This window comes from Neomonachus schauinslandi, chromosome 16 (assembly GCF_002201575.2).
Source record: "Neomonachus schauinslandi chromosome 16, ASM220157v2, whole genome shotgun sequence".
NCBI lineage: Eukaryota > Metazoa > Chordata > Mammalia > Carnivora > Phocidae > Neomonachus > Neomonachus schauinslandi.
The window spans coordinates 22,025,498-22,097,586 of NC_058418.1; positions in this window are offsets into that span (position 1 = coordinate 22,025,498).

The following is a 72,089-nucleotide window of genomic DNA, read 5'->3' on the forward strand; positions in this document are numbered from 1 at the left end:
TTGGGTTCCTTTGCCAAACCCTTCATTCAGAGTCTGTGATGAGGGGTCTGGGTTGGGGTAAGATTTATCAGTGTCTTCTGAAAGACAAGAGTCACTGTTTTTTTTTTTTTTTTACAAGGTAAATATCTCTTGACTTTATTATAGGACTCCCAGCCCATCACCCCAAAGAAAATCACTGTATTTTCCTTTGTAAACTTTCAATATACTACGTTCTGATACATGAACTAAAAAGGATATAGGTGTATTTTTTATTTATGCAAAAATGATGACATCAGATACAAGACTCTGTACTTGTCCACCTAATATATTTAGTCATGCTTTATATGTCAGCACTATGGATACACTTGATTCCATCTAAAAGTAGAGTGTTTCATTATAGACCCAAATGACGATTTATCAGACCCATGTTTTGACAACCTGTGTGTTGTCAGGATTTGTTTTTGATTGCTAAGGATGCTGCAATGAATATCCCCACACTTACATCCCTGGCATGCTTATTTTAGAGTACATCATTTAAATTATTTCCAGCAGTGGACTTTTCTTTTTTAGTATTGTTATTTTTTTAAAAAATTTATTATTGTTATGTTAATCCCCATACATTACATCATTAGTTTTAGATGTAGTGTTCCATGATTCATTGTTCGTGCATAACACTCAGTGCTCCATGCAGAACATGCCCTCCTCAATACCCATCACCAGGCTAACCCATCCCCCCACCACCCTCCCCTCTAGAATCCTCAGTTTGTTTTTCAGAGTCCATCGTCCCTCATGGTTCGTCTCCCCCTCCGATTTCCCCCCCTTCATCCTTCCCCTCCTGCTATCTTCTTTTTTTTTTTTTCTTAACATATATTGCATTATTTGTTTCAGAGGTACAGATCTGAGATTCAACACTTGGAAGACAAGAGTCACTGTTACAGATGTTTTTTGACAATTCCAAATTTTATGAATTCCCCTCTAGAAAGTCTTATTATTTGCACCACCTGCTGCCTGCCTCTTTTGAAGATTAAAGGCCTCTTATTGGAGGCAGGCTGATTGTAACAGGTTGGTCTGCAGGAGATCTCAAGGCCACAGCCACAGAGGCCCAGAGGAGAAACCTAGGACCTTGCAAGATGCAGTGGCCAGAGAGTTCTCGGGAGTAATTAAGCAGGACAGCAGATGTGGAAGTGTGGGCAGGCTGAGTACTGGTACAGGATGAGTACTGGACATTCTCCTCTTTCCCTCACCCTCTGTTGGCATGTCTCTTATTCCTCCCTGGGCTACAACTGTTATTAACGTTCAGATTTGGGAGATAATGGTTTTAATTAAACTACTTTGTTGTTTACTACTGTTTCGGGAATTTGCTAATTAATCTTTATGTAATTGTTTTGCAATGGTTGTGCAGCAAAAGTTCTTAAATTATAAGTTGAAGCTCTCACAGAGAATCTAATTTCTAATCAGACTCCCATGTTAATAAGCAACAATGGAGGGGAAAAATTAACTATTTAAAGTCACTCCCTTCATAGAGGTTGTCTGTCTTCAACCTGGCAAGTTGACCATGCTGTGGAGAGTCCCACATTGGTTTCTGCATGTTGATGGTTCTGATGGAACTGCTGATGTCCACGTAGTAAGATACTAGTCTTCCTTCTCTCTTAATTAGCATTAAGATACTAATTCTGGCCCTATATTTGTAGAGAATATTTCTCTGAAAGGGTTACTCCTTAGAGAATAACCTCTCTAAGATAGAGGACATGTCATCCTTCATCAAACCCTAGACTCTTCCTCTTTACTAAGGCCACTGCAGGTCTGTGGGAATCACATCTATTGAACTTTGGAAATGGGTGATAAAGTGCTGAAGTGATATCTCAGAGTACCCCACAATATGTGAGGTAGAAAGAGTAGAGGAGCATTTCTAATGGATATTGGAGATAATCATTCTTTTTTTTTTTTTAAAGATTTTATTTATTTATTTGAGAGAGAGAAAGCACATGAGAGGGGGGAGGGTCAGAGGGAGAAGCAGACTCCCCGCCGAGCAGGGAGCCCGATGTGGGACTCGATCCAGGGACTCCAGGATCGTGACCTGAGCTGAAGGCAGTCGCTTAACCAACTGAGCCACTCAGGCGCCCCTGGAGATAATCATTCTTTAATTTCTAAAATAAGAACAGTCCTCCTATAGCTTGTTTCCCTATCTTGTCAGTATCTGCCTCTCTCTGACTCTGGGTTCTGATCCTGACAAGGGACAAGCTACAGAAAGGGCTAATCTCCCTCCTTGTTATTAGCCTCTGGGAATAGGGATATTATCTCAATGATGCTTGTGTCTGCTTGGGAATCAAGCCTTCTCTGCTAGCAGAGAGCTCTATTGAGCAGCACAGTGCTCCAGTTAGGGGCATGGACACTGGACCCAGACTACTTGGGCCCAAAGCCTACCTCTGCTGTCTTAGCTGTGCAACCTTAGACTAGTTGCTTAACCTCTCTGCATCTGTAATAGGAGGTTTTACGAATCTATGCCTTATAGTACTGAGATGATGACTAAATGAGATGGAGTATGTGAAGATCTTACTGTGCCTGGCACACAGTAACTGAGTATACTATTATTATCCATCTTTCCCATGGTTTGTTTTTCAGCCTCTACCATAGTGCATTCTGAATGCCATGGAGGGATTGCCTAATTTGCTCTTAGCTATGATATTCCCAGGATCACATGTTTCTTTCCGATTTTAGTTTTTCAGTTTGGAGGCAAGTTGGATTGTACCTTCTCTGTGTTCCCAAGTGTGTTTAGGGACTGCTGATGTTAAGCAGGTATTAACCATAGAAGGAGCTAGTTCAGGGATGACAGATGCTGTCCACCTCTTCTTTCACCTGTGGTAGACCTCGCTCTTGTTAGATCTTGGCTTAGCTAGCCAAGATCTTGTTAGATCTTGTTAGATCTAGGCTTAGCTCAGATTCCTCTCAACACAAGAAAGAGAACACTCAGCAAAGCCAGCATGCTAATGCTTTATTAGGAGGTTCAGGTCCAGCAAGCAAAGTGAGGATAAAGGAAGTGGAGCAAGGAAGGAGAGAAAGCAAATATAGGTGATATGTTACCAAGCTGACTAGTTTCTCAGGAACTCCAGCTGGTTGCTCAGTCACATGGGATAGCTTCAGGGAGGACATAAGAAAACACCATGTCCAGACAGTCCATCTCAGGGGAAGAGCTCAAGGAGTTTATCTTCTGACTTATTTCCATTCAAAGTCCACTTTGTGAGTCTTCAGTGCCTATTCACCTCCAGGTTGTAATAATTGACCTCCCACCCCCAGGCAGCCACTAAGGAAATCAGAGCCTCCATGAATCCAGTGGGCTGAACTAGGGCATTAGCACCACAGGTTTCATCACAGCAAGTGTGGTGGGCCCCGGCACGGCCCAGGACACTCTTCACGGGAGGCCGAGCCCATCTGGGTGTTAGAGGGTGAGGTGGCAGGCAGTGGAAGTTGGAGCTTTACATCTGTGGGAATGGAGAGTTGGCAGGTGGCCAAAGCTCAGGAAGCTGGAATTGCTGAGTGGATCTGAGTGGCTCATAGACTGGCTCCAGTGCAGTTGGCATGTGACATAAAAACCCATTTGGCATCCAGGGTTTGGTTGACAAACATCCCAGGGACTTTGGTCTCAAAGTCTTTGTCCCATTTCTTCCTCATTTTCATCGCCCTCCCCTAGTTCCACAACTATCTGCTGCAGTGCAGGGATCACACTTGACCAGCATACACTGTGCACCTTAACCCCTCACATCAGGCCCTGCACGCCCATGATGAGTCCACATGAGAGAAGAACCCAGTGTAGCCAGTGGTTCCAGAATTTAGGCACCTGATGTCAGCTTCCATGTTCTCTCTGCTATACCACATTCCTCTTCTCATCTGTCACTGCACTCTGGCCCAGCCACTTTCAGATCTTATCTCAGGTCATCTACTTGTCACCTCATGGTCTCTGGCCACACTGTCCTCTTTTCAGCTCCCCCCAGAATCAGTGTGTATAAAGACCCACTTGAAAGACACATCTGCCCCTCTTTGCCGGCCAACTCATGTTCATCCTGCTAGTCTGAGCTTCAAAAAGCCCTTCCTGGGCCCCACGATATAAAATAGATCTCTATTGTACATCACATCTCATTGCTCCATCTGTAGCAGTATATTTACAGTTTAAGTATTTAACTGACTTCTGTGTCTTCCACTAAGCTGTAAGCCCCGTGAAGTTAGGGGATAAGATTATTCTCCACTATGTCTTTAGCTCCTACTCTCTGGCTCATAATAGATTTTACACATGTTAAAAAAATAAATGAATGAATTAGTGAAAAACTGAATTCCTCTATCCTTTTTTTTTTTTAAGATTTTATTTATTTGAGAGAGAGAGAATGAAAGACAGCATGAGAGGGGGGAGGGTGAGAGGGAGAAGCAGACTCCCTGCTGAGCAGGGAGCCCGATGCGGGACTCGATCCCGGGACTCCAGGATCATGACCTGAGCCGAAAGCAGTCGCTTAACCAACTGAGCCACCCAGGCGCCCCGAATTCCTCTATCTTTTTGATCCTTTGTCTCCATGAGCCTTGAGGCTGACAAGCTAATAATTCCCACAGCATGAGTGGGGCCTGCTATCATTTTCTGTAATGGTTGTCATGATGGTCTTTCAGAAAGTAATTGGCTTAATTATGCCCTAAACTGACCCTTTGGATGGAACTGTAGGATAACTGAACAGAGAGAAATGATTTGGAATGGTCCTGTTGGGTCCAATTATCAGTAAAGAAAGTGATTGAGGATTAGGTCTAGGTCTGTGGCTTATCCAGGGTTTTGGGAAACTAGTCTGCCCACTATTCATTCCCATTTATTTTCCCTGAAAGGGGTGGCAGGAATAGGCTCCAAGTTGTGGGAACATAGTGGGAACTCTGGGACCCCAAGATCAAGTGTCAATAAGAGCTTTTAACCCTTCATCAGGTTTCGGAGTACACAGGTTGCTTAAGTGGCCCTAATTCCAGGGCCGGAGATCAAAGAAGCAGTTGTCAAAGTTCTCCTCTGCCTCTGATCTAATGATATAAATGTGGTCTACATAGAAAGAATGGAAAACTGGTCATAGTGGTTCTAGAGTCACACAAGGGACAAAACCAAATATGTAAACAGTGTTGTCTCCTTGGCTGTTAGATGGCAATGAGAGTCCTTATGGGGTAGGGTTATAATTATTAGTGCCTGGAGTAGGAGACATATATGCCTCTGGGTGAATCAATAGCCCCAGCCAAGTGACTTGGGGTACAAATGTTTATGGGGGGCATCAGAGCTGTATCTACAAAGAGCAGTGTGATGTCTGAAGTTTCAGATTGGTGGTGTTCTCTGTGTTCCCTGGCCATCAGGGCTCCATGCACCCAGCTCAGTCTGTTTTGCAAAGAGCACTCTGTTCTTTCTCTCAAAACTTCTGGGGACACCTCGGTGGCTCAGTGGGGCACCTGGGTGGCTCAGTCAGTTAAGCGTCTGCCTTCAGCTCTGGTTGAGATCCCAAGATCCTGGGATCGAGTCCTGCATCAGACTCCCTGTGCAGGGAGTCAGCTTTTCCCTCTGCCCCTCCTCCTTGCTCATGATCTCTCCCCCAGCCCCAATAAATAAATAGAGTCTTTAAAAAAAAAAAAAAGACGTCTGGGACTTTATGGCAAACTTGCCATATCCTCACTTTGTCCCTCTGTTCAAAAAAGCCTCAACAGTTGACTCAAATGATGACTCTGTGAGCATCAGAAGAGCCAGGAAGATCTACTCTCCCTGTTTCTTTCTCTAAATACTCTCCCTGTTTCTTTCTCTAAATCCTGACTTCCGTCTGAACTCAAGAAAGTTGGGAGCTGTGTGCATCCCCTTGTATGATTCCCATGGGTGTGCAGAGTTTTGTTTTGGTTTTTGTTTTTTAAATGCTGGGGAAGATTGATACATTTATTTTTTGTCTCCAGTTAGGTGGGCTGTCCCCCTTGCTGCTTGCATTCCTTATTTAGGAAAAATCCCTTTACAACAAACCCCCAAGGGACAGTCCTAAATCTCTAGTCATATTTGAAAGTTTTGAAGAGGTAAGTGGCTAATAGGACTGTACAGAAATATATGATTTTATACAGTCCTTGTCAATCATATCTTATTTCACATTAACTGGAAGTTTTTATTATTTATGATAAATAATATATGGGGCATAATGTATCCCCCTCTGCTTTTGAGGAAGGATTTCTTGCATACTGAAGGTTCTATGCCCAATACCATCTCCAATGAGATAAGGGTGAAGAGACTCACAAATGTGTCCAGGATTCTGGGGGCAGGGAGACGTACCATGTCATTTTCATGCTGTGCATAATACATTCTAGGGACTGCCAACATGAGATATTATTCTAGCAGAGACCAAATGGGGTATATTGGATTATTTAATTTTTATTCTAAAAAGTTTTGTTGCGGGTTTCAAACATATACGCAAGTAGAGAGATTAGTATAATTAACCTCTCATGTACCAATTACCCAGCTTCAGCAATTACTGATAAATGGGCCCTCTTATTTCATTTCTGTTCAAACCTATTCTCATACCCTGTCCCACATTATTTTGAAACATCTCTCAGATTTCTATCACTTTAGATACAGACTGAAATATTTATAAATATAGAATAAAAGACTTTTAAAATGTAATTATAACCACAGTACAACTTTCACACCTAAAAATATCAACAATAATTCCTTAATAACATCAAACATCAAGTCAGTATTTATATTTCCTCAATTGTCATACAAATGCTTTAAATGTTTAAACAGGAAGGGTGGGGAGGGCCAGAGGGGAAGAGGGCAGGGCCCGGAGCACTGAGAAGGCTACCCCTAGGAGGGACCCACAGAACCTGGAGCCCCGTAGAAAGTCACTCCAGGTGCATACCACTCCCTGGAGCAAAGAGTGTTTCCCATTCAGGGCTTCGCCTCAGTGTCACCTCCTGTCAGGCAGGTCTCACCTGCCTGCCTTGACTCACATAGGCCCTCAGTACTGTCAAGTGGCACCATTTTAATTCTCTCCCATAGTGTGAGATACCTTTCTCATCTGGTCGTTTTCCTTTCCCCCCACTGCAGAACTGTGTAAAATTTCTAGATAAGAAGCGCCATTTTTCTTTTTAAAACAAATAGCTAATGAACTCTTGAATGGGGCAAAAAGACCTTTGAACTGGGCCAGAAACAGCAATTGTCTTAGGAACAGTTGTTCCTAGAGTCAACAGGGGGACTGGCGTCTGGCCCGTAAGTAACACTGTCGGTGTGGGCCTTCCGAAGACAGAGGAATTAATGCTTATCGGGAGTAGTTTCCTTCGTTAGCAACCTCAGAACAGTCCATCAAAGTGTAACCAAAAGCTGTTCAGCCTGGTAGCACCAATCGACAATTTTGTTTTCTTTTATTCAAGTCACGTAATTGCCCCTCTTCCCCTTTCTCATAAAAACCCCTTGCTTTCCCCACACAGGTGACATATTTTTCTGGTTGCTGCTGTAATCTGTGCTGCCTGAATTGCAATTCAGAGACCCCAGATAAAGGCCTGTGCTCTTTTTCTAAATAAATAAATAAGTAAATAAATGTTTAAACAGCTTGAGTATGAATCCAAAACTGCATTGTGATTGGCTGGCATCTTTTACATTTCCTTTAATTTACCTTCTCCTTCTCTCTGTGTTTTTTATTTCTTGCAATGTTTTTTCTTTGGTTTTTGATGCTATTACTGATGCTGTTTTTCATTGGAAAAACTGGATATTTTGTCCTGGAGAGCTTCCAACAATCTGGATTTTGTGATTGTACCCCTATGGTGTCATTTAACGTGCTCACTCGTTCCCTGCATTTTCTATATATTGGTAATTAAATCTAGATGCTTGGTCAGGTTCAGGTTTGATGTTTTTTGGCAAGACTGTTTCAGAGATGGTATTGCTAGGAGGCCCATACTACCTTATTGTCTCCCTTCATGTGTTGTTAGCAGCCATTGATGATCACGGGAAGATCTTCTCCTTCATAGGAGGTTACAGTTGGGTATTCTAATCCATCATGCCTCCTTCATTTGTTAGCTAGAATGTACCTAAAAATTTCCCTTATCGACTCTGTGCTTATGCTGAGAAGCCACACATATATAAAAAAGGTAAAATGAAAGAGATCTTTATACACTATATGGAGTGATCTCCAGGATATGTTTAAGAGATTTAAAATAAAACCAGTAACATGCATGGTATGTTACCATTTACTTTAAAAAATGGAAATGAATACATATATATGTACAGTGTAATATCTGATTGCACAATTCCCTTGTATTACGGAGGTAACTGCAACTCTCTCAATGCCTGCTTCTTCCTTTGTATTCTCTCCTGAAACCAATGACCTAAACACGATTTCTCTTCCTTCCTAGTCCAGTTATGGACTAGGCAGGACCACCATCTTTATCTTTTCCGGTATGTTGGGTGTATTTCTGAAGTTTTAATTCTGTGATTGGATGTTTTTTTTTTAATTTTCATGGAGATAAAACATACTGCAATAAATTTGAGTCCTTATCACAATGAGGACTTCCTTTGATTATCCAAAGGAAGCAAAACAAATCAGACATGCTCAAAGGTACTAATCAAAGTCTTGGGCTAATACACTGCCACGTATGTTTAACTAATATAGAATTGCCTGGCAGTGACATCACTTGTGCAAAAGAGGTTTGGAAGTTGAAAGAAAAGCTCTTTGAATGGTATCTCTAACTTATGGGCCAGGAAGATGCTAGGATGTTGTGGCAGTTGTTATCTTTTGAAATCCTCTATACAATACTCAGCACCCAAACTGTGCAATTGAGGAAAATTGGATAAAAAGCTTATTGCAAGATTTGGGCAAGATTTAAAGGGATAGTGGAATACTTCAGGGCAGGCAAAAGCAGGAAGCTATGTCCACTTCAGGCCCTAGGAGAGTAGAGGAATGGAGAAGGCGTCCTGACAGGAGCTATGGTCCTTTTTTTTAAAAGATTTTATTTATTTATTTGACAGAAAGAGACACAGTGAGAGCAGGAACACAAGCAGGGGGAGTGGGAGAGGGAGAAGCAGGCTTCCCGCCGAGCGGGGAGCCCGATGTGGGGCTCGATCCCAGGATCCCGGGATCATGACCTGAGCCGAAGGCAGACGCTTAATGACTGAGCCACCCAGGCGCCCAGAAGCTATGGTCTTGGTAGAGAGACACAGCCAATACTCAATTATCTGGCAGGGAGCATGCTGTGGAGATAAATATCTTGACTCCAGTCTCCTTCTCCTCTTCAATCTCCTGCTGGTGCCTCTCATTGTTAAAACCCAACTAAAAGCCAGAGGGCAAAGTAGCCCATAGAGGTTGGCCTCTGGGGGGCACAGGGCATTATGCCTCTGTCTTCTTATGCCTGGTAGTGCCAATGAAAGATTTATGTGCCAGTCTGAATTTTTTGGTTCATTTCTGGAAGTTTTGATAACTTCTCTTGACACTTGGTGTTTTAAAATTTCATGGGGAGAAGTTTTTGTGTAGGTCATTTTGTATTCGTCTTACCAAGAAATCAGTGGACACTTTAAATCTGAAAACTCCAGATATCCTTCAGTTTTATGAAATGGTCTTCTTTTTACTCTTGTATATCTTCTCTAGCCACTTCTATTCTCTCTTTCTAGAACATTTATTGATGGCTGTTGTCCTCTAGATGGATTGATTATATTTTTAGGCTTCTTGAGCTTTCTTTTTCTTTTCTACCTCTTTTGCTTTATATTTTGGGATATTTGTTGACCTTTTAGACTTTTAATTACATTTTTATTTTAGCCATCATATTTTTAGCTCTCAATGATTTGTTTTCGTTTTCATATTATTTCTTTCATATAGAAACTTGCTCTCTCTCTCTTTTTTACATAAATGTGACATCTTCTTAAATTTCTCTGAGGAAATTATTTGAAGTCCTTTTATTTTTTTCAGCTGTATTAAGATATAGTAGACAAATAAATATTGTGTATATTTAAGGTATACAGTGTGATGGTTTAGATATGTATATATAGTGAGATGATTGCCAAAATCAAGTTAATTCACACATCCATCAACTCACTTATTTATTTATTTATTTATTTATTTATTTTGTAGTGAGAACACATTATTTTTAAATCTTTTTTAAAGAGAGAGGAGAGAGCACCTGTGTGCATGAGCTGAGCAGGGTGTGGCGGTAGAGAGGGGCAGAGGGAGAGAGAATCTTAAGCAAGCTCCACACCCAGTGTGGTGCCCCACATGGGGCTTGATCTCACAACTCTGAGATCATGACCTGTGCCGAAATCAAGAGTCAGACGCTTAACTGACTCAGTTGCCCAGGTGCCCCAAGAACACATTAGATCTAAATTTACCTCCCTTCAATTTGCTCTGTCCCCTCCAAAGTCACAATGTTTCATTGATCATGAGAGAGCAAACTATAGTGGTTAAGAACCTGGGTGTGCATTACGGCATTTACTAGTTTTTTTGATCTGGGGCAAGGTACCTGCCTTTGTACCTTGGTTTCCTCACTTGTAAAAAACCACCTCAAGGAGTTAAGATGGCAGAGAAGTAGAGAGACCCTGGGCTTTCCTCGTCCTTCAAACACAGCTGTATTGAGGTCAGATCACTTGGAAACTCAGGAAATTGATTTGAGGATTGAAAAAAGGATTTCCATAGTTGGAGGGAGACGGTATGATAGGTGTGATGTGCATGTAAGTGATTGGCGGAGAGAAAACCTGCCATGCTGTGTAGGGGAGGGAACGCTTTCTATGGGGAGATAAAAGGGAGAGAGCGAGAGTGGGACAGAGGGGTTGAGAGAGAGCTGTGTCAGTTCACATAGGAAGAAAACCCCTTGGACCACAGACTGCGTAGCTGTGGGAACTGAATGGTTCAGGTTTTTTGCAAGCGGTGAGTGGAGTTCAAGCTCAGAGAATATGAAAATGCTCAACTTTCACTGGCGGGGAGCTGTTGCCTGTGTTCCTGGAGAAAAGGAGGGCTCTGGCCCCGGAATGCACAAAAAGTGGTGTAGGGATCTCTGAGGTCGCACTGGAGAGATCATTCCCCTTCCTGGAGTACACTGAGAATAGGGTATATTGCCTCTCCAAGGACAAAAGACTACAGGTGCCAGAAAACAGTCTTTCATTGGCAATGAACAAAGGTGTGCACAGAGGCTGGACAGCACAGAATCTGGACACCACGCAGGCATGGGACTGTTTTTCTGGGACAAAGGGCACTAAGTCGGACCACAGCAAGCCTCAAACCTGGAAGACGGCAGATCTGAGTGGGCCGACTATTTTATAAAGATTTTGGAGTTTTGAATCCCAGCCACACCAGAAATAAAATACAGGAGAGCTGGGTGTCAGGCACATTGATGGCCCTCACTTTTCTGTGAGGGCTTCCTGAACAGCAGGGCATGTGAGACCTCCCCCATCTGGGGTCTAGAGAGTGGGGCGTCACCATTTTACCCCTGCAACCAACATGGCTGGACATCAGAGAGCAACATAGTGGCCCCCAGTGAAGGTGGGAGCCATTTACACCAACCCTGCCCCCTGTGCTTGGCAAGTGCATTTTTTTGCTGGGGCAGGATTGACTGAGCCAGTGGAGTGGGTCCCTTCCCCCAGAAGAGCAAAATAGGCAGCATGCCACATGCACCAAATCTACTGATCATACAGTGCTTCAAAGTGTCCCCTTCAATTCAATTATGACCAAGCTGTATTTTTTTTTTCTTTTTTCTTTCTTTTTCCTTTGGAATCAGGCTTACAATTTTTTGTTTGTTTGTTAGTTTGCTTTTTCATTACCTTCTCTCTCTCTTTCTTTGATCAGTCTTCTTTTTTTCTTTTCTTTTTTTCCCCCCTTTTGTTTGGAATCAGTCTTATAGGTTTGTTTTTGCTTTTGTTTTTCGATGGTCTGGTTTTTTGTTTTTTATTTGTTCCTTTCCCTTTTCTCTTTTTTTCTTTCATTCCCTCTTTTCCCAGACTTTTTTCAACAAACAAATCAAAGCACACCTAGATAAAGGTCCAAGCACTCCCCACTGCAAGCAAGAAGGAACTCTGCAGAGGACTGACCAGTGGGGAAAAATCAGCCAAAATGCAAGAGAAGAGTGCACACAGCATACACCAGAAACACTTCATGAAGTGCCAGGCCCTGGACAGTGTATGACCTATTTTTTTTTAAGATTTTATTTATTTATTTGACAGAGACACAGCGAGAGAGGGAACACAAGCAGGGGGAGTGGGAAAGGGAGAAGCAGGCATCAACTGAGCAGGGAGCCTGATGCGGGGCTCGAGCCCCAGGACCCCGGGATCATGACCCGAGCTGAAGGCAGAGGCCCAATGACTGAGCCACTCAGGCGCCCCTGACCTATTTTTAATATAGCATTACTGTGAGGTGCAGGAAATATAAAAAGCTTTCCTAACACGCAAAAGATAGAAACTTATCCAAAATGACAAGATGGAAGAATTCTCCCCAAAGAAATGTCAGGAAGATATTGCAGCCAGACACTTGCTAAAAGCAGATGCAAACAATATATCTGAAAAGGAATTTAGATCAACAGTCATAAGACTACTAGCCAGACTTGAAAAAAGCACAGAAGATAGCAGACAAACCCTTGCTGCAGAGATAAAAGACCTAAAAATCAGTCAGACTGAAATTAAAAAAAAAAAATGCTATAACTGAAATGTAAAACAGTTTGGGTATATTCACAATGAAGAGGCAGAGAAGGCAGTCGGATCTAGAAGATAAAATTATGGAAAATAATGAAGCTGAAAAGAAGAGGGAAAGAAAACTGTTAGATCATGAAAGTAGACTTAGGGAACTCAGTGATTCCATAAAGCAAAATAATATCCATATCATAGGAGTCCCAGAAGAAGAAGAGGGAAAAAAGGGCAGAAGGTTTATTTGAACAAATTATAGCTGAGAACTTCCCTAATCTCGGGGAAGGAATAAGCATTCAAGGCCAAGAGGCACAGAGACCTCAACTCAAAATCAACAAAAACAGGTCAACACCAAGACATATCATAGTGAAATTTACTAAGATAAAGAGAGAATTCTGAAAGTAGCTAGGGAAAAAATCGTCCTTAACTTCTAAAGAAAGACACATAAGGTTAGGCAACAGTCCTGTCCACAGAGACCTGGCAGGCCAGAAAGGAGTGGCATGATATACACAACATGCTAAATGGGAAAAATATATGCAGCCAAGAATACTTTATCCAGCAAAACTGTCATTCAGAGTGGAAGGAGAGATAAAGAGTTTCCAAGACAAACAAAAACTAAAGGAGCTTGTGAATACAAAACCAGCCCTGCAAGAGATATTAAAGGGGCATGAAAGAGAGACCAAAAGTAACAAAGAATAGAAAGGAACAGAGACAATCTACAGGAACAGCGACTTTACAGGTAATAAAATGTCACTAAATTCATATCTTTCAATAATTACTATGAATGTAAATGGACTAAATGCTCTAATCAAAAGACACAAGGTATCAGAATAGACTGATATTCTGCTGCTTACAAGAGACTCCCATTTTAGACCCAAAGACACCTCCAGATTAAAAGTGAGAGGGGGGAGAACAATTTATCAAGCTAATGGACATCAAAGGAAAGCTGAAGTAGCCATACTTATATCAGATGAACTAGATTTTAAAACAAAGACTGTAAATAAGAGATGAAGAAGGACACTATATCATAATAATGGGGTCTATCCAACAAGAAGATCTAACAATTGTACATATTTATACCCCTAACTTGGGAGTAGCCAGTAATGTAAATCAATTAATAACAAACTTAAAGAAACTCATTAATACTAATACAATAAAAGTAGGGGGACTTTAACACCCCACTCATAGCAATGGACAGATCATGTAAGCAAAAGATCAACAAGGAAACAGGACTTTAAATGACTCACTGGACCAGATGGACTTAACAGATATATACAAAGCATTTCATCCTAAAGCAGGAGAATACACATTCTTTTTGATTGCACATGGATAATTCTCCAGAATAGTTCACATACTGAGTCACAAATCAGGCCTCAACTGGTACAAAAAGATTGAGATAATACCATGCATATTTTCAGATGACAATGCTATGAAACCTGAAGTCAACCACAAGAAAAAATTTGGATCACAAATACGTGGAGTTAAAGAACATCCTACTAAAGAATGAATGGGTCAACCAGGAAACACAAGAAGAATTTTAAAAATACATGGAAACAAATAAAAATGAAAACACAACAGTTCAGAACCTGTGGGATGCAGCAAAGGCTAAGAGGAAGTGTATTGCAATACAGGTCTTCCTCAAGAAGCAAGAAAAGTCTCAAATACACAACCTAATCTTACATCTAAAGGAGCTGGAAAAATAACAGCAAATAAAACCTAAATCCAGCAGAAGAAGAGAAATAATAAAGATTAGAGCAGAAATCAATTATAAAGGAATTAAAAAAAACACACAAAACAGTAGAATAGATCAACAAAACTAGGAGCTAGTTCTTTGAAATAATTAACAAGATTGATAAAACCCTAACCAGACTTATCAAAAAGGAACAAGAAGGGACCTAAATAAAATCACTAACGAAAGAAGAGAGATCACAACCAACAATGCCAACCACAAACAATTTATAAGAGAATACTATAAGCAATTGTATGCCAACAAACTAGGCAATCTGGAAGAAATGGATAATTTGCTAGAAAATATAAACTACCAAAATTGTAACAAATAGAAAACCTGAACAGACCCATAACCAGTAAAGAAGTTGACTCAATTATCAAAAATCTCCCAAAAAACACGAATCCAGGGTTGGAGGGCTTCCCAGGGGGAATTCTACCAAACATTTAAAGAAGAATTAATACCTATTCTTCTGAAGCTGTTCCAAAAAATAGCAAAGGAAAACTTCCAAACTCATTCTATGAGGCTAACATTACCTTGATCCCAAAACCAGATGAAGACCCCACTAAAAAGGAGAACAACAGACCAATATCCCTGATGAACATGGATGCAAAAATTCTCAACAATATACTAGCTAATTGGATCCAACAGTACATTAAAAGGATTATTCAGAACCACTAAGTGGGATTAATTCCTGGGCTGCAAGGGTGGTTCTTCAACATTTGCAAATCAATAAATGTGATACATCACATTAGTACAAGAAAGGATAAGAACCATACGGTCCTCTCAATAGATGCAGAAAAAACATTTGACAAAATACAGCCTCTCCTTTTTTGATAAAAACCCTCAACAAAGTAGGGATAGAAGGAACATACCTCAACATCAGCTATTATCATCCTCAATGGGGAAAAACTGAGAGCTTTTCCCCTAAGGTCAGGAACACGACGGGGATGTCCAGTCTCACCACTGTTGTTCAACATATTACTGGAGGTCCTAGCCTCAGCAATCAAACAACAAAAAGAAATAAAAGACATCCAGATTGGCAAGGAAGAAGTCAAAGTTTCACTCTTCCCAAATGACATGATACTCTATGTAGAAAACCTGAAAGACTCCACCAAAAACTGCTAGAGCTGATACAGGAATTTAGCAAAATTGCAGGATATAAAATCAATGCACCAAAGTCTGTGGAATTTCTATACACCAATAATGAAGCAGCAGAAAGAGAAATCAAGAAATGGATTCCACTTACAATTGCATCAAAAACCGTAAGATACTGACGAATAAAACTAAAAAAGAGGCAAAAGATGTGTATTCTGAAAACTATAGAACACTTGGGAAAGAAATTGAGAAAGACACAAAGAAATGGAAAAACATTCCATGCTCTTGGATTGGAAGAACAAATATTGTTAAAATGTCTATATTACTCAAAGCAATCTACCCATTCAATACAATCCCTACCAAAACAACACCAGCATTTTTCACAGAGCTGGAACAAACAATCCTAAAATTTGTGTGGAACCGGAAGAGATCCTGAATAGCCAAAGGAATGTTGAAAAAGAAAACCAAAGCTGGTGGCATCATAATTCCGAACTTCAAGCTCTATTACAAAGCTGTAATCATCAAGACTGTGTGGTACTGTCTTGACACATAGATCAATGGAAAAGCATAGAGAACCCAGAAGTGGAGCCTCAACTTTATGGTCAACTAATCTTTGACAAAGCAGGAAAGAATATCCAATGGAAAAAAAGACAGTCTCTTCAACAAATGATGTTGGAAAAACTGGACAGCCACATGCAGAAGAATGAAACTGGACCACTTTCTTATACCATACACAAAAATAAATTCAAAATGATGCAAGACCTAAATGTGAGACAGGAATCCATCAAAATCCTAGAGGAGAACACAGGCAGGCACCTCTTCAACCCTATTGGTAGCAACCTTTTACTAGACACATCTCCAGAGGCAACAGAAACAAAAGCAACAATGAACTATTGGGACTTCATTAAGATAAGCTTCTGCATAGCAAAGGAAACAATCAACCAACCTGAAAGGCAACCTACAGAATGGGGGAAGATATTTGCAAATGACATATCAGATAAAGGGCTATATCCCAAATCTATAAACAACTTTTCAAACTCAACACCCTAAAAAACAAAAAATCCAATCAAGAAATGGGCAGAAGACATGAACAGACATTTCTCCAAGGAAGACATACAAATGGCCAATGGACACATGAAAAAATACTCAACATCACTCATCATCAGGGAAATACAAATCAAAACCAAAATGCGATACCACCTCACACTGGTCTGAATGGCTAAAATTAACCAATCAGGAAACAACAGATGTTGGCAAGGATGCAGAAAAGAGGGTATCCTCTTACGCTGTTGGCAGGAACACAAGCTGGTGTGGCCACTCTGGAGAATAATATGGAGGTTCACAAAAAGTTAATGATATGTCTTTTGCAAAAAGTTAAAAAATAGAACTACCCTAAACCTAGGAATAGCACTATTAGGTACTTACCCAAAGGATACAAAAATGGTGATTCAAAATGGTACATGCACCCAATATTTATAGCAGCAATGTTCACAATAGCCAAAATGTGGAAAGAAACCAAATGCCCAACAACTGATGAATGGATAAAGAAGATGTGGTGTGTATATATAATGGAATATTACTCAGCCCTAAAAAAGAATGAAATCTTGCCATTTGCAACAATGTGGATGGAACTGGAATGTATTGTGCTAAGTGAAACAAGTCAGTCAGAGAAAAACAAATACTATGATTTCACTCATATGTGGAATTTAAGAAAGAAATCAGATGAACATAGAGGAAGGGAAGGAAATATAAAATAAGATAAAACAGAGAGGGAGGAAAACCATAAGAATCTCTTAACTATAGGGAACAAACTGAGTGTTGCTGGAGGGGAGGTGGGTGGGGGGAAGGGGTAATTGGGTGATGGACATTAAGGAGGGCACTTGATGTAATGAGCACTGGGTGTTATATGCAACTGACAAATCACTAAATACTACCCCTGAAACTAATAATGCACTATTGTTAACTAACTTGAATTTAAATAAAATCTAAAAAAAACCCCAAAAAACAAAAAGCAGGTGTGAAAATTACATGTTAATATCTGCAAAATCTTTAGAAAAGTGCTCAATGTTAGCTAGAACCTCTATTCATTTTGGGCTCTCCTCTGTGCTGCTGTTTACCCTTGAGTAGCTGCTGATTCTTAATTGCCTAAAACTATTTATAAATAGAGTACTATGGGTTTTCTATATTATTTCTGGACTTTGAGCTCTGTGTGGGTAGGTAGGTATATCTTGTCCACTGGCAGGTTTACCTGGAGGGATGGGGATGGGCAGGCCTGAGGCTGTGCTGACTTCATCCGACTTCATCCTACAAGCCCATATAAGGGGGCACAAGAGGATTCTACTCAGAAGGGCTAGCTGCCACTTACAAGCAGATAACTCAATATCTTCATGGGAACTCCCTTGCTGTATGTGTGCATACCAGGGAGAACAACTTGCTTAGACATTAACTACGCATTTCTTTAGGTAAATATTTCTATTTTGGCCCATTCTTTTTAAAATCGCTGTACCGGGCGCCTGGGTGGCTCAGTTGGTTAAGCGACTGCCTTCGGCTCAGGTCATGGTCCCGGGGTCCTGGGATCGAGTCCCGCATCGGGCTCCCTGCTCGGCGGGGAGTCTGCTTCTCCCTCTCCCCCTGCTTGTGTTCCTGCTCTCGCTGTCTCTGTCTCTGTCAAATAAATAAATAAAATCTTTAAAAAAAAAAAAAATAAAATAAAATAAAATCGCTGTACCTGCCAATTATGGAGTGGCATTTTCCCCTATTCTTTAAATGGGAGCTCTTGCCTTCCCCAGAGATTTCTCCTGTGTCTACTTTGAGCTGTGCACCCCCACCATCAGCACACTATCCACATTCAACATTTCAGAAATTCCTCACAACTCTTCCTCCTCTGATATGCCTCCGTTCTACCCCAATTCTTATAGGATTTTTTTTTTAAGATTTTATTTATTTATTTGACAGAGAGAGACTCAGCTAGAGAGGGAACACAAGCAGGGGGAGTAGGAGGGGGAGAAGCAGGCTTCCTGCGGAGCAGGGAGCCCTCTGCAGGGCCTGATCCCAGGACCCTGGGATCATGACCTGAGCTGAAGGCAGACGCCCAATGACTGAGCCACCCAGGCGCCCCTCTTACAGGATTTTATTTCCTCATATGCCTCTTTTCTGTTGTCTTCTAGAGGAAGAGGAAATGAATACATACTCTATTAGCTGAACTAGACACTCCCAACTCGGCTTACAAATTTTACGTTTTAGGGATGCTGTGAATTTTGCTATCTATGAACACTGGCTCTTTGCAAGTTCATATCCTCCTCCTAGGTCTCCAGGGCACCTGTACACTCATGTGAAATAGACGTAGTCTCACTGTACACTGATTATCTACTTGTCCTCCTCTCCTAGGACAGATGGGAGAGGAATATCTTCCAGTAATCACAGTCCCTGACATAGTGCCTGAGATGTGCTCAGCATTTTATCTGGCCTCCGAGTGTCCCCCTACTCCCCACCTCACCACCGAATACTAAATTTGACACAGATTACAAATTCATACTGAACAAGGGCAGTGGATATTTTTTAAAAATCTGGGACAAAGAAAATGTTCAACAGAGTGGGGGATATAATGCCAGTTTACAGAATGGGCAGTGGAGAAAAGATTACATTCAGGCCCTCCGTGCCTACATAGTTAGGAGCACTGGGCTACAAATCTGGCACTTAGCCCCTGGGAGGCCACAGTAAAGAGTGAAACACATTAGAAACATCTATTTTTTGTAAATAATATGTTCTTGAAAACATGCATAAAAAACATTTATAAATAAACAAGAGTATTACGGTTTTTGTTGTGTTGGTGGTTGGGTGGTTGTGTGTTTCATGCCAGAGTTTGAAAAATACTATAGTATCTCTAAATACATTGTGCCTTTTGGGCACAATATATTTAAAACATTACATTTAATCTTATTCTTTTTCTTTGTAATTCAACCATATTTGAAAGTCCATTTGAGGTGGAGATTCACACCATTTGAGAAGTGATCACACTTGATCAATTCTATCTTGGCCATAATTATATTACATTTATGGGACCATATTTTTGTTACTAGTTATCAGCACTTTCATTTTCCTGTTCTAATTTATTTTTAAAGCATAAAATAACAAACACATAAAGAGTTGCATAAACACTGTGGTTTATCAAATGAAACTCTTGGGAGGTGGGCACTACTATACCCATGAGAGCTCCTGATGCTGTCAACCCATGTATGAGAGCCCATCCAAATTCAGATTGTTAAGGTTTAATTCTGTCACTATATAATTTATGAAAATCAAACATATGAAAGTTAAAGAAGCCTTCAATCATGAAATTCACATTTTTTTTTCCCAGAATACAAAGTTACTCTGGGGGGTTCAACTTAATGCAAATGAGTAATCCAGGCCTCAGAGTTCTGTACCTTGGAAAATGGAGTACCCTCAAACACACACATTTTTAACACACACATACCATTGTGTAGTTTAAATGTGTATGCTTTTACTATGACTTTCCTTCACCTGGGTAAGTTATTACATACAGTGAAATATCTTGTGATAGATAATATATTCTCAGCCTAAATGAAATTATTATTATTTAAATTCATATTTTCTTAATGCAAGGCCTACTCATAGATGAAAGGATGTTAAAATTTAGGTACATTTTTAAAAATGGTATTCTTTCTGTTTCAGTTTTGGTGGGAACCGCAACACAATTGGTACAAATTATTCCCACATTCCATAACAAGATGTGAGACCACCATTTTAGTTAGGGTAGCAACTACTGCTTTGACAAATAAATCTCTACATGTAGGAACTTAACAAAATAGAACTTTATGTTTCATCCACATAGTGGTCTACTATAGCTTTCCTCCACCCAAGCTTTTTCCATTGTGTCTCCATAATCCTTCAGGGCCTCAGAATCCTCTCCATCCCCTCAGAGGGAATGAAGAGGAAATGTGGAGAAGGCACACACACTTCTCACATACCTGGTCCGCGGTGATATTCATTACTTCTGTTTCCATTCCTTTCATGAGATTTCATAATTGGCTTGGTCTACGTGCAAAGAAACCTGGGAAATGTGGCACCTCTCTGGAAATCACTTTCCAGAAAAAATGCAGTGCAATGAAAGGAGAAAACTAGAACTTTGAGCTTTGGTTGATAGCCAGCCATTTCCCCATCCAAAACAAATAATGGGAGATGGGCTAGAACTAGCTAAAAATGTCCCCTGAGATGAGAATGTACAGGGAAGGGAAATGGGAGGTCTTGTGAATGAATCTGCTGGGCCAGCTGCCTGCCCCTCCACCCCATCCACTCCAATCCCAAATATTACATTTTAAAAACGGAACTTAAAAAAAAATATGCATTTTATCCTCAGACATGAACAATTTCCTAACTCCTAACCTCTCCAACTTCAGTGTCAGGCTCTGCACAATGGGGACAATATTATCAACCACATGGCAATGTTGTGAGGATAAAGGGACATAACAAATGTAAAATAACTTTCTAAATTGTGGAGTGCTATGTGCCTAAATCTGAACTTAATGACAAGTTGGCCCTCATGGACCTTCATTCTTCACTGTTGTTTGCAGGTCTGCCCTGGTTACTATTTTGTGTGATGTAGATGAAACACTCCTCATTTTCTTAGTATCCTGACTACAGGGGAAAATTATAGTCATTAATGTGCACTATTAAATTATGTCAAATACTAGACTCAAAATTTCTGCTGAATACAAAATAGGTTTTGGCTAAAAGGAAAATCTGATGTAGATTTAGGGTTGTATTTGGGATTTTCTTTCTAGCCTCCCCTCTGTTCTCCCCCTTCTTCTCCAAAGTGGCATTATATGTTGATACGGTTCAAAGGGAATGGGAGTAAATAACTTCATAAAGATTTGGGTCAGTTGTAAAGTATGACCCAGTATCTGGCAGTGTCAGACTATAGACTCAAGTCAATGTGTATAAGATCTCATACCAGCCATGGAAAGAAAGGAGTGTTCTTTTGCAAGCCTAGAATATGGCAGGTCTCCCATGGGCATCCTGAGATCTAACTTCAGACCAACTGTGAAACCCCCAAATGCAAGCCCTTTTTGCAAAGTAGTAGCAAGCCATGTGTTTACTGGAAGTTTCACAGGGAGACCCAGAAGAGGGTCCATAACCTTACCACATATTAGAAAACTTCAGAGCACACCCCATAGACAGTGTAGCCACCATCACCTCCCCCTTCCTGCTATCCACTCACCCACCACTAAATTTCACTGGCCCCACCCCTATCCCAATATTCTCCACTATGTTATTTTTCATTTTTCTCTTGTAGAGCAATCCAACTCTGTCCCAGGTCCTCCACCACTGCATCTCCCTACCTATCACCTTCCATGATACAGTTCACCTTCTTAGGGAGATAGTTGGGAGGGTAACTTACACATTTGCATGGGTTTTCCTTTCCCTTTACTACGCTGTATGTGTCACAGTGTGAGACACTAGGACCCCAGTGGTGATTAAGCATCAGACCTTGTCTGCAAAGTGCTCCCTCTCTACTGGGTTCAGCAGCTAACTTTCTGTGGTGGCTTAGTTTTCATAATGCTTTTAACATTCATCTTCATTTTGTTCATCAAAAACCCCTCCATGAAGACAGGCTTTATCATGTGCATTTGTCAGCAGAGGACTCAGAGTTAGTGAAATGTGACTTTTATAACGTCACACAGTGATCTTGAGCAGAAGAGAATCCACAACTCCTTATGTCTTAAGAAAAGTATTTTTGCTTTTGCAACAGAAAACTCACAGGCCATCAAGAGAATTCCAAGTGACAAAATGACAGAAAAGGTTTTTATAGCTGAATTGAGCCCCTTCTCCTTGCTGGAGGCATCTGGAACTTGGTAAGGACTTAGGTGTCCCCCTGCCATCAGGAAGAACCATATCAGTAAAACTTCCTGCAAATGCCAGGCTTCAGAGTGCAAAAACAACTGTTCTTTCCCAGTGAATCTTGCCTTCCCCATGGTCTCACCCACAACCAGCCATATCTTTGAGGAAAAATAAAGTTTCTGCTCTTGAGTCTGGAATTTGGATCCAGCTATGGTGGAGGGAGGAGGGAGTCAGCCCACTGAACATCCAGCCGAGAGTACTGGGCCCACTTCATAATTTCCATGGTGCCTCTTCCCTTCTGGCAGAGTTGCTGACAGGAGCTAAACAGGGCCATCCATCCAGGCAGCTGTGCAGGTTTAATCAAGGGTCTGCCTGACAGCTCTGGGGCTCAGCAAAGCAGCTCCCCCGCTGTGCTAAAGAGCTGATCAATGTTCCATTATTCTTTCATTTATTGGTGGCTCTCCTCCTCTCTCGCCCGTCTGCCCCTCTTGCCTAGTACTTCCCATCACAGCATCAGAGCCTCAGTGAGAGAGATTGCTCCTGCCACAGGTCTTCTTGCTTATTCCACAACCAGGATACAGTCACCAGTTGGGCACTTGGAGAGGCCAGAGGCACAGCTCCACCAGGCTGTCTAGTGGGAAAGGGAGGAGGGCAAGGCCTGGCCCCAGAGAGAGGCTTGCGTCATCCTAGCCTTCTCGGTCTGCAGGGACTCTCCTCTCCTCCTTTGGTGCAGGTTCCTAAGCAGTTTAAGACAGTGGTTGAAAGGGTTGTGTCATGTAGTCAGTTAATGGAAGTTTCAGTCTCTCACTTCTAGTATTTAGATTTCCCATCTTCCTAGACCAGGGTTTCTTTTTTTTAAAAATTTTTTTATTGTTATGTTAATCCCCATACATTACATCATTAGTTTTAGATATAGTGTTCCATGATTCATTGTTTGTGCATAACACCCAGTGCTCCATGCAGAACGTGCCCTCCTCAATACCCATCACCAGGCTAACCCATCCTCCCACCCCCCTCCCCTCTAGAACCCTCAGTTTGTTTCTCAGAGTCCATCGTCTCTCATGGTTCGTCTCCCCCTCCGATTTCCCCCCCTTCATTCTTCTCCTCCCGCTATCTTCTCTTTTTTTTTTTTTTCCTTAACATATATTGCATTATTTGTTTCAGAGGTACAGATCTGAGATTCAACAGTCTTGCACAATTCACAGTGCTTACCAGAGCACATAACCTCCCCAGTGTCTATCACCCAGCCACCCCACCTCTCCCACCCCCCACCACTCCAGCAACCCTCAGTTTGTTTCCTGAGATTAAGAATTCCTCGTATCCGTGAGGTCATATGATACATTAGACCAGGGTTTCTTAACCTTAGCACTAGGTTTTAGGCTGGAGAAGTCTTTTTGTTTGTTTGTTTAACAAAAAATCATGTATTGTACATATGTGACATATAACTTTTTCTAAAAAGATGTTTTTTTCAATGCAGTTTTTAGGTTCACAGCAAAATTCAGGGGAAGGTACAGAGATTTCCTCTGCACTCCCTGCCCTCACCATCACCCTCCCCGTATCAATGTCCCCCACCAGAGAGTTACATCTGTTACAATTGGTGAACTATGCTGACACATCATCATCACCAGAGTCCATTGTTTACCTCAGGGGTCACTTGGTATTACATTTTATGGGTTTAGACAAATCTATAATGACATGTGTACATCATTATGGTATCACAGAGAGCATTTTCACTGCTCTAAAAATTCCGTGTTTTACCTATTCCTCCCTCCCCCCTACCCAAACCCTAACAATCATTGATCTTTTTACAGTCTCCATAGTTAGCCTTTTCCAGAATATCACATAGTTGGAATAGTACATTATGTGGCCTTTTCAGATTGGCATCTTTCCTTGAGTAATATGGATTTAAGGTTCCTGTATATCTTTTCAGGGCTTGATAACTCATTTCTTTTTGTCACTGAATAATATTCCATTGTCTGGATGTACCACAGTTTATCCATTTACCTGCTGAAGAACATCTTGGTTGCTTCCAGTTTTGGGCAATTATGAATAAAGCTGCTCTAAACATCTATGTGCAGATTTTTGTGTGGATGTAAGTTTTCAACTCCTTTGAGTAAATGCCAAGAAGTGCCATTGTTGGATGATATGGTGAGGGTATGTTTAGTTTTGTAAGAAACTGCCAAATTTCTTCCAAAGTAGCTGTACCATTTTGTATATCCAGCAGTGAATAATAGTTTCCACTGCTCCATATCCTTGTCAACATTTGATGTTGCTAGTGTTCCAGATTTTGGCCATTCTAATAGATGTGTAGTGGTATTAATATATACATCGTGATGATTTTGGATATATGCATATGTCCATGATAGCATCACCACAATCAAGATACTAGACATATCCATCACCTCTAAAATTTTCCTTATTTCTTTTGTAGTTTTTTGGTGTGGTGTGTACACTTAACATGAGATATATCCTCTAAATATATTTTATTTTATTTAAGATTTTATTTATTTATTTTAGAGAGGGATAGTGAGAGAGCACAAGCAGGGGGAGGGCAGAGGGAGAAGGAGAGAGAGAATCTCAAGCAGACTCTGTGCTGAGCACAGAGCCCCAGATGGGGCTCAGTCTCATGACCCTGAGATCATGACCTGAGATGAAATCAAAAGTCAGACACTCAGCTGACTGAGCAACCCAGGCACCTCTAAACATATTTTAAAGTGCACAATAACTGTATTAGTTATAGGCACCATGTTGGGCAGCAGATCTCTAGAACTTATTCATCTTGAAAAACTGAAACTTTAAATGCATTGAGCAACAACTCCCCCTTTCCCCTCAGCTCCTGGCAACCACTATTCTATTCTCTGCCTCTATGAGTTTGACTACTTTGGGGGCCTCATACAGGTGGAATCATGAAGTATTTTTCTGTCTGTGATTGGTTTATTTCATTTAGCATAATGTCCTCTAGGTTCATCATGCTGTCATAAATGGTAGGATTTCCTTTTCATTTTTAAGGCTGAAAAATATTCCATTTCATGCATGTATCCTATTTTCTTTATCCATTCATCTGTTGATGGGCATTTGAGTTGTTTCCACATAGTGGTTATTGTGAATAATGTTGTAGAGGACGGGGTGGGGGATGTGTGTGTGAAACTGTCTCTTCAAGATCCTGATTTCAGTTCTTTTGGATATTTACCCAGAAGTGGGATTGTTGAATTATATGGTAGTTCTATTTTTAGTTTTTCCAGGAACCTCCATACTGTTTTCCACAGAGGGTGTGCCATTCTATATTTCCTCCGATAGTGTATAAGGGTTCCAATTTCTCCACATTCTTGCCAACACTAATTTTTTTGCTTTTGTGAAAATAGCCATCCTAACAGATGTGAGGTGATATATTACCTTGTGGTTTTGACCTTCACTTCCCTCCTGATGACTGATGTTGAGCACCTTTTCGCATACCTGATGGCTATTTGTAGGTCTTCTTTGGGTTTGATAATTCTTTACTGTGGGGGCTGTGCTGTGCATTGTAGGGTGTTTAACAGTATCCCTGGCCCCCACCCTCTACATGTTAGTAGCACCCTCTCTTCACAGTTGTGCCAATCAAAACTGTCTCTAGGTATTGGCAAATATCCCCTGGGAAAAACCTCCTCCAGTTAGGAGCCACTGACTTTGGTGGCCAGCCCCTAACCCGTCAGAACCATGTCCTCCTACTTCATTGCTACCATCATGCCAGCAGCAGCAACGGTAGCAGTGACGTCACCACCGCTGCTTTTATCACTCCCATCATCACCATTACCATTAGCATTAGCAACCGCAGATCTTCATTAGTCATCATCACCACCAGTATTCATGATGACTGAAGGTCTCATTGATGAGCTTTTCTGATCCCCAGGTGCCTTGCATGCTCCAGAAAATGTGAATGGACCAACCCATGATTTCTCACAACCCTAAGAAGTAGGTACTATTAAAAAAAAAAAAAAGGAGGAGGAGAAGGAGGAGAAGGAGGAGAAGGAGGAAGAGGAGGAGGAGGAGGTACTATTTTAAATTTGAGAAAAACAAAAAGAAGTAGGTACTATTTTATCCCTGTTTTAAAGATGAGAAAACTTATGGTCAAGGAGTTTAAGGAAGTTTTCTCAATGGGGCAGAACACAACCTTGCATTTGTCTGACATATGCAGGAACTTTTATTCACTATGCTAGTCTGCCATCTGCTTTCTTTGCCCCACTATCTGCATCTCCTCAGCTCCTGGCATAGGTCAGGCACAAGCCTGGCACTCAAATCTTTGTAAAGAACAGGAATCAAATCACTCAGCTTAATTCAAATTAATTTGCACCTTGTCTATCTAGGAAATAAAGAATTGTTTTGTAACACAGGACTAAATCTAGAAATCTGGCTCCAAACTTGACCAAGTATGTGAGCTCAGACAGGCCACTTGACCTTTCTAAGCCTCTGAGACTTCATTTGTAAATGAGCTAATGCGTGTAAAGAGATAAGAACTACACCTGGATACAGCCAGCACTCAAAAGTAGGATACTGCTTTTAGTAATAGACACTGTTAAGCCCCCAGTTCTTTGTGTCCTCTGGTCCTGTCACTCATCAACTCAGGGTATATTACATATTTCTCCTTTTTCTCTTTGCATGAGTGATTGGGAAGCTATTGTGTGTATTTAGAAGAGATGAGAGCCAAGCTGTTCTAGGTCAGACAGGAAGATGACTGGCTTCTTCTCTCAACTTCTCTCCTGACAAATGGCAGCCTATCTTGGACAGAGCCTATCTGGGTGTCCAAGGCCTGAAGTCCAGTCTCCGAACTGCAATGGAGCAGCTGCATGAAAACTGGGCAAGTCATGTACTCTTTCAGGGTCCTGATTTTCTTATTTACATGTCAGTCTAGACAATGTCAAAGCTCCTAGAGAGGCAGGTTATATAATAGATAATTGTATAACCTATTATTATAATTTATATATTGGGGGCATCTGTTCCAGGTTTAAGTGAATTCCTTCTCTTATGCTGCCTGGGGGTTGGTGCACTCTCTCTCTATAAATAGATAGATAGATAGATAGATAGATAGATAGATAGATAGATAATAGATAATATAGATAGTTTTCTCTCTCTGTCTCTCTCTTTTCTTCTTATGCAGCAAATTCTTCAGGCAAGCTGTGATCCCCATGTGTTCCTCTGTCAGGCATGCTTTTCTTAGGCAGTAAGCAGGATATGTAATTAGAATTCACAAACAGCTCATGAGACTTCGTGCACACATCTGAAAGGCCGATTAGCTAGACATGTTTTTAAATACATGTGTCTTGACCAGTAACCTGAAGATTGATCCTGCTGAGAGAAAGGGCTGAATTGCAGGTCGATATCTCTTTCTAAGAACCTTCTGACTTTAATTAGTTATCTTCACAAAGTCCTAGATTAGAGCTGAGGGACAGGTGATAAGGAATTAATGCAAGTGCAGATACCAGGGAAGAGGTAAATCATGACAAGAAAATAGAACTGTGGGGAGCCACACAAACTTTGGGAAGTGCACTGAGAGGAAATGTCAACAACTTGGGTGGAAGCAAAGGAAAAATGGTCTGTTTGTCTGTCCCTGTATCTACCCATCGAACAATGCTGTCTTTCCCCAGCAGTGCTAGAAGCAGCTTGAATCATCGCCTTCATTTATAAAGGACAGTGCTATTGGAAAGAGCATAGGCTTCACAATCACATACTACCTGTTGCAAGTCTTCCCCTGTCTCACTTTTGTCTGCTTCTCTGGTAAATGGGGATAAGAATTCTTGCCTCATAAGGAAGCTGTCTAACTATATTCCAAGCAAGAGCTGCGGAGGGGCAAGGTGGGGAGGGTTGAGCAACATCCCAGGGACACCCTAAAGCCCAAGCCTAGTATCCCGCCTTGTCTCTGAGCTCCCTGTGGCAGTGTGCTTCCCCTCTGGGTCAGGAGGGATAAACACAGGACAAAAGTCATTATGGATCTCCCAAGTCAGCTGGCTTTGCACCTCATGCATTTACATTTCTTTTGCTTCCATTCCTTCAGGAAGATGGGGATGGTAAAGTGGTGAGAGTAGGGGTCTTGGAAATCAGACAGCCACAATCAAGTTCTGCCTGCCTTCTTGGAACTATATATATAACTTATATATATATCTTAAAAAAAAAAAAACACATACACACACACGTGTGTGTGTATATTTTAGAGAGAAAGTGAGTGTGCGCAAGCAGGGGGAGGGGCAGAGGGAGAGGGAGAGAGAAAGAGAGAGAGAATCCATGCTGAGCATGGAGCCTGATGCAGGGCTCCATCCCATGACCCTGAGGTCATGTCCTGAGCCTAAATCAAGAGTCGGATGCTTAAATGACTGAGCCACCCAGGTGCCCCTGAGAGATGTATATTAAACAGATGAGCACACAAGTGAAGGCATGCTTATGAAAGTTTTGGTAAGTGCCATACAGGAAAATTAGAGTATTCATTAGCAGTAAGTGGACTGGAAGGTCAAGTTAGTTTTCTCTGAGGAAGTGATCTTCAAGCAAAGACCTAAAAGATAGATGGGAATTAATCTGGACAAGCATGGAAGGGGTGGGAGATAGAGAAGACTTCTAAGGAGAGGGAAGAGCAGATGCAAGTCTCCATGTAGGGAACAGGTTTGCGGTTAGCGTGCCAAGGAACTTGCCAAGCTAGGGGGAGAGGCGAAGTGGCAAGAAATGAGGTCAGGGACTAAGGAAGGAGAATGGACATGCTGGGTGATTATAAAGTGAGTAAGAAGTTGGTATCTTAACTAAACTGCAAGGAGAACCTCTTCAAGGGTACATTCAGGGATGGTGATAAAATGCTCTGACTCCCCTTTTAAAGGACGTCATTCTAGTCGCTGCATAAATGACAAGGCACTTGTTATTATATTTCATTCACCTAGTTCTTTTCTCTATAAATATGTGTCCTTTTAAATGCTATTTAATACCTGGCTATTCTGGCTAAGGCTGAGTCCTTATTGTTCCCCTTAGCTGAGGTCACCCTTCCTCAAAGGAGGAAGTGAGTAATAACCTGGTGTGTGTGAGATTTTCCAATGAACCCTTTTCTGAACATTTATGGTCTGTGATCATTCCAACTCCCCAGCCACTACCTGAAATGTTCTCCCAGTAACCTGTCCACATCTGTTTTTATTGTCAATAAAACTTGTCCTGCCTCTGTCAATCCTAGTTGGTCTCCTCATATTCATGTTCCATACCAGAATGTGGACTAACTGGGATACTCATTGTACACATGAACTCCACATCACAATCTTTGACAAGCCTATTTTCCGCACCACATGATCTTCTATGTGCCCAAAGAGAGGTGAAAGACCCAAATATATGCTAGGTATGGGTGGTCAAGCCACAGACACAGGACTGAATTGGCTGAGTGGGAGAAGCTGACAAACATCTGCTGCATGATGCTTCTTTTTTTTTTTTTTTTAAGATTTTATTTATTTATTTTGACAGAGAGAGAGAGAGACAGCGAGAGTGGGAACACAAGCAGGAGGAGTGGGAGAGGGAGAAGCAGGCTTCCCGCTGAACAGGGAGTCCAACATGGGGCTTGATCCCAGGACCCTGGGACCATGACCTGAGCCAAAGGCAGACGCTTAATGACTGAGCCACCCAAGCGCCCCTGCATGATGCTTCTCATTGACAATCAGCCTCTCCAATATCTGCTGTAGCCCACCTGCATTTCCCAAATACAGTAGAGTTGTTCATACAATACAGCTTGGACAGGTATGAAGGAAGTCTTGGCGCATGGATAAGTGTCATTTCTGCTAGATAATCCACAATAGCAAAGGATCTGCCCATCCATTGCCTGTCCTCCTTAAATAACAGTGCCTAGAAAGAAAGCAAGAAGCCTGCACAGCACTGTATGAGCTGGGTTGGATTGTGCCTGGAGGGTCTTCAGGCCCTGCATGTCCCTACAGGACACTGTGACAAGGTTGAGGGGTACCCTTTGTGGGGGCCATGGATGTGGAGAGTCTATTAGCACTAACTTTTCTGTCCATGTGGTCCTCAGTCCTTCCCTTCAAGACCTCACCAACTGCTCCTCTTTACCATCTCCCTCCTCTTACCACATATCCTCTCCACATAAAAGAACATTATTTTGTCTGAAATACTAGCTCTTGTTTGATTTTTCTTAATCTACCCCTCATGGGAGTAGAGGCTTATTATTATATTATTACTTACAAGTACTTATAAGTTCTTCAGACTTTAGAAACTCAAAAGTTCTGTTTCCTACAAATAAAGACTCTTGGTTTCCAAAGACTACTTTGAAGCTCAAAATCCTGCATTGCCTTATTTTATTCTGGTACATCTAGGCCCCTCTTCCCTTTGAAAGGTACTTACTGCCTATGTTGGCAGATGCAGAGAATTCACAGGACTTGGGGAAATGTGTGGGTAGACAGTGAAAACATGGTGATGGAGTCTTCAGAACACAGTCCTCATTGTTTATCGAGAGTTTTTTTTGTTAGCTGGACTCATGGTTTAAGTCTAGAGAAAGTCTTCCTCCCACCAGGTCCCTAAAATTTTCTAGCAGTCTGAAAAATCTATTTAGCAGCTTAGAGTAGAAGAAAGCGTTCCTTGTGTTGCTACTCATGTCAAGGATTAGATCTATGATGGCTTTAGTAATCATTCCAACCACTCATTAAGAAATGTTTCATTCGGGTAGAAACAAATTTTCTGCTGATTTTAACCAGGAGGTGGAAAGTCCAAACAGTATTCCACATGCTTGCATGGATGGAATTCAGGCCACTGACCACCCAATTTGTCTCACTTTGCTAAGAAAAATGGTTTCTCCAGTACACCACTACTCCAAATAAACAGTTTCAGGACCCTGGATCGAGTCCAGTGTAGGTAGGTGTATGTACCTTGAAGGCAGAGACCAGGTCTATTTTCCTCATCATTTTATCTCCAGTGCCTAGCATATGGCTTGGGATATACAAAGTGTGTAGAGTGCCCATCTGTGGACAGTACCAGCTGTACTTCCTGACTGGTGTTGGTGAGGGGGTGTACAGAGTGGCAGAAGGGAAAGACCTTGGCCTTGCAGTCAGAAGGCCTGGTTTGTAACTCAGTTTCAGTCTTTAATATGCTAGGTGAACTTGAGAAAATAATTTTCTCTCCATTGGTCTCATTTTCCTTATCTGAACTAGTTCATCTCTAAATTCTAAATGATCTTCCATTTCTAACATTCTTTTACTCTGACAGTCTGAACACTGATTGATCCCTTATAACTCAAGTAAAATGCATTGGGAGTGAGAGATCATTTGATAGGAAGATGGTGTCAGTCCTAAGATGCTTGTAGGGAGAGATTCAGGTGCAAAGCCAATAAGCTCATGCTTCATTTTCAGCTGACTTAAATGGCACAGGAACCAGGCTCTGATGATGTGGATCTAAAACCAGGTGCCAGCAGAGCAATGAAAGGGATTTCCTTGATGAAATGGGCCAGAGAATGGAATGGTTTGAATGGCATGTTTAGTTCTATGAGTTTTTCTATCATCTAGGTGATAATTTCTCAAAGAGTTATTATCTTTTCTCCTGACCTATATTCCCAATAAAGGCTAAATAACAGCAGAAAGGGTAGGGGGACCAAGGGAATGTCCCATCTCTTATGAAACCCTACTTTTTTTTATGCTTTTCCAAGTGTGTTCTGAGGCCTTGGAGGGGGATGAACAGATTCATCCAATCCAACTAGGGAGGTATAACATAGGTGTGCGTAAGAGAAATACAGTTTTATTTTTCTGTAATTGAACTTATTTTTGGTCTTGACTTTCCATTCCCACATTGACTGACACTTAATTTTAGTCCACATAAGAGTAAACTCAATCATTTCATGAGTTTTCCCCTCTCCTCCTCAGTGGGGTTGCAGTTAACTTTCAGGAAGCCAATGTAATGCACACACTCTGGTTTTTGAGCAAAGTCATCTGTGAATATTGACATCCACTAAGATGATCTCTATGATCCCATTGGCCTCTGGTCTCAGAACCTCTGAGTCCAACCTCTTACGTCCTCTTGGGATGTGTGCAAGTGAGGACACATGGAACTGCAAGGAGCTCTCTCCTGCACTGTGGACACTGCACTGTGCTCTTTGGCCTTGTAGTTAGACTATGACCATGGCCATGTAGCTCTAATGTTGCTACACAGGCTTGTGCTGGAGATTCCAGGAGACTTGCTGCTTCGCCAGGCTCCATTGGAAGTGTAGCACAGACCACCTAAGCTCTCAGCTCCTGAGACTGATCTAGGGCTTAACTTCCTCATCCTATGGAATTCAACCTAGAGGATAAGATAGAGCCTTCAGTAGGTAACCCCTCCCCAGCATCATGTTGTCTTACTTCCCCTCCACCTTCCTTTTGCTCTAGTCCTAAGGTTTTATTTTGAGGGACTAACAGGACGGGGCAAGAAAAACTGGTTCTGAGATCACTCACTTTTTTCACCAAATTTATTGTTATGGAATAAACTTTTGGCTGATGGTTTTTCTAAACTTCATTCTCTGAAACCAGTATTTGTCTGTTCAGCATGTCTTCTGTTTTCCCTTCACCTCTGTGCTCTGGAAGGCTGCCCTATATGGGCTTTATCAGTGAGCTCCCTTGTCCTCTGGTTTTCAGTTGGGTTTTGGCAAAAGGGAGCCAAAGAAGGATTTAAGGGAAAGAAGAGCATAGAGTTGGTTATTTCTACTCCCAGATCCACCCCTGCCAGGTTACTGTAGGTTGTCTAGGTCCCTTAACAGTGTATCTCTGCACTCTCTGCAAGGCTCTCTCTTTCCTATTACCCCTTCTGGCTACAGTGGTAAGGGCATCCTGGTGCTGTTTTTCACATGTCTCTTTACACACTGTGTTCTTCCTACACATTTCCCACTCCTTTGTGAATAACCCTTTGTAAAATTCTCTTCAATTTCAGTCCTCAGTCAGCTTCTTACAGATTTCCTGGTGACATCCAGTCATTGGTTTCAGTGGCCTGATCTGAAACTAAGAAGTGAGTATCAACTTTTCTTTCTCTTTCCTTTTATGCTGTAACAATCTTTCTCGAAGGCAATGGTCACCTCTGATCTAGTTTGAATTAGGAAATTAGTGGGGAGAAATGAAGTAGGAATGGGGGCAAAAAGGTAAAAAAGAATCACCAGCCAAGAAAAAAACATGGGTTAATATTTTAAATGATTATACCACTACCTATTTTTGGTCATATTTTGTTGTTACTTTTTCATTGGTAAGTGGAACTAGTTAGCTTAAGAAGACATGGGATGGTTTTGTTCTGTTTTTTGCCTCATCTAAGTGAGCTATAATTACTAAGTGTAAGAGTTGCTGATGTAGTCCAACTCTCACATTCTCTAGATGAGAAAACTTTAGTCCAGAAAGGGAGAATTTAATTCACCTATTTATTCAATGAATGTTCCCCATATAGTTATTGAACACAGGCTCTGTGCTAAGTGCTACAGATAAAAAAAAATAACCAGGACCTACCTTGGGGACCTTGGAAGAGAACTTTGTAGACTAGACTAATCATACAATCACTTAAAATTCCTCTGTTAGACCTATGATGTGCTGGGCTCTGTACTAGAAGAACCATCAGACATAATCTATGCTCTACAGAGCTTGCTGCGCAGTGAGGACATAGCATTGAGCAAAAAAAAAATCATGGGAAGTGGACCAAATCAAAGAAGTAGAACATATGAACTGTGATTTAAGGAGTCATGTAAGCAAAGAGGAAAAGAGGACTTCAGGGCAAAGACTGTACACAAAGGTCTTTTGTCAGGAGAGGCCATTGTAAATTTAAGGACTGGAGTAGAAACTGAAGAGAGGTAGGTTGGGGACTCTGCAAGTCTTATGAGACTTGCGAGCAATTCTGTAATGTGGTTAGTGGCGACAAAGCAATGTACAATACATAGAGGGAGCAAGTGGAAGGTGACACCCACTTGGGGAATCAGGAAAAGATCTGTGGACAGCCAATTCTGATTTTAAGAGATGATTTGTTCCTCTCTTAGCTTAGTGTAGTGAACAGCATATTAATGGCAGAGGACGGGGCATGGGAGTAGAAGGTGAGGCTATAGAGGGAGGTGATTTGGGTCAGATCATGAGAACTTTCTATACCAAGCTAGGGCCACCTGGAAGGAAGGTTGTCCCGGCTTCTCAAAAGAGCACCCAGCCACTGACTAGTAGGGTGAGGACTAGGATTCAGGTCCAAGGGGGTAGCTTGTCCAACAATCTCCCTTTAAGAGGAAACTAAGGCCCCTTCTAGCCCTGACATCCTTTGATTCTCCAATTTTCTTTTAAAGATTTATTTATTTGACAGAGAGAGAGCACAAGCAGGGGGAGCAGCAGGCAGAAGGAGAAGCAGGCTCCCTACTGAGCAGGGAACCCAATGTGGGACTTGATCCCAGTACCCCAGGATCATGACCTGAGTTGAAGGCAGATGCTTAACTGACTGAGCCACCCAGGCACTCCTGATTCTCTAATTAGATGTGTAGACTCAGTCATCCTAGCCTTGACAACTGTTGGTAGGTAGTGAGTAAAGTCTAAGGTACGGTGTTCTTATGCCTCAGTATGCCTGAGCTCCAACAGAAACAAGACAACTTTATACCATGCTTAGAGATAAGACCATGTATTACTTACCTGAAGAAGCTGTAACAAATTATGTGGCTTAAAATACCAGAAATGTATGCTCTTATGGTTCTGGAGCCCAAAAGTCCAAAATGAAAGCGTTGGCAGGGCCATGATCTCTCCAAAGGCTCTAGGGCAGAATCTTTACTTCTTCCAGATTCTGGTGGCTCCAGATGTCCCTTGGCTAGTGGCAGCATCACTGCATTCTTTGTCTCATCTTCTCATGGCCTTCTCTTCTCCCTATGTCTCTCCTCTGTGTGTCTCTTATAAAGGACACTTATCCTTGGATTTAGGGCCTATCAGTTAATCTAGGATGATCTACTTATTTTGTGATCCTTAATTACATCTGCAAGACCTTTATTCCAAATAAGGTCACATACATAGGTTCTGGGAATTAGGATGTAGGCATATCTTTTTAGGAAGCACTATTCAACCCACTACAGATCAGTACCAGAGCTTACAATTACATTGCTCTTTCTGCAATAGGTGCTTATGGCAGTCTTATAAGACTTTCTAATGTATTAAATTGTTTTTCAGATTGTTGCCTATGCAAAAATAAAATAAAAGGAGGATGCTCCTCACTGACAAAATTTGTTCTAAAACTCTTAATTCTACCCTATACCCATCTGTCCTGGACCCAAGTAGATGAGGGTGTGAAGGTCTGTCTGGAGCTGATTTTTATTCTGTCTCAGTACAAAAGTTCATGCCACCTCTGAAACCAAATAAAAGGTGACAAGAAACAGGAAACATATACTTGGAGTCCTGAAGTGCCTTAGTGTCCACTCCTGAATAAGAGTATCTCAGTGAGTGCTTGTTGGTTGCTGGGCTTGAACACATGATCCCTGATTAGTGAGATGTTCCTGTTAACCAGCACTCAGTGGTTGTCTGATGCCTTTCTCAACAATACCCTGGTTCTGAGAAATTAAATTAAACATGAAGTCTCTCTGCCACTGAACAGTTCATTGGAACTCTCCTAATAAAAATTCACTTGAATGTGCCACTCAGCGGAATTCTGTGTAATTCTAGACAAGGAAAATTATTTCAGAAATATGTTTCTGTATTCAACTGTGTAATGAATACAATTATTCTTATCACCCAGCACTAAGATTGTGAGTGTTACTGCATGGTAAAGACTGTATTTGTTAAAGGGGCGCGTTAGATATCCCAGCAGCATACCCAGCCATCAGTTCATTCGGGACCCACCTTATCTCCATTCTGCTGCTGAGATTGTGGGAAAGGAAGATAATGAGTTGTTGTTTTTTAATCATGTCACAAAAGGTAAATAGAAACTTAAGCCCCCAAAGAAATTTCTCCATTAACACAACTTTTGAAAACATTTTGCACAAAGACGTCCATTTTGCTACCTCTCTAAAACCCTTACAGAAGAGAAAGATGGAAGAGGAACATGTGGAAACTTTTTGTCTAAACACTGAGTTGGAGTGTTCCTTGTGGCCCATTCAAGGAAGGCATCTTCATCCTCAAAAACTCTTCAAAGTTCTTATCCAGGCTGCTTGGGGCTGAGGAGGCCAGTCTGGATTGCTCAAGTTCAAATTAGACAGTGTTTGAAAAGAAAAGCCATTTCATTCTGTTCCCTCTCAACTACACAGATAATGAAATGCAATGCCAGTGAACAGTGGGACAAATAGAGCCCCTGCAGAGCCTACTTCAATGAACTGATAAAAAGGACTATGATTTGCTATGCTGATTTTCATATTTTGTGTTAAAATCATATTGTTTTATTATATAGGTTACACATGCCCCCTACAATGTTATTTTCCCCTCTCTGAGAGCACACTTTGGCTCCATCAGGGCTGAGTTATTAGTGACTGACTGGATTTTTCATGTTTCCTAAGTTCCTAAATTCCACAAGTCAGTAAGGACATGAGCAGTTTATCATATCTAGCAATTCCCAAATGGACTTGGAATGCAAACTGAGCTCTTTGAATTACCCTTTTCAGTCAGGATGTTCCTGCCTATTTTCCTGATACATCTGTATCTGCAGCTATATCTATAATTATAGCTATTAAAAAAATAAATCCCGGGGTGCCTGGGTGGCTCAGTCAGTTGAGCCACTGACTCCTGATTTCGGCTCAGGTTATGATCTCAGGGTCCTGTAGAGCTTGCTTGAGATTCACTCTCTCCCTCTCCCTCTGCCTCTCCCCACCCCTGCGCACTTGCTCACTCTCTCTCTCTCTCTGTCAAATAAACATATCCTTTTTTGTGCTATTTTTTTATTTAAAAAATTATTTTTATTATGTTATGTTAGTCACCATACAGTACATCATTAGTTTTTGATGTAATGTTCCATGATTCACTGTTTGTGCATAACACCCAGTGCTCCGTGCAGTATGTGCCCTCCTTAATACCATCACTGGGCTAACCCATCCCCCCAACTCAGACCCCTCTAAAACCCTCAGTTTGTTTCTTGGAGTCCATTGTCTCTCATGGTTTATCTTCCCCTCTGATTCCTCTTTCCCTTCCTTCTCCTAATGTCCTCCATTCTATTCCTTATGTTTCACAAATAAGTGAAACCATATGATAATTACCTTTCTCTGCTTGACTTACTTCACTTAGCATTATCTCCTCCAGTTCCATCCATGTTGATGCAAAAGTTGGGTATTCATCCTTTCTGATGGCTGAGTAATATCCCATTGTATATATGGGCCACATCTGCTTTATGCATTCATCTGTTGAAGGGCATCTCGGCTCTGTCCACAGTTTGGCTATTGTGGACATTGCTGTTATGAACACTGGGGTGCATATGGCCTTCTTTTCTCTACATCTGTATCTTAGGGGTAAATACCCAGTAGTGCAATGCTGGGTCATAGGGTACCTCTATTTTTAAATTTTTGAGGCACATCCACACTGTTTTCCAAAGTGGCTTTACCAACTTGCATTCTCACCAACAGTGTAAGAGGGTTCCCCTTTCTCCACAACCTCTCCAGCATTTGTTGTTTCTTGCCTTGTCAATTTTTGCCATTCTGACTGGTGTAAGGTGGTATCTTAATGTGGTTTTGATTTGAATTTCCTTGATGGCTAATAATGATGAACATTTTTTCATGTGTCTGTTAGCCATTTCTGTCTTCTTTGGAGAACTGTCTGTTCATGTCTTCTGCCCATTTTTTGACTTGATTATTTGTTTTTTTGGTGTTAAGTTTGAGAAGTTCTTTATAGATCTTGGATATCGGCCCTTTTTAAAAAAAAATTTTTTTTTGTAGTTTTTAATTTTATTATGTTATGTTAGTCACCATACAATACATCATTAATTTTTGATGTAGTGATCCACGATCCATTGTTTTCCTATAAAACCCAGTGCTCCATGCAGTATGTGCCCTCCTCAATACCCATCACCGGGCTAACCAATCCCCCTCCCCTCTAAAACCCTGTTTGTTTCTCAGGTCCATAGTCTCTCATGGTTCATCTCTCCCTCCAATTCCTCCCCCCCCATTTTTCCCTTCCTTCTCCTAATGTCCTCCATTCTATTCCTTATGTTCCACAAATAAGTGAAACCATATGATAATTGACTTTTTCTGCTTGACTTACTTCATTTAGCATAATCTCCTCCAGTCCCATCCATGTTGATGTAAAAGTTGGGTATTCATCTTTTCTGATGGCTGAGTAATATTCCATTGTATATATGGGCCACATCTGCTTTATGCATTCATCTGTTGAAGGGCATCTCGGCTCTTTACAGAGTTTGGATATTGTGGACATTGCTGCTATGAACATTGGGGTGCATATGGCCCTTTTTTTCACTACATCTGTGTCTTTGGGGTAAATACCCAGTAGTGCGATCGCTGGGTCATAGGGTAGCTCTATTTTTAAATTTTTGAGGAACCTCCACACTGTTTTCCAAAGTGGCTGTACCAACTTGCATTCCCACCAACAGTGTAAGAGGGTTCCCCTTTCTCCACAACCTCTCCAACATTTGTTGTTTTTTTCCCTGTCCATTTTTGCCATTCTAACTGGTGTAAGGTGGTATCTCAATGTGGTTTTGATTTGGATTTCCCTGATGGCTAATGAGGATGAACATTTTTTCATGTGTCTGTTAGCCATTTGTATGTCTTCTTCAGAGAAGTGTCTTTTCATATCTTCTGCCCATTTTTGACTTGATTATTTCTTTTTTGGGTGTTGAGTTTGAGAAGTTCTTTATAGATTTTGGATACCAGCCCTTTATCTGTAGTGTCATTTGCAAATGTCTTCTCCCATTCTGTGGGTTGCCTCTTTGTTTAGTTGACTGTTCCCTTTGCTGTGCAGAAGCTTTTTATCTTGATGAAGTCCCAAAAGTTCATTTTTGCTTTTGTTTCACTAGCTTTTGGAGATGTATCTTGAAAGAAGTTGCTGTGGCCGATGTCAAAGAGGTTACTGCCTATGTTCTCCTCTAGGATTTTGATGGATTCCTGTCTCACAGTGAGGTCTTTATCCACTTTGAGTTTATCTTTGTGAATGGTGTTAGAGAATGGTCGAGTTTCATTCTTCTGCATGTGGCTGTCCAATTTTCCCAGCACCATTTATTGAAGAGACTGGCTTTCTTCCATTGCATGTTTTTCCTGCTTTGTCAAAGATTATTTGACCATAGAGTTGAGGGTCCATATCTGGGTTCTCTATTTTGTTCCATTGGTCTGTATGTCTGTTTTTGTGCCAGTACCCTGCTGTCTTGGTGACCACAGCTTTGTAATATAGCTTGAAATCGGGCAACGTGATGCCCCCAGCTTGGTTTTTCTTTTTCAACATTTCCTTGGCGATTCAGGGTCTTTACTGATTCCATACAAATTTTAGGATTGTTTGTTCCAGCACTTTGAAAAACGTCATTGGAATTTTGATCGGGATGGCATTGAAGGTAGAGATTGCTCTGGGTAGCGTAGACATTTTAACAATGTTTATTCTTCTGATCCATGAGCATAGAATATTTTTCCATCTTTTTGTGTCTTCTTCAATTTCTTTCATGAGTGTTCTGTAGTTCCTAGAGTATAGATCCTTTACGTCTTCGGTTAGGTTTATTCCGAGGTATCTTATGGTTTTTGGTGCTATTGTAAATGGAATTGTTTCTCTAATTTCTCTTTCTACAGTTGCGTTGTTACTGTATAAGAAAGCAACTGATTTCTGTGCATTGATTTTGTATCCTGCCACATTACTGAATTGCTGGATGAGTTCTAGTAATTTGGGGGTGAAGTCTTTTGTGTTTTCCACATGAAGTATCATGTCGTCTGCGAAAAGAGAGAGTTTTGACTTCTTCTTTGCCAATTTGAATATCTTTATTTCTTTTTGTTGTCTGATTGCTGTTGCTAGGACTTCTAGTACTATGTTGAACAACAGTGGTGAGAGTGGGCACCCTTGATGAATTCCTGATATTAAGGGAAAGGCTCTCAGCATTTCTCCATTGAGGATGATATTCGCTGTGGGTTTTTCATAGATGGATTTTATGAACTTGAGGCATGTTCCCTCTATCCCTATACTCTGGAGAGTTTTAATCAGGAAAGGATGTTGTATTTTGTCAAATGCTTTTCCTGCATCAATTGAGAGGACCATATGGTTCTTCTCCCTCCTCTTATTAATGTGTTCTATCACCTTGATTGATTTGCGAATGTTGAACCACCCTTGCATCCTGGGGATAAATCCCACTTGGTCATGGTGGATGATCCTTTTAATGTATTGTTGGATCCTATTAGTTAGGATTTTGTTGAGGATTTTGGAATCCATATTCATCAGGGATATCCATCTGAAATTCTCCTTTTTGATGGGGTCTTTGCCTGGTTTGGGGATTAAGGTAATGCTGGCCTCATACAATGAGTTTGGAAGTGTTCCTTCTGTTTCTATTTTTTGAAACAGCTTGAGTAGAATAGGTATTATTTCTTCTTTGAATGTTTGATAGAATTCCCCAGGGAATCCATCAGGCCCTGGACTCTTGTTTTTTGGGAGGTTTTTGATCACTGCTTCAATCTTGTTACTGGTAATTGGCCTATTCAGGTTGTCAGTTTCTTCCTGTTTCAGTCTTGGCAGCTTATAGGTTTCCAGGAAGGCCTCCATTTCATCCAGATTGCTCAGTTTATTGGCATATAGTTGTTGATAATAGTTTCTAATAATTGTTTCTATTTCCTTGGTGTTAATCGTGATCTCTCCCCTTTCATTCATAATTTTATTAATTTGGGTCCTTTCTCTTTTCTTTTGGATAAGTCTGGACAGTGGTTTATTGATCTTATTAATTCTTTCAAAGAACCAACTTCTAGTTTCATTGATCTGATCTACTGTGTTTCTGGTTTCTAATTCATTGATCCCTGTTCTAATTTTAATTATTTCTCTTCTAATGCGTGGCTTAGGCATCGTTTGTTGCTTTTTCTTTAGTTCATTAAGGTGTAGAGTTAGTTGGTGAATTCGGGATTTTTCTATTTTTTTGAGTGAGGCTTGGATGGCTATGTATTTCCCCCTCAGGGCCACCTTTGTAGTATCCCATAGGTTTTGGACCGATGTGTTTTCGTTCTCATTCATTTCCATGAATTGTTTAAGTTCTTCTTTGATTTCTTGGTTGACCCAAACATTCTTGAGCGGAGTGGTCTTTAGCTTCCAAGTGTTTGAATTTCTGCCAAATTTTTTCTTGTGATTGAGTTCGACTTTAGAGCATTGTGGTCTGAGAATATGCAGGGAATAATCTCAGTCTTTTGGTATCAGTTGAGACCTGATTTGTGACCCAGTATATGGTCTATTCTGGAGAAAGTCCCATGTGCGCTCGAGAAGAATGTGTATTCTGTTTTTTTAGGGTGGAATGTTCTGTAAATGTCTATGAGGTCCATCTGGTCCAATGTATCATTCAAAGCTCTTGTTTCCTTGTTGATTTTCTGCTTAGATGATCTGTCCACTGCTGAGAGTGGAGTATTGAGGTCTCCTGAAATTCATGTATTGTTATCAATATGACTCTTTATTTTGGTTAACAGTTGGCTTATGTAGATGGCTGCTCCCATGTTGGGGGCATATTTACAATTGTTAGATCTTCCTGTTGGATAGACCATTTAAGAATGATATAGTGTCCTTCTGTGTCTCTTATTACAGACTTTAGTTTAAAATCTAATTTGTCTGATATAAGAATTGCTACCCCAGCTTTCTTTTGAGGTCCGCTGGCGTGGAAGATGGATCTCCACCCCTTCACTTTCAGTCTGGATGTATCTTTAGGTTCCAAATGAGTCTCTTGTAAGCAGCATATGGATGGGTCCTGTCTTTTTATCCAATCTGCAACCCTGTGCCGTTTTATGGGAGCGTTTAGGCCATTCATGTTGAGAGTGATTATTGAAAGATAGGAATTAATTGTCATCATGTCGCCTGTGAAGACGTTGTTTTTATAGATTGTCCCTGTAAATTTCTGTTGTACATCACTCTTGGGGTCTTTCTCCTTTTTTAGAACCCCCCTTAATATTTCTTGCAGCGCCGGCTTAGTGGTCACATATTCTTTCAGCTTCTGCCAGTCGTGGTAGCTCTGCATCTCTCCAACCATTTTAAATGAAAGCCTTGCTGGATAAAGTATTATTGGCTGCACGTTCTTCTCATTTAGTACTCTGAATATGTCTTGCCAGGCCTTTCTGGCTTGCCAGGTCCCTGTGGATAGGTCTGACGTTATTCTGATGTTCCTCCCTCTGTACGTAAGGAATCTCTTCCCCCTGACTGCCCTGAAGATGGTTTCCTTGGTTCGAAGATTTGCAAGTTTTATTATTACATGCCAGGGTGTTGGCCTGTTTTCCTTGATCTTAGGAGGGGTCCTCTGTGCCTCTAGGACTCGAATGTTTATTTCATTCGCCAGATTAGGGAAGTTCTCAGCAATGATTTGCTCAAATACATCTTCTAGTCCTTTCTCTCTCTCCATTCCCTCCGGGATTCCAATTATTTTCACATTGGAACGCTTCATGGTGTCACTTATTTCTCTGATTCTATTTTCATGGATTCTGAGTTGTTTTTCCCTGGCCTCCTCTTTTCCCTTTTTATCTATTATATTGTCTTCCAGGTCGCTTATTCTCTCTTCTGTCTCAGTTACCCTAGCTGTTAGATTATCTAGAGTGGATTGGATCTCATTGATAGCATTTTTAAGTTCTGCCAATTCAACTTTTATTTCTGCCCTTAGAGACTCTATGTTGCCATTAATTGATTTCTCCATTCTAACCATTGTCTTCACAATTGCTAGCCTGAATTCCATCTCCAACATCTTGGTTATATCTGCATCCATTTGTAAATGTGCTGCATAAGTCATAATCTCTGATTCTTTTCTGTTTTGTGGGCTCGTCCTCCTAGTCATTCTGTTGATGGGTGTTTGAGGGAATGTATGGGTCCAAATTATTGACCAGAACCCAAGCAAGATGCACGTGTTTTCTTGGGACCTTAGGGTTGCTGGCCTCTTGTTTTCCCAGCCTGTCTTCTGGGGGAGGGGCCTGCCATGCTGTTACTCAGGGAACCCTGTTTGGGCGGAGTTGCCCTGCACCCCTGTGGTGGGGGATGTTCTCAGTGGGAATCAGTCTTTGGGGCTTTTGTTCTCTCGTGGCTTTCCGCGTCTCTTCCGCGAGTCAGAGTAGAAGAGACCGTTTCCAACCCTCTGCCTCAGAGCAGAGAGACTTCACTCTGTTCTTCAGCGAGCTCTCCAGGCCACACCATCTCCGTTTCTGTCTGTGCTGCTATAAACTGCAGTGTCCTTGGTTGTGCGCCCCTCCTCAGCGCTCCCAGTCCTGCCTCCAGGTCGGGGCACGTCTCTGCCCTTTGTGCTTCTAAAACCGCCAGCCGCCCCCAGTTCGCACGCGCGACTCCGCTGCTTGGGGTTTCCACCCCCAGGGGTTGCAGTTCAGTGGCGGGACCCCGGTGCTCCGGGTTTCCATCTCAGAGGCTGCAGTTCGCGTGCGTGAGACCGTTGCTCCGGGTTTCTGTCCGGGTGGCTGCGGTTCACATGCGTGCGACCCCGCTGGTCTGGTTTTCCACCCCCAGGGCTGCCCTAAAGTCCTTTCCCAATGCTACCAGTCTGCAAGTCTGTGCCCCATCTGCACCGCGCGAGGCTGTCACTCACCGGCGGTGTAGGATCCCCATGGCCAGGCACCCGCCCGCTGCCATTTATCCTCCAATATCTGCCCACAGAATCACGGCTCTCCGCTTTGTACCTCAAAACCAACAGCCTGTGATATTCTGTTTGTACAGATCCAGATCTTCTTACATCTCAGGCTGGTTTCGTGGGTGCTCAGAGTGGTCTGGTAGATATCCAGCTCAATTCCGGGGACCAGCTGAAATAGGGTCCCCTAATACTCCACCATCGTTCCCCCCTCCCGGATATCAGCCCTTTGTCTGTAGTGTCATTTGCCAGTATCTTCTCCCATTCCGTGGTTTGCCTCTTTTTTGTTGACTGTTTCCTTTGTTGTGTAGAAGCTTACTATCTTGATGAAGTCCTAAAAGTTCATTTTTACTTTTGTTTCCCTTGCCTTTGGAGACGTGTTTTGAAAGAGGTTGCTGTGGCCGATGTTGAAGAGGTTACTGCCTATGTTCTCCTCTAGGATTTTGATGGATTCCTGTCTCACAGTGAGGTCTTTCATCCATTTTGAGTTTATCTTTGTGTATGGTGTAAGAGAATGGTCAAGTTCATTCTTTTGTGTATAGCTGTCCAATTTTCCCAGCACCATTTATTGAAGAGACTGGCTTTCTTCCATTGCATATTTTTTCCTGCTTTGTCGAAGATTATTTGACCATAGAGTTGAGGGTCCATTCCTGGGCTCTCTATTCTGTTCCATTGGTCTATGTGTCTGTTTTTGTGCCAGTAGCATGCTGTCTTGGTGATCACAGCTTTGTAATATAGCTTGAAATCGGGCAATGTGATGCCACCAGCTTTCTTTTTCTTTTTCAACATTTCCTTGGTGATTCGGGGTTTTTTTCTGATTCCATACAAGTTTTAGGATTGTTTGTTCCAGCACTTTGAAAAATGCCATTGGTATTTTGATCGGGATGGCGTTGAAAGTATAGATTGCTCTGGGCAGCAAAGACATTTTAATAATGTTTATTCTTCCGGTACATGAGAATGGAATGTGTTTCCATCTTTTTGTGTCTTCTTCAATTTCTTTCATGAGTGTTTTGTAGTTTCTAGAGTATAGATCCTTTACCTCTTTGGTTAGGTTTATTCCAATGTATCTTATGGTTTTGGGTGCTATTGTAAATAGAATTGACTCCCTAATTTCTCTTTCTACAGTTACATTTTCAGTGTATAGAAAAACTGATTTCTGTGCATTGATTCTGTATCCTGCCACATTACTGAATTAATGTATGAGTTCTAGTATTTTGGGGGTGGAGTCTTTTGGGTTTTAGACATAAAATATCATGTCATCTGCGAAGAGAGAGATTTTGACTTCTTTGCCGATTTGAATACGTTTTATTTCTTTTTGTTGTCTGATTGCTGTTCTAGGACTTCTAGTACTATGTTGAACAATAGTGGTGAGAGTGGGCATCGTTGTCGTATTCCTGACGTTAAGGGAGAGGCTTTCAGCTTTTCCCCATTGAGGATGATATTCTCTGTGGGATTTTTATAGATGGATTTTATGAACTTGAGGAATGTTCCCTCTATCCCTATACTCTGAAGAGTTTTAATCAGGAAAGGATGTTGTATTTTGTCAAATGTTTTTTCGGCATCAATTGAGAGGAACATATGGTCCTCTCTCTCCTCTTATTAATGTGTTCTATTACACTGATTGATTTGCAAATGTTGAACCACCTTGCATCCCAGGAATAAATCCCATTTGGTCGTGGTGGATGATCCTTTTAATGTACTGTTGGATCCTATTAGCTAGGATCTTGTTGAGAATTTTGTCATCCATATTTATCAGGGACACTGGTCTGAAATTCTCCTTTTTGATGGGGTCTTTGCCTGGTTTTGGGATCAAGGTAATGCTGGCCGCATAGAATGAGTCTGGAAGTTTTCCTTCTGTTTATATTATTTGAAACAGCTTCAGTAGAATAGGTATTATTTCTTCTTTGAATGTTTGGTGGAATTCCCCAGGGAATCCATCAGGTCCTGGACTCTTGTTTTTTCGGAGGTTTCTGTTTTGGGGTTTTTTGTTTAATTCATTTTTTATATTTTTAATTTATTTTATTATATTATGTTAATCAACATACATTACATCTTTAGTTTTTGATGTAGTGTTCCATGATTCATTGCATATAACACCCGGTGCTCCATGCAATACATGCCCTCCTTAATATCCATCATCGGGCTAACCCATCCCCCCACCACCCTCCCCTCTAAAATCCTCAGTTTGTTTCTCAGAGTTCATGGTCTGTCATGGTTAATCTCCGCCTCCGATTTCCCCCCCTTCATTTTTCCCTTCCTACTATCTTTTTCGTTTTTTTAACATAATGTATTATTTGTTTTAGAGGTACAGGTCTGTGATTCATCAGTCTTACACAATTCACAGTGCTTACCATAGTGCATACCCTCCCCAATATCTATCACCCAGCCACCCATCCCTCCCACCCCCCACCACTCCAGCAACCCTGTTTGTTTCCTGAGATTAAGAGTCTCTTATGGTTTGTCTCCCTCTCTGTTTTCATCTTGTTTCATTTTTTCCTCCCTTCCCCTATGATCCTCTGTCTTGTTTCTCAAATTTCTCATGGCAGTGAGATCATATGATTCTTGTCTTTCTCTGATTGACTTATTTTGCTTAGCATAATATCCTCTAGTTCCATCCATGTTATTGCAAATGGCAAGATTTCATTTTTTTTGATTGCTGCATAATGTTCTATTGTGTGTGTGTGTGTGTGTGTGTTTGTGTGTGTATACACACAGCATATTTTCTTTATCCATTCATCTGTTGATGGACATCAAGGCTCTTTTCATAGTTTGGCTATTGTGGACATTGCTGTTATAAACATTGGGGTGCAGGTGCCCCTTTGGATCACTACATTTGCATTTTTGGGGTAAATACCCAGTAGTGCAATTGCTGGGTCATAGGGTAGCTCTATTTTCAACTTTTTGAGGAACCTCCATACTGTTTTCCAGAGTGACTGCACCAGCCTGCATTCCCACCAGAAGTGTAGGAGGGTTCCCCTTTCTCCGCATCCCTACCAACATCTGTCGTTTCCTGACTTGTTAATTTTAGCCATTCTGACTGTTGTGAGGTGATATCTCATTGAGGTTTTGATTTGGATTTCCCTGATGCTGAGCGATGTTGAGCACTTTTTCATGTTTCTGTTAGCCATTTAGATGTCTTCTTTGCAGAAATGTCTATTCATGTCTTCTGCCCATTTCTTGATTGGATTATTTGTTCTTTGGGTGTTAAGTTTGATAAGTTTTCTATAGGTTTTGGATAATAGCCATTTATCTGATATGTCATTTGCAAATGTCTTCCCTCATTCTGTTAGCTGTCTTTTGGTTTTGTTGACTGTTTCCTTTGCTGTGCAAAAGCTTTTTATCTTGATGAAGTCCCAATAGTTCATTTTTGCCCTTGCTTCCCTTGCCTTTGGCGATTTTTCTAGGAAGAAGTTGCCGCTGAGGTCGAAGAGGTTGCTGCCTGTTTTCTCCTCTAGGACTTTGATGGATTCCTGTCTCACATTGAGATCTTTCATCCATTTGGAGTCTATTTTTGTGTGTGGTGTAAGGAAATGGTCTGGTTTCATTCTTCTGCATGTGGCTGTCCAATTTTCCCAACACCATTTGAAGAGACTGTCATTTTTCCATTGGACAATATTTCCTGCTTTGTTGAAGATTAGTTGACCATAGAGTTGAGGGTCCATTTCTGGCTCTATATTCTGTTCCATTGATCTATGTGCCTGTTTTTGTGCCAGTACCATACTGTCTTCATGATGACAGCATTGTAATAGAGCTTGAAGTCTGGAATTGTGATGGCACCAGCTTTGCTTTTCTTTTTTAGAATTTCTCTGGCTATTCGGGGTTTTTTCTGGTTCCATACAAATTTTAGGATTATTTGTTCCATTTCTTCGAAAAAAGTTGATGGTGTTTGGATAGGGATTGCCTCAAATGTGTAGATTGTTCTAGGTAGCATTGATATCTTCACAATAATTGTTCTTCCAATCCATGAGCATGGAATGTTTTTCCATTTCTTTGTGTCTTCCTCAATTTCTTTCATGAGTATTTTATAGTTTTCTGAGTACAGATCCTTTGCCTCTTTGGATAGATTTATTCCTAGGTATCTTAAGGTTTTGGGTGCAATTGTAAATGGGATTGACTCCTCAATTTCTCTTTCTTGTGTCTTGTTGTTGGTGTATAGGAATGCCACTGATTTATGTGCATTGATTTTATATCCTGCCACTTTACTGAATTCCTGTATGAGTTCTAGCAGTTTTGGTGTAAAGTCTTTGGGGTTTTCTACATAAAGTATCATATCATCTGCAAAGAGTGAGAGTTTGACTTCTTCTTTGCTGATTTGGATGCCTTTTATTTCTTTTTGTTGTCTGATTGCTGAGACTAGGACTTCTAGTACTATGTTGAATAACAGTGCTGATAGTGGACATCCCTGCCATGTTCCTGACCTTAGGGAAAAAGCTCTCAGTTTTTCCCCATTGAGAATGATATTCGCTGGGAGTTTTTCATAGTGGCTTTTATGATATTGAGGTATGTACCCTCTATCCCTATACTCTGAAGAGTTTTGTTCAAGGAAGGATGCTGTACTTTGTCAAATGCTTTTTCTGCATCTATTGAGAGTATCATATGGTTCTTGCTCTTTCTTTTATTATGCATTGTATCACATTGATTGATTTGTCGATGTTGAGCCAACCTTGCAGCCCAGGAAGAAATCCCACTTGGTCGTGGTGAACAATCCTTTTAATGTACTGTTGTATCCTATTGGCTAGTGTTTTGGCGAGAATTTTTGCATCCATGTTCATCAGGGATATTGGTCTGTAATTCTCCTTTTTGATGGGGTCTTTGTCTGGTTTTGGGATCAAGGTAATGCTGTCCTCATAACATGAGTTTGGAAGTTTTTCTTCCATTTCTATTTTTTGGACCAGCTTCAGAAGAAGAGGTATTAATTCTTCTTGAAATGTTTGGTAGAATTCCCCTGGGAAGCCATCTGGCCCTGGGCTTTTGTTAGTTGGGAGATTTTTGATGACTGCTTCAATTTCCTTACTGGTTGTGGGTCTGTTCAGGTTTACCATTTCTTCCTGGTTCAGTTTTGGTAGTTTATACGTCTCTAGTAATGCATCCATTTCTTCAGATTGTGTAATTGCTGGCATATAGTTGCTCATAAAATGTTCTCATAATTGTTTGTATTTCTTTGGTGTTGGTTGTGATCTCTCCTCTTTCATTCATGGTTTTATTTATTTGGATCCTTTCTCTTTTCTTTTTGATAAGTCTGGCCAAGTGTCTATAAATCTTAATTCTTTCAAAGAACTAGCTCCTAGTTTCGTTGATCTGTTTTACTGTTCTTTTGGTTTCTATTGCATTGATTTCTGCTCTGATCTTTATTATTTCTCTTCTCCTGCTGGGTTTAGGCTTTATTTGCTGTTCTTTCTCCAGCTCCTTTAGGTGTAGGGTTCAGTTGTGTATTTGAGACCTTTCTTGTTTCTTGAGAAAGCCTTGTATTGCTATATACTTTTCTCTTAGGACCGCCTTTGCTGCATCCTAAAGATTTTGAACAGTTGTGTTTTTATTTTCATTTGTTTCCATGAATTTTTTAAATTCTTCTTTAATTTCCTGGTTTTCCCATTCATTCCTTTTTTTTTTTTTAAAGATTTTTTTTTATTATTTATTTGACAGAGACAGAGATAGCGAGAGCAGGAACACAAGCAGCTGGAGGGGGAGAGAGAGAAGCAGGCTTCCCCCCGAGGAGGGAGCCCGATGTGGGACTCGATCCCAGGACCGTGGGATCATGACCTGAGCCGAAGGCAGACGCTTAATGACTGAGCCACCCAGGTGCCCCCCATTCATTCTTTAGTAGGATGCTCTTTAATCTCCATGTATTTGAGTTCCCTACCACTTTCCTCTTGTGATTGAGTTCTAGTTTCAAATCACTGTGTTCCGAATATATGCAGGAAATGATCCCAACCTTTAGGTACTGGTTGAGACCTGATTTGTGACCCAGGATGTGATCTATTGTGGAGAATGTTCCATGTGCACTAGAGAAGAATACGTATTCTGTTGCTTTGGATGGAATGTTCTGAATATATCTGTGAGGTCCGTCTGGTCCAGGGTGTCATTTAAAGTCTTTATTTCCTTGTTGATCTTTTCCTTAGATGATCTCTTCATTTCAGTGAGAGGGGTGTTAAAGTCCCCTACTATTTTTGTATTATTCTCAATGTGTTTCTTTGATTTTGTTATTAATTTGTTTATATAATTGGCTGCTCCCATGTTATTACTGCCAGTCCAGGTAATCTGCTTCGGTTTGCTCTCGGTAGCTTTTGTTCCTTGAAAGCTTTCCATACAGCTTTGGAGGACTAGAATGAAAATGGTGACCTTCCAATCTCTGGCCCTGGAGTAGCTGAGAACTCAGGGCCCCAGTACTTAGTGAGCCCTTAGAGAAAAGCAGTCAATCACTCCTGTCTCCCTGGTCTCCGGTTGCACTCTGTCCTCACCTGGCCTGTGACCGAGCATTTCTATCTTTGGCTTATGACATCCCTCAGCAGAGCAGACTTCTAAAAGTTCTGATTTTGTGCTCTGCTGCTCTATCACTTGCTGATAGCCAGCTGACGGCGGCTCCCTCTCCCTGCGGTCTGTCTTCTCAAATGTCGCCTCAGGATTCACTTCTCCACACATCCTACCTTCCAGAAAGTGGTCACTTCCTTGGTTCTAAGATTTGCGAGTTTTACTATTACAGGCCTGGGTGTTGGTCCATTTTCCTTGATCCTGGGACGGGTCCTCTGCCTCTAGGACACGAATGCTTGTTTCATTGCCCACGTTAGGGATGTTCTCAGCTACAGTTTGCTCAAATATATCTTCTAGTTCTCTTTCTCTCTCCACCCCCTCAGGGACCCGGATAATTCTGACATTGGAACACTTCATGGCATCATTTATTTCTCTAATTCTGTTTTTATGCAGTTTAAGCTATTTGTTCAAGGCCTTCTCCTCTTCCTTCTTTTCTGTCAGGTTGTCTTCTAGATCACTATTCCTTCTTTTGCCTCATTTACCCTAGCTGTTAGATTATCTAGATTAGATTGGATCTTATTGATAACATTTTTAAGTTCTGCCGGATCAGCTCTCATTTCTGCCCTTAGAGAATCTATGTTTCCATTAATCATTTTCTCCATCCTAGCTATTGTCTTCATAACTGTTATCCTGAAGTCTATTTCTGACATATTGCTTATATCCATATCCTTTTGTTCTGGGGCCGAGGTCACAGTCTCTGAATTTTTCCTATTTTGGGGGTTCCTCCTCTTAGTCATTCTATTGAGGGGTGGTTGAGGGAATGTACAGAGTCCAAATTATTGACCATGACCGAAGCAAGATGCACCTGTTTTATAGGGACCTTAAGGTTCTTGGCCTCTTGTTCTTCCAGCCTGTCTTTTGGGGGAGGGGCCTGCCGTGCTGTTACTCAGGCAGTCCTTGCCCTGCCCCTGGTCGGTAGGCAGGGGGATCGGCTCAGTGAAAACCAGTTTTGGGGGGGCTTTTGTTCTCTGGAGACTTTCCCTGGTGGCTTTCCATGTCTCTTCTGAGAGTCAGAGCAGAGGTGACCATATCCAAACCTCTGTCTTAAAACAGAGAGATTGCAGTCTGCTCTCCACTGAGCTCTCCAGGCCACACTGTCTCCATTTCTGTCTGTGCTGCTATAAACTGCAGCGTCTGGGTTGTGCGCCCCTCCGCAGTGCTCCCAGTCCTTACCTCCAGGTTGGGGCTAGTCTCTGCCCTTTGTGTTTCTAAAACCGCCAGCGGCTTCCCCCCCTCCTTTTCACATGCAAGCCCCCCAGCTTCCGGTTTCAGTCTGGGGTCTGCCCTAAAGTCCTTTCCCAGCTACTACCAGTCTGAGAGTCTGTGCGTGGTCCCCAGCACAGGAGGCTTTTGCGCTCCACAGACACAGGATCCCGGAGGCTCCCTCTGCCTTCCATTTATCTTCTGATACCTGCCCACAGAATCCCGTCTCCCCACTTCATACCTTGAAAACAACCGCCAGGGATATTCTGTTTGTAGAGATCCAGATCTATCTTACATCTAAGGCTGATTTTGTGGATCTTCAGAGTGGTCTGGTAGATATCCAGTTCAATTCCGGGGACCAGTTGAAATATGGTTCCCTACTCCTCTGCCATCTTTGCGACATCCCCAAATAAATAAATCTTAAAAAAAACAAAAAAACAAAAAAACAAAAAAAAAAAACCAAGAAATAAATCCCTTCCTTAGAATCTTTCCATCACTACCACTCCCAAAAGTCACTTAAAGTATCATTCAAATTTTAAAACATATTAGGTCCCTGGAAGTGTCTCAAAGTTGACATAATGTGGCCAGGCAAGGAGGCCTGGGGAAGAGTGTGTGCTGAGTCCTGCTTGCAAGCCAGCCAAACAGCATGGGTTCTGTCATCCTAACCCAGTCCAAATATAGAGCTAAGTCAAATAGTGCCATGCAGGAATGCTTTCTTCATGGTCGACCTTTGCTGAAAGGTGCTCACTAGCTGGGATTGTCTGTTACTTTCTGGCTTAGAGCATCACAGAATAATACTGATGGTCACTTGTATAATAGAATCTATGCTGTAGAATAACCAAGAGTTTTTAAAAAGGCAGATTCAGCAAGCGGGTTTTTCATTCAGCATATAACACAGAACTTTGTTTCTTCCTCCAAACTCTGCCTCCCTGTGTCTCCCTAACCAAGTGACAGGCATCACATTCTTCTCTTCTGCCTAACCAGCCACAAAGCACCTATTCATCCCTTATTTTTTCCTCAGCCCCTAAATTTATCCCAAATCATTTGGTCAGGACTCTCTATTACAAATGCTTTCTAGTTCCTTTACTTCTAATTCCTCTCTTTTAGCCATTATCTTAGCTAGATGTCATAATGAGCTTGTTTTAAGAAAGTCACCCCAGTATCTTAGTTCCTTTGTCATCTCCCCACTACTTCAGGAAGCTCCAGCCTCCTTGGGGTGATCCTGGTCTCTTCATTGTCTTGCCCCTACCTGCTATTCCAGCCTTTCTCTTCATTCCCTTCGACTAACATGTGATGCCCTTTGTAAAATGTGTTTGGCCATCTTTGGGCTTCTACTAAAGAATGTAAAACATATGAATGTGTAAATAGAGCACTAGTTATTCCCAACTACCAATAATTAAGCAGTTATTGTATTAACTCTGACAATAGACATGAACAAAGCCCTAACACACAACATTTACAATTTCCCTTTACTAAGACAGATATGAGTAGGTATTGAAATGTGCTCTATCCACTTGTGATCTGCATTTTCATGCCGACTCGTAAGGTCCTGCAACATGCTGCCCAAGCACAAAATGCTTTTACTTCTCATTATAAATTCAGCTTGCTTCTAAGCTGATTCTTTGCACATTGGAGGAACGATTAAATAAGAATTTCAGAAAGTATGTTTCATGGTACACTAGTTTAACTAGAGGCTAACAGCTGTTAATCAGGGGAAAAAAAGATTTATAATCTCTTCTTTTTATAAAAACAAATTTCTGGTTTGTTTTTCTCTAGAACTTCTCAAAGCATTTAATATGCATTGTGACTTTTAAGAGAGGATGGGGGGCAATAGAGTATGTAAACCTTCCCAAACTCAGTGTTCTTGGAAATTTTATCTTTTCATTTTTTTATTATGTTATGTTAGTCACCATACAGTACATCATTAGTTTTTGATGTAGTGTTCTATAATTCACTGTTTGTGTATAACACCCAGTGCTCCATGCAATAAGTGCCCTCCTTAATTCCCATCACCAGGCTAATACATCCCCTCACCCCCCTCCCCTCTAAAACCCTCAGTTTGTTTCTTGGAGTCCATAGTCTCTCATGGTTTGTCTCCCCCTCTGATTTCCACCCCCCCCCTTCATTTTTCCCTTCCTTCTCCTAAAGTCCTCCATGCTATTCCTTATGTTCCACAAATAAGTGAAACCATATGATAATTGACTTTCTCTGCTTGACTTATTTCACTTAACATAATCTCCTTCAGTCCCATCCATGTTGATGTGAAAGTTGAGTATTCATCCTTTCTGATTGCTGAGTAATATTCCATTGTATATATGGACCACATCTTTATCCATTCATCTGTTGGAGTGCATCTTGGCTCTTTTCAGAGTTTGGCTATTGTGGACATTGCTGCTATGAACATTGGGGTACATGTGGCCCTTCTTTTCACTACATCTGTGTCTTTGGGGTAAATACCCAGTAGTGCAATTGCTGGGTCATAGGGTAGCTCTATTTTTAACTTTTTGAGTAGCCTCCACAATGTTTTCCAAAGTGGCTATATCAACTTGCATTCCCACCAACAGTGTAAGAGAGTTCCTCTTTCTCCACATCCTCTCTAACATTTGTTGTTTCTTGCCTTGTCAATTTTTGCCATTCTGACTGGTGTAAGGTGGTATCTCAGTGTGGTTTTGTTCATCATCATTAGCCATCAGGGAAATTCAAATCTTTTCATTTTTTTAAGGGCACCTTTCATACTGGTTTTTTTTTTTTTTTAAAGATTTTATTTTATTTATTTGAGAGAGAGAGCATGAGAGGGAGGAGGGTCAGAGGGAGAAGCAGACTCCCCGCCGAGCAGGGAGCCTGATGCGGGACTCGATCCTGGGACTCCAGGATCATGACCTGAGCTGAAGGCAGTCGCTTAACCAACTGAGCCACCCAGGCACCCTCATACTGGTTTTCTACAGAGCTCATTTGAAATATACCATTTTAGAATTTTCTCTTTTCATTCTTGTAGGTCTATGGAAGATTCTGCTATGAGTTACCACTGCAGAATAAAACGCTGACCATCAAATGGCACTCCCACATTTATTTTTCTATTTCCTGCATCAGTTTTTGAAATGGGAGGCCTGGCCCTCTGCTGTCTATATTACTCAGTGTTTGTTGTCATAATAAAGTACGTGGAGTGGGTGACTTAAACAACAAATTCATTTTCTTGCAGTTCTGGAGGCTGAAAGTCAAAGATCAAAATGTCAGCAGGGTTTGTTGCTTCTGAGGCCTCTCTCCTTAGCTTGTATATGGCCATCTTCTCCCTGTATCTTCACATGGTCTTCCCTTTCTACTATCTGTGTCCAAATCTCCTCTCCTTATAAGTCATATTGGATTAGGGCCCACTCTAAAAACCTCATTTTAATATAATTGTCTCTTTAAATACCCATTCTCCAAATATAGTCACATTGTGAGGTTCTGGATATTAAGACTTCAGCATATAAATTTTGGGGGCTAGCCTTATAAAAATGTCAGAACTCAAAAACCAGGTTCATAGAAGGATAATTCTAAGTGATGGGAGTGTCAGACAGGTCCAGGAATATAGAACACTTGGGCTAGTCCCCTAAGGAGAGGGAGAACATTTCCTGTAATGATGCAGGATGGATCTGCTCATTAGTAATAAGTAGAATGAGGAGTGGAGGAAAGGAAGAAAGACATTTGTACAGAAGTTCTTACAATGGCAAAGCCTTGACCAGGAGTTGGACCAATCATGGCATGCTTGGTATTTGCACAGAGGACATGCCATGCACTCCACATGGAATCTCTAATGTAATTGTTCAACATCCCTAAGTGGTAGGTGCTATTATGATCACCATCTTGCTGATGGTGCTGAATCTTGAGATTCAGAGAAGTGTATAATTTGCCAAAGGTTGCAAATTCTTGTGGTATATCTGGAATATGAACCCAAACAGCTTTACTCCAAAGCCCACACTGTAAGCATTTCTCAGCCTGTCTAGAGTCTTACTAGCTGCATGTCTTTGAGAAAGTCAAATTTATAGTTTTCAGCATTTCAATCTGCAAAATGGGATGAATGACACATGGTTTCCTTTTTCACTTGGATATTGAAAGCCTTTCTGCAACATCAGTGAGAAAACCAGTGCAACTAAGGAGAGATGAGAGGTTATCGTGATCTTCCTGAAACATTCTTGGCTATAGAATTCCTTTATACCCATGATCAGTTTGTTTCTTTGTTCATTCATTCATTCATTTATTCAATGACCCAATATATACTAAGCACCTATTCTGTCAATAGTATGCCAATAATAGCTAGCATTTCCTAGATCTAATAATGGTCAGCCCATTTCTCTGATGCCTCCTCATATGTTATCCATTAAATTGATGCAAATTCATTGTGTGAGTAATAGTGAGAGTGAAATAATTTATTTCAAGAGCTGAGTGTGCAATGCCTCTGAGGGGGGAGAGAGGTTATACAGAACTCTCTGTTTTAGGAGCACCATCTAATAATCATATGAAAGCCCACTGAGCCCAGGATGGGCCAGAGTGGGCTGCTATTAGGACAAAATGAGGAATATATAAACAAAATGAGAGAGAGAAAGTGAGAGGGAATAGAGGAGGAGGGGGGAGGGAGAGAGAGAGAGAGACAAAGAGAGAGATCACACAAAATTTTCTGAATAATATTTAAATATGAGCTCATGGGGTTGGCATGAGTGAGCTACAGGGAGGTAGAAGATCAAAGAAAAGAGAGGAGGCCCAGCAATACAGCAGAAGGCTGGATAAAATATGAAATGGTTACAAGAGTAGAAATGGCTGAGAGAATTTTATTATTATTTTATTATATATGTAATATATTATATATCATATAATATTATTATATCATTTTAAAATCTTTCTTCCTCTTCCCTTTTTAAAAAAAGTAATTTTTATTTTTAAGTAATTCCTACACTCAACATGGGGCTTGAACTCATGACCCCAAGATTAAGAGTTACGTGCTCTACCAACTGACACAGCTAGGTGCCCCTGGCTGAGAGAATTTTAAAGGAGAAATCTCAAATTTCAAACTTAGATTGTTTGCTGTGATGGATACAATAAAATCCCCTCCACTGTCCTGAACTTTTAGGAAAGTCTACTACACACAGCTTTGAGTTGCCACTGCCCAGAGGAATCAGGATGGTGCCCAGCAAGGCAATTTGGCAAGCAAAAGTGAAAGTACTCACATAAACATTGTGTAAAAGTAAATGCAATACAAACCAGAAGAACTGGCATTTATTTGAGAAGGAGGTTACACCACCTTCTATTTGAATGAAAAAGGGATTGACCTTAAGAGATATATGGGTTATTCTCCTGGAACAGGTGGTTTTTCAAAGGAGCAATATCTCAAGAATAAGATTCAAACCAAAAACAGGAAACAACTACCCATGGCTATTGGATTTCTGAACAACTAGATGATCCTTTTATGGTTGTAATGTGCAGACTTGATCTTTAGACTTAAACCAGAAGAGGCCCTGGTGGTGGGGCAGAAACACAGTATACTCTTCTCCATAATTGAGATGCTATCTGTCAAGAGGGCAGCCTCAAAGGGTACCAGGACTTTGGAGGATTAACACCACACAGAAGCTGAATGATGGAGCCCACAGCAGGGATGATGAATGGAACAGGGCATTCATAAACCTGGAGAGTGCTAAAGAGGGTTTTCCAGCATTGATATTCCAGCAGCTCTCTTAGAATACACTGGAGTTAAGGGCACCTGGGTGGCTCAGTCGTTAAGCGTCTGCCTTCGGCTCAGGTCATGGTCCCAGGGTCCTGGGATCGAGCCCCACATTGGGCTCCTTGCTCATCAGGAAGCCTGCTTCTCCCTCTCCCACTCCCCCTGCTTGTGCGCCTGGTCTCACTATCTCTTTCTCTGTCAAATAAATAAATAAAATCTTTAAAAAAATTAAAAAATATATATACTGGGGTTACAGAAAGCTACCTAAGTCTTAAATAAGAGACTGAAAATCAATGGAAGGGCCAGGTCCACAGAGAAGTTATCTCAGAGTGCTATACAGGGAGGGCATTATAAGCAACATGAAGAAATCACTAAGTTCAGACAAAGTTTCAGGAAACTGTAGGAAAATAAGTAATCGAAGTGTTCAATCATATAGAAAACTCCTTTGGAAACACAGATCCAACAAAGGAAAAAATTTGCTGGCTTTGGTGACATCCACATGCATATGAAATCCATAGCATAGTTCTATGGATAAAAAGTTTCCAAAAAAGGGGAAAAAAATAGAAGGTGGTGGATTATCTACCTCATTATCTGACATATAGATAACCTAGTTCTCTTCCTTAGCACACACACAGCCACACACATACACCTGGAATTTAATTTTTAAAATTCTATATACATTTGTCAAAGAACTTTAATATCTGTTATCTTAGCTGGTCTCTACAGTAATCCAATTAAACAAATACCAGATAAGTTTATTTTTTTTCCATTGACAGATAAGACCACTCAAAATCAAAAGAAATTAAGTGGCCTTCCTAAAAGATTCCCCTCTAGGCTCTTCCTACAAACCTATTAGGACACTTTGGGCTGCAAATAACATAGCTTCATCACTTATTGGCTTAGGTAAAGGGGAAATAATTGGCTCATGTAACTAACGTCCAAGGTAGATCTTCCTGACTAAAGGCATAGCTAGATCCAGATTTGGAAAGTATGTCATCAGAAATCAGTCTTTTGTCTTTTGGCTCTGATTTTTTTGGGTTGTCCTTACTTTCAGGTAGCTTCTCTCCTCTTGGTGGAAGATGGCTACCAGTAACTCCAGAATTATCTCCTATCATCTGAGCAACCTCAGTAGAAATCATGTGCTCCTCTCCCCCACAAAAAATAATTTGTTTTAGTGATGAATTTATAATTAAGGGTTTTGTTTTGTTTTCCCCATGGGCTCTCCTGGTTGCCTGAGGGAGTATTCAAATTTCTTTTGGTTCACTCATTGATTCTACACTTATGGCAGACATTGCTAGTCAATCATGGCATACTTGCCCAGTCTATTCAGAAGTTTCCTTGCAATTCTTTTCAACACAGGAATATAAGAAGCCATTTCTAATCAGTAGGATCTGGTGTGTGAGTTGAAACCTTAAACTTCCTGCAAGCAGAAATGCACATTCCACTGTCATTGTCTCTTAGCTTGCGATTTTGTTAAAAATTCATCAATCATCTGAAATTTTTTTCAGAAGGCTCTGGCTGTCAAAGATAAGTATTTTCCCCAGTAAAACCTTAATGGACCAAAAAACAGTGGGAGTGAATCACTGAAGTGTAGATATATTCTTCACCCTCCCCTTGGCTCCTTCCTCTCCCTAAACTCCTGCACCAGGATTTTAACCCTAAAATCCAGAAAACATTTTTCAGCCACTCAGCCACACCCTTACTTATTAAGAACAGGCTCTCATGGGGCACCTGGGTGGCTCAGTTGTTAAGTGTCTGCCTTCGGCTCAGGTCATGATCCCAGCGTCCTGGGATCGAGCCCCGCATCAGGCTCCCTGCTTGGCAGGAAGCCTGCTTCTCCCTCACCCACTCCCCCTGCTTGTGTTCCCTCTCTCGCTGTCTCTCTCTCTCTGTCAAATAAATAAATAAAATCTTTTAAAAAATAAAAATAAAAAAAAAAGAACAGGCTCTTAGAAATATTACTCATAATGATGTCTTATCAAGGGCCTGAATATTGACTGCTACATTGTATCTGGTATAATTTGATTTGGGAGGACTACATCAACTCAATCTAATTTGGGCATTTTAAAGTACAATGTGGCAAAGCCATATTAACTAATAACTCTGCAGAAATTATAAAAATATTAGGATTGCTATAGGGAAAGGAAAGCCACACACCCTTCCATTTCCTGCCTTCTATTCTCTTTACCTCACACAATGGCTGATGACAATGGTTAGTCTGCAGAGAGTGACAGCTCCAGTCTCCAGTTTAGTCCTGCCTAAAACCAGCCTATTGGTACTGGTGGTGAACTCTTAGTACAAGTGGCAATAAGACAGAACCAGGGAGTACTCTGACAGCTGACTGCAAGTTGCCATTTAATTAATTGGATGCCAACCAGTAGTTGCAGAAAGGTTTGCCACTGCATTTGACAAGACAGCTTTCCATACTTAAAAGAGCTATGGCCCAAGAAAAGCTTTCTGGAAAGAAAGACATCACGACCTCCCTCAGTGTCTTGGCTTAATACATTAGGAAGCTGTGCTCAAGAGGAAAATAAGGAAATTAAGCCTGAGGGGATTTAGTGAAAGTATTCTCTGTGTCCTCAGAGTCTTGACCAGGGTTATGTGAGAACAGCCTCTGCTCTTGAGTGGCTCATGATCTTTGGAGAGAAGCTAATATCTTTGAAGAGAAGCTAATATGCAGAGATCCCACAGTAACACAGGCAGTCATCAGTGTGTGTGATGGTGGAGGTAAAAGCAAAAGATCATCAAAGCACAAAGGCAGGAAGCAATGAAATGCGTTTTTGCCTGGAGGATTAGGGCTTCTTGCAGCTGAGTCCAGAGAAGTGAGTAGGATTTTGACAGGCCAGAAAGTTGTTCCAGGAAGAAGGGATGGCATCAGCATTGTAGGGGGATCTCCATCTGGAGTAAATCACAGTGGGCCTGGAGCCCTTGGTAAAAAGATCAAGTTTTATTTCCATAGGCAAAGAAAACCACAGAGGGTTGTGAGCAAGTCAGTGACCTGATCAGAAACATAGCTAATGAACAGAATGTTTGTGAAGGCTCTGGGAGGAGAAATTTTTTTTTTTTTAATCACTGACTTCATGGCCTCTCTCAGAAAGAAACTTATGTGCTAAGCTGTCATGTATTTACTCACAATTTTTTTTAAAGATTTTATTTATTTATCTGAGAGAGAGAATGAGAGAGAGAGAGCATGAGAGGGGGGAGGGTCAGAGGGAGAAGCAGACTCCCTGCCGAGCAGCGAGCCCGATGCGGGACTCGATCCAGGGACTCCAGGATCATGACCTGAGCTGAAGGCAGTCGCTTAACCAACTGAGCCACCCAGGCACCCTACTCACAATTTTTTCTGAGCCCTCATCCATGCTTGTATTGTGCTCCATTCATGGGCTCTTTGAAATACAACATAAACATGATTTACCATTGGACCTCAAGCACCTAGCAAGGCTCCTGGCAGGGGATAGATTCCCAAAATTATGTTTTGAAAAAATAATTCCATAGTACTTCTTTAGGCAGTCAGGCCCATCTGAAGTCACTGACGTTTGTCTACAACTTCTCTTAACAAGAAAGTCAAGGGGTGCCTGGGTGACTCAGTTGAGCATCTGACTCTTGATTTCAGCTCAGGTCATTATCTCAGGGTCGTGAGATCGAGCCCTGAATTGGCCCCCCTGTCAGGCCCTGCGCTGGGCATGGAGCCTGTTTAAAATTCTCTCTCTCCCTCTGCCCTTCCCCTCAGCTCTCTCTCTCTCACACACACACACATAATCTCTCTCTCTCAAAACAAACAAACAAACAAACAAACAAACAAACAAAGTCAACTGCACTGATCAAGCCAAGTTCCCCAAGGAGAGCAAGCATTCTTTATGGAGCAAGATAAACACTTCTTGGAAGAGAGAGCTCATGAGCCATACTTGAAAGATGCTTTGGGGAATGTCATTTTTTTCCTCGCCAAGCATCTATTCCCTCTTCTGCTGGTACAAGCTCTTGGTTTTCCTTGAAGAATGATCCTCCTGTCAGTCTCTAACAATATGGTTTAGGTGCCTGGCTCCATCCTACATTCACTGGCTTGAGCAGTTGACAGCTCACTCCAGCCTAGCAAATAGCTATACTATCCCTGTGGTTGTTCAGGAATTAAATAGGTCAGTCTAATAAGAGCCAATTCCATAACTTTTGCTAGAACTGTTGGAAAAGGGATGCATCTTATTTTAGGGACCATGTGAGACCTTTGGAATGGGCCTACCCAAGAGTGTAGAGAGAAGACAACAGAGCAAAGAGATGGAGAGGGGCCAGGGTCTGCTCAGAGTTGGAGTAGGCCCCCAGGTGGCTCCTTTGAAGTGGAATTGTCTGTAGACAGCATCAGGACACTTTTTGAATAAGGATGAAAACTCCTCCAGCCAAGTTTTAGTCCCAAGCAAGCTATATTGCCACCTAAAGATGCTGCAGGTTAAACCTCCTTCCAGGTCCCAAAGAACACTGGAGGATGATTTTACTGAAGAAAGCATGCAGGAACTTCAATCCTGAAGTCACAGTACTGGCAAGTTTGGGCAAAAATAATTAGAAAATTAGAGGGCCATAACATCTTGAGTCATACACTTCCTCTACCACCTGCTTTCAGGTCACCACCACCTCTCCCTAAATAACTAAAAAAAAGGTACTCAGTTTTCATAGACTCCCATATTCATTCTCCACAGATCATCTAGAATCATCTTTTGAAAATGTAAATTCTGTTGTCATTTTCCTTCTTAAAATCCTAGATAACTTCTTATTCACATGAAAATAAAATCCAAATTCCTTACCATGACCTACTTGGCCCTGTAAGATCTGTCCCCAACCTCCTGCTCCATTGAATTCATGTCACTCTAAAATCCAACCATTACAGCCTTCATTTGGTTTATCAAACACACCAGCTTCTTTCTAACCTCAGAGCTTTGATTTTGCTGTTTACTCCATATGAAGTAGCCTACCTCATGTTCTTCTCATAGCTGAATTCTTAATCTTCTGGTCCACGTAAAATGCTACCTCCCTAAAGACTTCTTTTGCCACCATTTCTTCTCAACTCAGGTAACTTTGATAATTTCCTTTATGGCCTTCAATCATGTAATTATATTGCTTCTCAATAGAAAAAGGTAAGCTCTGCAAAGACAGGAATCTTGTCTATTTTCTCTATAGAATTTTTTTAACTCCTAGAATGAATGAGCCCCATATTTAGTATTTAATTAATATTTGTTGGATAAGTGGATGGGTGGATGGATGGATGGATGGGCAGATGGATGAATGGGTGGATGGATAAATGGTGATTGCCCATGGGATTGCAATTCCTGGTCTCTACTAAAAGTAGCCATCCTCAATCTGAAGCACTGAACCTAGGTAACTTTATAACAAAAGAATCTCCAGATTTTAATGCCATAGAGCAGGTGGCAGGAAGGAAGTTGTTCAAAACAGACTACCATCAAGTGTAGAAGCAGACAATTCAGATGAGAGTCTGTATTTTCCACTGTAATAACATTAACTCCACTATTAGGATCAGGTGCTGTGCACCTTGATAATTCACATCTATTTCCATTGAGACAACTATTAAATTCTAAATTGCCATGTTGTTTAACCTATCTTATTTTGGAAATGAGGAAAAACTTTGGGAATCAAATAAAACTTAATGTATACTTTGTCTGTGAGCACTTGTCTTACTCCAAGGATGGTCCATTCTGGGATTAATCTGAGCACATTCAGCTGTGCACTTCACCTGGTAGATACCAGGCAGCCATGGTGTTCAAACCCTTGACAAAAGATGAAAGTGGATCCGATACTGAATTCCTTCCAGCAGTGATACTTCTCAGCATCATCAATCACTCCAGCCCCAGAGAGTGGGTAGAGAGCTTTGGGCTAAGGTCTCCAGCAGTCCTTCAGCTGATAAATGTGTCTGCAGGCTCAGAGACATTTTCTGTGTGTTCTTTTGATCAAAGTAAAGCATTATAGGGTAAAAAAATCAGAAGATAAGAAATAAGTTACTATGAAAGGCAAGTTTAATGCACACATACCTTCATCTTATGTCTCAGAGATAAATTTTTTTAGCGATAATTTAAAATTGTTTATTTTCTTTCTTGTGTTCTTTACCTCCATTGCTCTAAATAATATGAACATCTATTTGTTGATTTATTAGATTTGGACAATATCTATTGACTCTCTAAAAGGAGAAATAAGGATTTAGGTCACCTACTGTCCCCAACCCCACTTATCCTCTTCTCCATATTTCATAGTTAAATTATTTTAGTTCTTCCATTGATTACATTTTCCCCAGATCTTATTATGACACTATCAAACATACACAAAAGTTGAAAAAAATTTACAGTGAGCACCCATATTTACATCACTTAGATCCTGCAATTAACATTTTACTACACTTGCTTTATCACATATCTATCTATTCATCCACATCTATAACTATCCATCAATCCATCTTATTTTTTTATGTGTTTCAAAGCAAGTTGAGACATTAGTATGCTCCTCTAAACACTTCAGCTTACAGTATTGATCCAGAGTTTAATATTTGTTTATAGTTCTCCTTTCTTTTTTTTGAAGTAAAATTTTTCTTTCTCCTTTTGAAATAAATTTTACATAAAATAAAATATACAAACTTTAAGTGTACCTATGAGTTTTGATAAATGCATATTCCTTTGTAACTCAAGGCTCTGTCAAGATAATAGAACATTGCATTCTTTGTCTTCTCCCAGCTAATCCGTCTCTCTCTGCCACCACAAAGACAACTACTGCTTAGATTTTTTTCCATCACAAATTAGTTTTCCCTGTTCTCTAAGTCATATAAAAGAAATCCATATAATAAATACTGTTTAATTGAAAGATTTTATTTTTCACTCAACATAATGTTTTTGATATTGGCTTATGGCATTCCCTTTATCAATAATATCTTCTGGTTATTTACCTATTCTCTTATTGATAGACTCCTAGCCTGTTTCTAGCTTTTGGTCATCATGAATAAAACTACTATAACATTCTTCTACAAGTATTTTGTGTGTGTGTGGACTTTTTTAAAATATATATATCTTGGAGTAGAATTGCTGGGCCATAGAGTAAGTATATGTTTAACTTTAGAAGAAACCAGAACCTTTTTCCAAACTGCCCTTTTATATTCCTGCTAACAACGTTTGCAAGTACTAGTTGTTCAATATCTTTACAGTATTTGTTCTTTAAATTTTAGCTGCTCTGATAGGTGTGTAGATGTATCTTATCATAGTTTTAATTTGTATTTTCCTTATGACTAATGCCATTAAGTAGTTTCTTATGTGTTCATTGGTATGTGTATATGTGTGTGTGTGCTTGTGAAGTGTGTGGTCAAATTTTTTTTGCCCATTAAAAGAAATGGGTTTTTGTGTCTTTTTATTTTTGAGCTGTAGTAGAAGAATGAGGTCTTTGTCAAATTTTTATTTTGCAAATATTTTCTATCAGTCTATGGAGGCTTATTCATTTCCTTAATTGTGTTTCTTGGCAAACAAAACATTTTAATTTTGATTAAAATTAATTTTTTATTTATAATTATTTCTTTCTGTGAAATGTTTGCCATTCCTAAGTCACAAGGATATCCCCCTATGATTTTCTTCTAGAAACTTTACTTATTATATTTTCAAAACAGCTTTATTGAGACATCACTTATATACTATAAAATTGTATGTATGCAAGTCAATGATTTTAGTATAGTTATAGAGTTGTGTAGCTATCACCATAACCTAGTTTTGGAACATTTCTATCACCTTAGAAAATTTCTCATGCCTCTTTAACAGCCAAAACCACTCCCACTTCCACCCATAGCTGTTCACTACTCTGTTTTCTGTCTCTATAAACTTGCTTTTTGTAGACATTCCCATTTCTAGAAATTTATCCAATGAAATTAAAACATGTATGCACAAAGACACACACAAATATTCATAGCAGCATTATTTATATTAACCAATAACTTGAAGTAATTTAAATATATTTATTATTTATTACTTGTTCTAGTAACCCTCCTGGTAACACTTTATGGATGAAAATCTTAGCAACCCTAACTTTTCCTCTACCTCTTCATTTACTCCATCCTCACCCCTCCATGTTCTACCTCTATCAGCTACATTTCTAATTCACCTCTGAAAGTTATTAATACACCTTTCCACCTCAGTTAAGCTTTCCATTCTTTGTCCAAGAGTGTTTACATTGTTAAAATTTAATAAACAATGTTTATATTATTAAGACCATATAAGCACTCATTTTACTCATTTATTCACTCAAAAGTGCCAGGCAGTGTTCTAGGTGTTGACGTTACAATGGTGAACAAGACAGGTAAAGTCCTCTCAGGACAGGGTAAGAGACAGTGGGTAAAAAGATAAGTGAATAATTTAATTGTTCAATCAAATATTGTGGTACTGAGCAGGATTGCATTTCATCTCTGGGCGTCTCATTACATTACTCCTGTGCCAGAGTAGAAGGTTTCTCATGGTAAGGTCAAATGGGCTTGCTTTCTTTGATTGCTTTTCATAAATTACTTGAAATCTTGCTTCATTCTGGTGTTTCATATTTGGGCTTAAATTCACAAGATATATTTCTTAAAAAGAATTAAAAACTGAAAAGAAATTAATAACAATAAAATCTCTATTCTATTGTTGTTATTTATTTTTTTCTAGCCTCCTGTTTTGCTTCACTTCACCCTTCCAGGACCCTCTGAGGTTCTGTTGCAAATCTTCCAGGGCTAATAAATACTTAGCATTTATTATACAGTTACTAAGTGCTAAATACTATACATGCTTCATTTCATTTGTTCCTCACAATCCTATGGGATAAGAGTTATTATCGTTCCCATTTTATGAATCAGGAAATTAAGGCTTAAAGCGGTTGAGTAACTTGACTATGAAAATAGTATGTTGATACAAGCTTTTTGGAAAGCAATGCAAGTGATGTACCAAAACTCTATAATATTTACATCCTTTGAGTCAACCTTGTAAATTTGTTTCCTAGAGTAATTGAGAAGAAAAGAGCTACATTCAAAAATACTTTCACTGCGTATAATCTTAAGAGTGAAAAGGTAGAAACAATTGAAATCTCAAACAACAAAAGAACTTACAGAACATCAGTAGAATAGTAGAACATGACTGTTGAAAGAAGGAAGGAAACAGAAGAAAGAACGAGAAAGGTTCTTTTCTTGCTCTCCTGTGTGGAATCCACTATTCCTAATAGCCCCATATCTTCCTCCTTCTTGGTTATTTGTTTAGTTTTGCTGAAAGATGTATGAAAATGTCTTCCTTCCTTCTTGCCTCCCTCCCTTCTTCCAATCCTTTTTTCCCCCTTCTTCCCTGTTTCTCCCTCTTTGCCTCACTTCATTTCCTCCTTCCTCCCTCATGTTCCACATTTTTGTTCCCCTTTGTTCCTCAAAAAATATTCTGATGTTTTTAATGTATCACTACTGTATTTCTATACATTCTTTCAAAATATTACTGGTTTTGCTTTGTGTTTTTAGTTTTTTAATACCCAAGGTTACTCATAAGAACTATTATTTATTTTTCATTCCTACACTTTATAGGTGAATTACTTTTTGTCCCTCTAGGAGCATTTAGGATATTCTCCTTATTTTTTATGGAATGTGTCTAGGCATAGGATCTTGGTGGATCTGCAGTAGGCCTTTTTAATCTGAAACTCTGCTCTAAGAAAGTCTCTTCCAGTATTTATTTGATAATTTCCTCCCATCCATTTTATCTGTTCTCTTCTTCTGGGGCTTCTATTAGATGTTGGATCTTCTGGATTTTATATATACATATATAAATATAAATATTTCATATATTTGTTTTTTAATCTTTATTCTGGAAGATTATCTCAACTTTGCTTTCCATATTTTCCATTTCTTCATGTTATTTGTATTTCATTTACCAGTTTAAATTACTTTTTGTTTTATGGTTATTAATTTTTAATCTTGTTGAATATGTTAGGAATCTTGTCTTCATTTCTTTTTAAGTTTCTATTCCCTGAATTGTCTGTTTCCTCTAGGGTTATGTTTTGTTTTTGTTTTTGTTTTAATTTTATTATGTTAGTCACCATACAATACATCATTGGTTTTTGATGTGGTGATCCACGATCCATTGTTTTCGTATAACACCCAGTGTTCCATGCTGTACGTGCCCTCCTTAATACCCATCACCGGGCTAGCCAGTCCCCCCTCCCCCCTCCCCTCTAAAACCCTGTTTGTTTCTCAGAGTCCATAGTCTCTCATGGTTCATCTCTCCCTCCAATTCCCCCCCCCCCATTTTTCCCTTCCTTCTCCTTATGTCCTCCATGTTATTCCTTATGTTCCACAAATAAGTGAAACCATATGATAATTGACTTTCTCTGCTTGACTTATTTCGCTTAGCATAATCTCCTCCAGTCCCATCCATGTTGATGTAGAAGCTGGGTATTCATCCTTTCTGATGGCTGAGTAATATTCCATTGTATATATGGACCACATCTGCTTTATCCATTCATCTATTGAAGGGCATCTCGGCTCTGTCCACAGTTTGGCTATTGTGGACATTGCTGCTATGAACATTGGGGTGCATATGGCCCTTCTTTTCACTACATCTGTGTCTTTGGGGTAAATACCCAGTAGTGCAATTGCTGGGTCATAGGGTAGCTCTATTTTTAAATTTTTGAGGAACCTCCACACTGTTTTCCAAAGTGGCTGTACCAACTTGCATTCCCACCAACAGTGTAAGAGGGTTCCCCTTTCTCCACAACCTCTCCAACATTTGTTTCTTTCCCTGTCCATTTTTGCCATTCTAACTGGTGTAAGGTGGTATCTCACTGTAGTTTTGATTTGGATTTCCCTGATGGCTAATGATGATGAACATTTTTTCATGTGTCTGTTAGCCATTTGTATGTCTTCTTCAGAGAAGTGTCTTTTCATATCTTCTGCCCACTTTTTGACTTGATTATTTGTTTTTTGGGTGTTGAGTTTGAGAAGTTCTTTATAGATTTTGGATACCAGCCCTTTATCTGTAGTGTCATTTGCATGTTTTCTATTTTATATATTTTGACCTTTCCCTTCCATCTTGCTGACTCTCCTCATATGCTTGATGATCTTTGCGTAGCCTCCCATTTATACAGTTTCTGACTAGGAGCTCTCTGTTGTGTGGGGAAGAATCATAGTGTCAGGCTTCAGACCAAAAGCCATTTCCTCCTTTGCCAGAATGAGGAGGGCTTCATTCTGTGGTACTATTACCCACACAAAATGCCTTCATGTCCCCCCATATATTTTTTCAATGTTTTTAGAGAAAAGCCACCTTGGGAAGAATGCTGTATTACTGAGTGTCCTCCTCTGGATATGGAGGATGAGGGTGGTGGCTACTTGTATGATGGTACAGACTTCTAAAGAATTACTCTATTTCCAACCCCTTCTTATCTTCATCTCAGTTGTACCCAGGGACTCTATACCTGGATCCTATCCAGGGTGCTGAAGGACAGGCTGGCTTTCATGTTCACTACAGCCCAGTAGCTTTCTCTATTTCACTAACTCATTCCACAAAACTATTTGTGGATCATTTTACTTGTGGTACTCCTCTTCTCTTTCTTGCTTATTCCTTTAGAACAAATACATTTTATTTTAACAAAGGGTCATAAGCAAATGAACATTCACATTCTGCCACCTGGAACTTGGATCTATTGAAGTATTGCCAGAACAATCCATCAGCAAAACTGGAAGTTTATAATTCCTGGAATTCCTGGCATTAGCAATATATACAGGTTTTTCACATTTTATGTACATGAAATATGTATTAAAATGTCTTTGAAAATTGCTGTCTTTACTTTTGTGATTGGCATGCAACTAAACCTCTTTCTCTTTTTGACTTGGCTGCCAGGAAGTGCTGTTAAATTTAGTGCATAATTACAGAAATGATCTCAGTTCTGATTTCACTTTTAAATATATTTTGTTTTATCTCCAACTAATAACATGTATATATGTGTTTGAGTTAATCTTATCTTTTAAAAGATAAGTAAAATACATATTGTAAATGTATATAATTAGTATTATTCATATTCATATAAATATTTACATATTAATATATTAAATATATGTGTTTATGTATTAAATATATACTTACATAAATAGTTATATATTTATATTATTATATATGCAAAATAAATAAATGCATACTTGATCTTCTGTATAAAAGTATTTTAGTATAACTGGGCCTGAATTTAAGCACTGTCCACAGCTACAATCCAGGTCCAGGTAATCTGGTAGGCTAGGCTCCCCTGGGGACCATTTTTCAAAGCACTAAGTAGCTTTCTGGTAGAGTACTCACCTTAGAGAAAGGAAGCCAGGCATGAAAAGATCACTGCAGGAAAAAAAGCTTCATGTTCTTGACTTTTTGATGGAAGGGACATTCTGAATGCTAGGTGGTACTTGTTACCTAGAACATCTTCCAGCCCAGTTCCTCAGGGACTCATATTTGAGACCAATGGATTTCAATATAAACTCTTCATTTTCTTTTTTTTTAATTTTTTAAATTTTATTATGTTATGTTAGTCACCATACATTACATCATTAATTTTTGATGTGGTGATCCATGATCCATTGTTTTCGTATAATACCCAGTGCTCCATGAAGTACATGCCCTCCTTAATACCCATTGAATTCTTTATTTTCTTGATATAAATAGCACTATGGGGTCTTTTAGTAGAGGGTAACCAAAAAAAGAAGAAAGTATATACATATGGTTTTATTTTTTGTTGTTTTTTGTTTTTAGTTTTCTAATATCCAAGGTTACTCATAAGAACTATTATTTATTTTTCATTCCTACACTTCATAGGTGAATTACTTTTTAGTAGAGGGTAACCAAAAAAACTTTGTTGTTTTTTCTTTGGTTTCAATAGTTTATAAACATGAATGACATGAACATGAGGAAATTGGAGTGGTGAGCCTGTTTGGTCATCGGGGCATCTTGAAGTGGAAGGTGGGCCTGGGTTTTGATATTGGAGACACTGACATTGACTTTTGACAGGGTAGTGTTAGAAAGTGCAGTGGTTCCATGTGATAAGGGAGAAGAATTCTCAGCTCCTAGGGGCAATCTGACAGGGAGAGGTAGAGGAGGAAAACTAGTATGGGAGGAACATAAAAAGAAGCCATAAAAGTTGTATGGTGTTGGGATTCAGAGTCAATGGAAATTTCCCTCAGTGGTGTATTGGATAACATTTTAAAAAGAGTATGCATCCCAGGGGTGCCTGGGTGGCTCAGTCGGTTAGGTGGGTGGCTTTTGATTTTGGCTCAGGTCATGATCTCAGGGTCCTGGGATTGAGCCCTACTTTGGGCTTGGTGCTCAGCAGGCAGTCTGCTTGAGGATTCTCCTTCTCCCTCTCCCTCTCCCCCTCCGTGCACTCATGCTTTCACTCTCTCTTTCTCTAAAATCAATCTATCTATCATCTATCTATCATCTATCTATCTATCTATCATCTATCTATCTATCTATCTATCTATCATCTATCTATCATCTATCTATCTAATCATCTTAAAAATAAAATAAGGGGCACCTGGGTGGCTCAGTCAGTTGAACATCTGACTCTTGATTACAGCTCAGGTCATGATCTCAGGGCCATGAGATTGAGGCCATGTAGGGCTCCACACTCAGCATGAAGTCTGCTTGAGTTTCTCTTCCTCTGCCTTCTCTCCCCCACTCTCTTTCTCTCTTTCAAAATAAATAAATTTTTAAAATAATAAAATAAATAAATAAAAAATTGAGTATGCATCCTAGGGCTTAAGTCAAGGAGGGTGAGTATCTCTGCTGTCTCCCAGGGCAATGGCCAAGTGTTCTAACCTATCCTTTCCTGGGGATGAAGCTTTCCAGAGCTCTGAGCTTTACTAGGTCAGTGGGCAGGGTCAGTCTCAGTTCCACCTTCCTACCTCCCACAGGCTCATAGCTTCATTTACTTGTAGACATGAAAATTCAAACTCCCTGTCCAGTGAACCTGGAAAGGCATAGTTATAATTTTAGTTTTCAGTTTCTACTTTACCTATTTACTTATTTAGTTATTTCTCTTAGTTTTGTGAGCTAAGCTATGCAGTTAAAAACATGTTTGCTATATTTAGCCATCATTACCAGGAGGTTTGTCTTGGTCTGCCATACTTCTAAAAAAGTGTTCCCCATCTACTCTTCAACCTTTCTCATTGTGAACTTTGCCCTGTAACTCTTCAGAAACTGCTCTCATCAAGGTCACCAGTGACATCTAATTTTTGCCAAATCTATAAAAAATTCTTATCTTTATCTTTTCATATTCTAAGTTTTTGACACAAGTGACCACTTGTTCTTTCTTGAGGAGTTTTACCATATTGTCTTCCAAATAGGCCAATACTTCCTACAGGTATGTCTCCAGCAGAGACCTCTCCTGTGAGCTCCAGCCTTGCATATCCAACCTTCCCTTTGACATCTCCATTTGGATACTTCAGAGGCAACTCACAATAACATGTCTCAAGTACAACTCCTTGACTCCCTCACCTACTCCCCCATCAGCCCCCATCTTTACTTCCCCTCTCTGTCACATCTCAAAGAATGGACACCCTGTCTACCACTTACTCAAGCTAGAAATTTAAATATAATATTTGGTTATTTACTTTTTTCTGCTCCCCCCACAATATCCATCATTTTGTTTTACTGTGCAAACTGTATTAAAATTTAGCCTTAAAACCATTCAAGCTTCTGTATCTTAATGCAACACCTTTT